Source organism: Nycticebus coucang, chromosome 13 (assembly GCF_027406575.1).
Source record: "Nycticebus coucang isolate mNycCou1 chromosome 13, mNycCou1.pri, whole genome shotgun sequence".
NCBI lineage: Eukaryota > Metazoa > Chordata > Mammalia > Primates > Lorisidae > Nycticebus > Nycticebus coucang.
This window is the reverse complement of record NC_069792.1, coordinates 23,379,461-23,451,549: the sequence shown is the minus strand read 5'-3', so window position 1 is coordinate 23,451,549 and position 72,089 is coordinate 23,379,461. Positions and strand designations below refer to the sequence as shown.

The window sequence follows — 72,089 nt, the reverse complement described above, 5'->3', positions numbered from 1 at the left end:
CTGTTTTTGTGCCAGTACCATGCTGTTTTGATCACTATCGATTTATAGTATAGTCTGAGGTCTGGTAGCATGATTCCTCTGGCTTTGTTTTTATTTCTGAGTAATGTCTTGGCTATTCGACTTTTTTTCTGATTCCATATAAAATGAAGTATTATATTTTCAAGATCCTTAAAGTATGACAGTGGAGCTTTAATAGGGATTGCATTAAAATTGTATATTGCTTTGGGTAGTATGGACATTTTAACAATGTTGATTCTTCTCAGCCATGAGCATGGTATGTTTTTCCATTTGTTAACATTTTCACCTATTTCTTTTCTTAGACTTTCATAGTTCTCTTTATAGAGATCTTCACGTCTTTTGTTAGATAAACTCCCCAAAATTACATCTTCTTTGGCACTACCCTGAACAAAATAGAGTCCTTAACTGTTTTTTTAGCTTGACTACTGTTGGTATATATAAAGGCTACCAATTTATGAATGTTGATTTTGTAACCAGAGATGCTGCTGTATTCCTTGATCACTTCTAAGAGTTTTGTAGTAGAATCCCTGGTGTTTTCCAGATATACAATCATATCATCTGCAAAGAGCGAAAGTTTGATCTCTTCTCACCCTAAATGGATACCATTGATTGCCTTTTTTTCCCTAATTGCAATGGGTAAAACTTCCATTACAATGTTAAAGAGCAGTGGAGACAATGGGCAGACTTGTCTGATTCCTGATCTGAGTGGAAATGATTTCAGTTTACCTTCATTCAATACGATATTGGCTGTGGGTTTGCTGTAAATGACCTCTATCAGTTTAAGAAATGTCCCTTCTATACCAATTTCCTTAAGTGTTCTGATCATGAAGGGATGCTGGATATTATCAAAAGCTCTTTCTGCATCAATTGAGAGAATCATATGGTCTTTGTTTTTTAATTTGTTTATGTGCTGAATTATACTTATAGATTTACGTATATTTAACCAGCCTTGAGACCCTGGGATAGAACCGACTTGGTCATGATGTATAATTTGTTTGATGTGTTGCTGGATTCTGTTTGTTAGGATCTTGTTGAATATTTTTGCATCTATATTCATTAGTGATATTGGTCTATAATTTTCTTTTCTTGTTGGGTCTTTTCCTGGTTTGGGGATCAGGGTGATGTTTGCTTCCTAGAACGTGTTGGGTAGTCTTCCTTCTTTTTCTACATTTTGGAACCAGTTGAGTAATATAGGTACTAGTTCCTCTTTAAAGGTTTGGTAGAATTCTGATGTGAAGCAATCTGGTCCCGGGCTTTTTTTTTTTTTTAGGGAGATTTCATATGCTTCATGCTATTTCAGAACTTGATATTGGCCTGTTCAACATTTCCACTTGATTCTGGTTAAGTCTTGGAAGGTGATGTGCTTCCAAGTATTGGTCAATTTCCTTCAGATTTTCATATTTCTGAGAATAAAGTTTCTTGTAATATTCATTAAGGATTTTTTGAATTTCTGAGGAGGCTGTCGTTATTTCGTCTTTGTCATTTCTGATTGATGAAATTAGAGATTTTACTCTTTCTTTAGGTTAGCCAAAGGTTTATCTATTTTATTGACCTTTTCAAAAAACCAACTTTTTGATTTATTAATCTGCTGTATAATACTATTTGTTTTCAATTTCATTTAATTCTGCTCTAATTTTGGTTGTTTCTTTTCTTCTACTGGCTTTGGGGTTGGAATTTGTTTTCCTTTTCCAGTTACTTGAGATGTCCCATTAAGTTGTTAACTTCCTCTCTTTCCGTTTTTTTGAGGAAGGCTTACAGTGCTATAAATTTCCTTCTTAGGACTGCCTTTGCGATATCCCAGAGGTTCTGATAATTTGTGTCTTCATTGTCATTTTGTTCCAAAAATTTGGCAATTTCCTTCTCGATTTCATCTCTGACCCAGCTGTCATTCAGCATAAGGTTATTTAACTCCCATGTTTTTGTATGAGTATGCATATTCCTGTTGTTACTGAGTTCAATTTTTATTGCATAGTGGTCCGAAAGGATGCAAGGAATAATTTCTTTTTTTTTTTTTTCTTTTTTATTGTTGAGGATTCATTGAGGGTACAATAAGCCAGGTTACACTGATTGCAATTGTTAGGTAAAGTCCCTCTTGCAATCATGTCTTGCCCCCATAAAGTGTGACACACACCAAGGCCCCACCCACCTCCCTCCTTCCCTCTTTCTATTCCCCCCACATAACCATAATTATCGTTAATTGTCCTCATATTAAAATTGAGTACATAGGATTCATGCTTCTCCATTCTTGTGATGCTTTACTAACAATAATGTCTTCCACGTCCATCCAGGTTAATACGAAGGATATAAAGTCTCCATTTTTTTTTAATGGCTGAATAGTATTCCATGGTATACATATACCACAGCTTGTTGATCCATTCCTGGGTTGGTGGGCATTTAGGCTGTTTCCACATTTTGGCGATTGTAAATTGAGCTGCAATAAACAGTCTAGTACAAGTGTCCTTATGATAAAAGGATTTCTTTCCTTCTGGGTAGATGCCCAGTAATGGGATTGCAGGATGAAATGGGAGGTCTAGCTTGAGTGCTTTGAAGTTTCTCCATACTTCCTTCCAGAAAGGTTGTACTAGTTTGCAGTCCCACCAGCAGTGTAAAAGTGTTCCCTTCTCTCCACATCCACGCCAGCATCTGCAGTTTTGAGATTTTGTGATGTGGGCCATTCTCACTGGGGTTAGATGATATCTCAGGGTTGTTTTGATTTGCATTTCTCTAATATATAGAGATGATGAATATTTTTTCATGTGTTTGTTAGCCATTCGTCTGTCGTCTTTAGAGAAAGTTCTATTCATGTCTCTTGCCCATTGATATATGGGATTGTTGGCTTTTTTCATGTGGATTAATTTGAGTTCTCTATAGATCCTAGTTATCAAGCTTTTGTCTGATTGAAAATATGCAAATATCCTTTCCCATTGTGTAGGTTGTCTCTTTGCTTTGGTTATTGTCTCCTTAGCTGTACAGAAGCTTTTCAGTTTAATGAAGTCCCATTTGTTTATTTTTGTTGTTGTTGCAATTGCCATGGCAGTCTTCTTCATGAAGTCTTCCCCCAGGCCAATATCTTCCAGTGTTTTTCCTATGCTTTCTTGGAGGATTTTTATTGTTTCATGCCTTAAGTTTAAGTCCTTTATCCATCTTGAATCAATTTTTGTGAGTGGGGAAAGGTGTGGGTCCAGTTTCAGTCTTTTACATGTAGACATCCAGTTCTCCCAACACCATTTATTGAATAGGGAGTCTTTCCCCCAAGGTATGTTCTTGTTTGGTTTATCAAAGATTAGGTGGCTGTAAAATGTTAGTTTCATTTCTTGGTTTTCAATTCGATTCCAAGTGTCTATGTCTCTGTTTTTGTGCCAGTACCATGCTGTCTTGAGCACTATGGCTTTGTAGTACAGACTAAAATCTGGTATGCTGATGTCCCCAGCTTTATTTTTGTTACAGAGAACTGCCTTAGCTATACGGGGTTTTTTCCAGTTCCATACAAAACGCAGAATCATTTTTTCCAAATCTTGAAAGTACGATGTTGGTATTTTGATAGGAATGGCATTGAATAGGTAGATTGCTTTGGGAAGTATAGACATTTTAACAATGTTGATTCTTCCCAGCCATGAGCATGGTATGTTCTTCCATTTGTTAATATCCTCTGCTATTTCCTTTCTGAGGATTTCATAGTTTTCTTTATAAAGGTCCTTCACCTCCTTCGTTAGGTATATTTCTAGGTATTTCATTTTCTTTGAAACTATGGTGAAGGGAGTTGTGTCCTTAATTAGCTTCTCATCTTGACTGTTATTGGTGTACACAAAGGCTACTGACTTGTGAACATTGATTTTATATCCTGAAACATTACTGTATTTTTTGATGACTTCTAGGAGTCTTGTGGTTGAGTCTTTGGGATTCTCTAAGTATAAGATCATGTCATCAGCAAAGAGGGAGAGTTTGACCACCTCTGCTCCCATTTGGATTCCCTTTATTTCCTTGTCTTGCCTAATTGTATTGGCTAGAACTTCCAGCACTACGTTGAATAGTAAAGGTGACAGAGGACAACCTTGTCTGGTTCCAGTTCTAAGGGGAAAAGCTTTCAGTTTTACTCCATTCAGTAAAATATTGGCTGTGGGTTTGTCATAGACAGCTTCAATCAGTTTAAGAAATGTGCCACCTATGCCTATACTCTTCAGTGTTCTAATTAGAAAAGGATGCTGGATTTTATCAAATGCTTTTTCTGCATCTATTGAGAGGATCACGTGATCTTTATTTTTGCCTCTGTTAATATGGTGGATAACGTTTATAGACTTGCGTATGTTAAACCAGCCTTGCATCCCTGGGATGAAGCCTACTTGATCATGATGAATGACTTTTTTGATGATAAGCTGTAATCTATTGGCTAGGATTTTGTTGAGAATTTTTGCGTCTATATTCATGAGTGAGATTGGTCTGAAATTCTCCTTTTTGTTTGGGTCTTTTCCTGGTTTTGGTATCAGGGTGATGTTTGCTTCATAGAATGTGTTGGGGAAGATTCTTTCTTCCTCAATTTTTTGGAATAATTTCTGCAGTACAGGAATAAGCTCTTCCTTGAAAGTTTGATAGAATTCTGGTGTGAAGCCATCTGGACCAGGGCATTTATTGGTTGGAAGCTTTTTTATTGTTTCTTTGATCTCAGTGCTTGAAATTGGTCTGTTCAGGAGCTCTATTTCTTCCTGGATGAGTCTAGGGAGAGAGTGTGATTCCAAATATTGATCCATTTCTTTCACGTTGTCAAATTTCTGGACATAGAGTTTCTGGTAGTATTCAGAGATGATCTCTTGTATCTCTGTGGGATCAGTTGTTATTTCCCCTTTATCATTTCTGATGGAGGTTACTAGAGATTTTACTTTTGTATTCCTCGTTAGTCTGGCCAATGGTTTATCTATTTTATTTATTTTTTCAAAAAACCAACTCCTTGTTTCATTAATTTTCTGAATGATTCTTTTGTTTTCAATTTCACTGATCTCTGATTTGATTTTGGATATTTCTTTTCTTCTACTGAGTTAAGGCTTAGATTGTTCTTCTTTTTCCAATTCCATAAGATGTCTTGTGAGATTGTTGATGTGGTCTCTTTCTGTTTTTCGAATGTAGGCATCTAAAAGCGATGAATTTTCCTCTCAAAACTGCTTTTGCAGTATCCCACAGGTTTTGATTGCTTGTGTCTTCATTGTTGTTATGCTCAAGGAAGTTAATGATTTCCTGTTTTATTTCTTCCTTCACCCACCTGTTATTCAACAGAAGATTGTTTAATTTCCATGCCTTTGGGTGGAGTCGAGCATTTTTGTTAGAGTTGAGTGGCACCTTTAGTGCCTTATGGTCTGAGAAGATACAAGGTAAAATTTCAATTCTTTTGATTCTGTTGAAATTTGTTTTGTGTCCCAGGATATGATCAATTTTGGAGAATGTTCCATGGGGTGATGAGAAGAATGTATACTCTTTATCTTTGGGATGGAGTGTTCTATATGCGTCTATCAAGCACAGTTGTTCTAGGGTCTCATTTAAGTCTCTTATATCCTTGTTTAATTTCTGTTTAGAGGATCTGTCCAGCTCTGTAAGAGGAGTGTTAAGGTCCCCTATTATTATGGTATTATCAGATATCATATTGCTCAGACTGAGTAAGGTCTGTTTCAAGAATCTGGGAGCATTTAAATTGGGTGCATAGATATTTAGAATTGAAATGTCTTCTTGTTGTATTTTTCCCTTGACCAATATAAAGTGACCATCTTTGTCTTTTTTGACTTTAGTTGCTTTAAATCCACATGTATCTGAAAATAAGATTTCAACTCCTCTTTTCTTCTGAATTCCATTTGCCTGAAAAATTGTCTTCGAACCCTTGACTCGGAGCTTTAATTTGTCTTTTGAAGCCAGGTGTGTTTCTTGCAGACAGCAAATGGATGGCTTGTGTTTTTTAATCCAGTCAACCAATCTATGTCTCTTCAGTGGGGAATTCAAGCCATTAACATTTATTGAGATAATTGATAAATGTGGTAGTATTCTATTCGTCTTATTTGGTGAGAGTCCATTGCTTAGTTTTATCTTTTGCATCAGTGTGGAGGTTTGGTTCTGTCCTTTAATTTCTGAGTTCTTACTTTGCTGCTGATCCATTGTGGTGGTCAGTGTGCAGAACAGGTTGAAGTATTTCCTGTAGTGCTGGTCTTGTTGTGGCGAATTTCCTCAATGTTTGTATATCCGTAAATGATTTCATTTCTCCGTCAATTTTGAAGCTTAGCTTAGCAGGGTACAGAATTCTGGGCTGGAAATTGTTCTGCTTAAGTAGATTAAATGTAGATGACCATTGTCTTCTTGCCTGGAAAGTTTCATTAGAGAAGTCTGCGGTCACGCTGATGGATTTGCCCCTGTAGATCAACTGGCGCTTACTCCTGGCAGCTTGCAGAATCTTTTCTTTTGTCTTGGCTTTGGACAGGTTCATCACAATGTGTCTTGGAGAAGCTCGGTTAGAGTTGAGGCGACCTGGGGTCCGATAGCCCTCTGAAAGCAGTGTGTCAGAATCTTTGGTGATATTTGGGAAATTTTCTTTTATAATATTCTCTAGTATGGCTTCCATTGCTCTGGGGCATTCTTCTTCCCCTTCTGGAATTCCTATAACTCGTATGTTGGAACGCTTCATAAAGTCCCATAATTCTGACAGTGAACGTTCTGCTTTCTCTCTCTTCTTTTCTGCCTCTTTTACTATCTGAGTTATCTCAAAAACTTTGTCTTCTACCTCTGAAATTCTTTCTTCTGCATGGTCTAACCTGTTGCTGATACTTTCCATTGCATCTTTAAGTTCCCTAATTGACTGTTTCAGTTCCTTCAGCTCTGCTATATCCTTTTTATATTCTTCATATCGTTCATCTCTTATTTGATTCTGTTTTTGAATTTTTTTTTGGTTATTTTCCACTTTATTAGCAGTTTTCTTCATTGTTTCCATCATTTCTTTCATTGTTTGCAACATGTGTATTCTAAATTCCCTTTCTGTCATTCCTAACATTCCTGTATAGGTGGAATCGTCTGCAGTAGCTACCTCATGGTCCCTTGGCGGGGTTGTGCTGGACTGGTTCTTCATGTTGCCTGGAGTTTTCTGCTGATTCTTCCTCATGAGTGATTTCTTTCATCTGTTTCCTTGCCCTAATTTTCCTTTCACTTCCTCTTGCTCTTTAAGTTCTCGTGCCTGTGGACTAAGGGTTACAGGACCAGAAGGGTGAGAAGGTTTAAGAGCAAAAAAGGGATGAAAGAAAGGAGGACCGAGTGATAAGAAAAACAAAGAAAAATAGAGAAAGGAGAGGGGGTGGGTAAAAGGAATATTGACAAAAAGAAGAGAGGCACAGAAAGAGGGAGACAGAGCAATATAGGTGTACAGTAGGGTACTTTGATACAACCTTAAAAAAAAAACCCACCTTCTGGGGGTGCCCAGTTGGGTGGTTCCCTTGAGGTCAGCAGCTCTTTGCTAACCTGATCAGACACAGTACCCCACCTCCACCAAGTAGAGAGGAAAGACAAAAATGCTATAAATCAAACCAAAACAAGCAAACAGAAAACTTTACGGGATAAAATTGGGTGGAAAACCAAATAATAGCGGTAGAAACACTAACAAAAATGAAGTTCTAATTGTTGAAATAGGCAGCAATGGGAAATTATAATTAAACTAGCAAAATTGAGAAAGAAAAAGGATCTGTATGGAAAAGGTTGAACTTAAAAAACAAAGCAACAATCTACAACATCAAAATAAGCAAGAAAAACAACCAACCCCCCCCCCAAAAAAAAAACACAACCAAAACAAAGCAGTGTATATATGTTATTGAATATTGTCTGGGCAACACATGGTCTTCTGTGGTATGAGATGTTAATCACAGTTCTGATACGGCTGGAGGCTGCTAGTTTCTCAAACCCCAGCAGGTAGACACCCTAAATCTCTCTTCAGCCCACTTAAAAGGCTCTTTGAACTTGTTCACTTGCTGAGCAGAAGCTTTCCCAGGGGAAGTGTTTGTCACTGGAATCACTGCTGATGTGGCTATCCTCTTACCCTGTGTGCCAAAACTGGTCTCCCTCTGCCCCCGAGGGTTACGGATGCAAGGCAGCTCAGACCCCGCCCTTAGGCTACTTGGTCGCTGGGTTAGCAGTTCCCACCCAATTCTAGCTCTGCGACCATGAGGGCGGAGCTTGCTGGGACAGATCGCTCACAATGGCTGCCTGTGACCCAGAGCCAAACACTATTAGCTCCGTGTGGCTCAGCGGCTCAGACTGGGGCCCTAGACAAAGGCCAAAGTTCTCTGCACTCCCGCTCAGGCTCTCCCCAAGGTAGTTCAGCTGAGTGCCAAGTCCAAAGACACCAAAACAGTTCACAGGTAAGGCCTTTCTGGTTTGCAGTCTCGCTGCTACTGAACTTACAGTTGCGGGCGGGTTTAGACGGATTGAACACTCGTGACCACTTGCCAGTTTTCCACTGTTTTAGTCCTCCTCTTGGGGTCCAGAAGTCTCTCACTGACTCCCTGTATCCTCTCAGGGGTGATGATAGGCAGATCCCACCAACCAGAGATGCCTGGAGTCCTATCTCTCTAGACTTACGGTGCCCAGATGCAAGGAAGCTGTTACTCGGCTGCCATCTTGCTCCGCCTCCTGCAAGGAATATTTCTATTCCTTTAAATTTACTGAGGTTAGACTTGCTGTAGGATAATATTTAGAAATAAACATATCGTACATCAAGCACACAAAGTGAATTCAAGGTGAGTTTAAAATGACTTGCTTTTCTTCCAGAGGCTTAAAGGACCTGGACCCCCCTGAGATACACTCAGAGTTGGCTTCCCTGAAGTTATTCCATAAGGCATTTCTCTGAAGCTTCACACCCTGTGAAGCCTGAGATCAAAGGGCATGCCGCCCTTCCTCAGAGATATGGGCCAGATGGTTGACGTATGTTAACAACATATTGTCAGAGGTCTATAGGTGCTCTGCCCTGAGAAAAAAGACACAATCATTACTTCATACTGAGTAAACTGAGTGAATGTTTGAAGATATTCTTCCATGAACTCTGTTCCCCTTTGGCTACTTTCTTCTTTATGATTTTGCTTACATACCTGTCCAGAGATTAGTCAGTGTTTAGAAGAAGATGTTTACTGCAAAAGTGATTGTGCTGATGTGGTAACAGGATATTACCTTTTTAGTAAATTTCATATAGGTAAATTGAGATAATGGTGACACTAATAGATAATAAATTAAGCGTGTACGTGACTAAAAAGGTATAAAATCAAACCCCTAAATAAAGATCTTCGCTACACGCCATCTCATCTCGTGTAGTCTGTTTCTTGACTTAATAATTACAGGAGTGAGTTCACACCCATGGCAAAGCTGCTGTTCATGCGCATCTCTGGTCATGCAACACTTGTGACCTAAGATGTGATCAATTTTGGAGTATGTTCCATGGGCTGATGAGAAGTATGTGTATTCAGTTTTGTTGAGATGAAATGTTCTGTAGATGTCTGTTAAATCCAAATGTTAAATGGTTAGGTTTAAATTTAAAATTTCTTTGCTCAGCTTCTTATTGGAGGATCTATCCAACACTGCCAAATGAGTGTTGAAATCTCCAACTATTATGGAGCTAGAGGAAATCAAGTTGCTCATGTCTGTTAGAATTTCTCTTATAAATTGAGGCATATTCTGGTTGGGTGCATAAATATTCCTAATTTAAATCTCATCATATTGAGTATTACCCTTGACAAATATGAAGTGACCATTCTTATCCTTCTTTACTTTTGTTGTTTTAAAGCATATTGTGTCTGCAAAGAGAATTGCAGCGCCTGCTTTTCTCTGATTACCATTTGCCTGAAATATGGATGACCATCCTTTCACCCTGAGTCTATATTTATCTTTTAAGGTAAGATGTGACTCTTGTATGCAACAAATATCTGGCCTGGGTTTTTGTATCCAGTCAGCTAACCTGTGCCTCTTTAGAGGACAGTTTAAGCCATTCACATTAATGGAGAAGATTGATAAGTCTGGTAAAATTTTGGGTATCGTGTTTTTTGAAAGTCCATGGGACCTTTTTAATCCTTTCACCACTGTGGAAGTTGGAGTTTGATCCAAAGTTTCTGAGTGAATTTACTTTTGTGGTAGAGGATTGTGCTGGTAGTTATGGAGGATAGGTCTGAGAACATCATGAAGAGCTGGTTTGGTTATGGCAAATTGGTTTATGAATGTCATTAAAGTATTTAATTTCTCCATCATAAATGAAATTCAGTTTAGCTGGATACAGGATCTGGAGTTGAAAGTTATTTTGCTTTAGGAGATTAAAATTCGATGACCACCTTCTTCTGGCTTGAAAACTTTCAGCAGAGAGATCTGCAGTCATTCTAATATTCTTCTCTTCGTAGGTAATGGATTTCATGTGTCTGGCTGCTTTCAGAATTTTGTCCTTCATATTAACACTAGTGAAGTAAATTATGATATGCCTGGGGGATGTCTTATTCAGATTGAGTCATGCTGGGGTTCTGAAACTGTCTGCTATCTGAATTTCAAAATCTTTTGGTATGTCTGGAAAATTATCTTTTTTAATTTCATGGAGGAGGGACTCTGTGCCTTGCGAGGCCACTTCATCACTTTCAGGGATTCCAATGAGGTGATATTAGCCTTACTTGAATTATCCCAGAGCTCTCTGAGAGAATGATCCATTTTTGCTGCCCATTTCTCTTCCTCTTTGAGAGTTTAGGAGCATTTAAATGCTTTGTCTTCAATGTCAGAAATCCTTTCTTCTGCCTGCTCCACTCTGACTGAGGGATTCTACTATATTTTTCAGATCTTTGAGGGCTGCAAATTCTTGCTTCAGTGCATCAAAATCTTTGGTGGTTTTGTCTTTAAATTCACTAAATTCTCGAGACAGCTTTTGAATTTCTCCTCGAATTTCTAATTCTGACTTTTGAATTGCTCTTCAAATTTCTAATTCCAATTTTTCCTCCATTCTATTAATCTTGTTTGCAATCCAAATTCTGAATTCCATTCCTGATATCTTGGCCAGCTGTTTATGAATGGGATCTTCAGTTACGTCTGCCATATCTTTTCTTGGGGGGTTGATCTATTCTGGTCATTCATGTTACCAGAGTTTTTCCACTGATTCCGCCCCATGATTACTTTACACCATTTGACTTTTCCCCTGGGGCTTTGTCGAGGACCCGTACTGTGCTACAGCCTGAGAAACTGGGGACCTATTTGATGTGGTGGGACTAATTTGTTCTGTCTTGTTTTCAGCTGGTCTATGTTCGACCCTAGTGAAACAGTTACTCTGGGTTAAAGTTCAGCTGTGGAGAAATACCAGCAATTAAGTCACCCTGCCCCCCACAGGCAACAATTGGAAAAGGAGAATCAAACCTTCCTGCCACCAGACACCCAGGGCACCACTTGAATAGTCCTCAGGTGATTGGCTCAGTTCAAAAGGTCCAAATCAATTGCCTCAGTCAGCACCTGTTTCAGGTGGGAGAGTTTCAATGGTCTCTGGCAACTGGATCGCAGGGGTCTGGTGACAACTCAAATATGACTTGCTCCGGTGCTCTGTGAAGTCAGGAGAATCCACCCAGCAAGTAGATTAGATTAGTCTGGGAAGATTGATGCCACCTTAGCCACCTTGCACCTCTGTCACACCCAGTCACTGATAGCCTCCCAGGGCTGTGACCCAGTTTTCTCCAGCGAGCAGATTCTCCAGAGGTTTGCACCTGCCTAAATCACAAGGAAATGTGTATCTGGTCAGCCAGGCCTCTGCTCTCTGCCTCTATCCAGCAGGGGGCCATGAGGCCTGAAAACTTAGGGTGGTTGATGGAGGCTGGGGGTTGTTCACTCAGTTCCAGCCCCGCCCCTGATTGATGTTACTTGCAGAACAGAACAACTTTGTGGGAGTTTGTTTCTGTCCCTTCTAAATTCCTCTGTAGAAGAGGAGCTGATCTGAGTTCCCAGAACCTGTGCCTCAGGCCCTATCTATACTCCTGCAGGTTTGTATTCACAGCATGGTTAGCTGTCAGCTCTAGTCTCCTGCTTTTCTTTGTCTGTTGACTGATGATCCCCTAAGGGCCGGGTGCATCTTATGCTCAGTAAAGCGTTCCTCTGGGTCAGCCCCACCCTGGGAATTTCCCAGCGCTGCGCATGTGTTTTCTAGTCCCCAAGCTCCACGGAAGCCGGTATTGCCTCAGGCAAACGCTTTACTCATAAGGCCTATGTTTCAGTCCAGATCTGTTCCGCATTGGTTGCCGTCTAAGAAAATGCCCAGCCTCCTCTGGTTGCCAAGGGAGACAGGGGGTGTGGCTTCAGGATATCCGGGGGTGGGCCTTATTGTCAAAAACGGCTGCTGCTCTGTGCCTCAGGGCACTGCTGCTCCAGCGTGATTCCCTCTTAGCTGACTGTCGTCTCCTCACTCCCGTGCCACAGAATGAGCACCGGCTGCAGTCCAGGCCCTGTCCACGTCCCTCGAGAAATCACCCAAGAATCTGGACTCCTGGTGGACAGGCCTCCAGACCTCAGTGTGAGAGTGGAGGGAAGTGCTGGAAGCTCAGAATTGCAGGTCAAAACACCAAACTCACTGAGACCAACTGAGCAAATAAAGAGATAAAAAGGCCACCAGACACACAAGTCCACAGATGCACAATCGGAAACACATAGACATACAGACAACAACAAAAAAACACAACTGCAATAAAAATAATGATAATAGTAAAATAATTGAAAAAGAAAAAAAGGTAAAAAACATACAAACATAATGAACAAACAAAAAAACCTCTAAAAATCTGATGTAAGCACTCTAAGAAACCATAAGGAGGGAAGAAGAGGTAGAGAGAAGGAAAAAAAAAGTGGTGTTCATAAAAATGTTAGAAAAGAAGTAGGAAAAAATTAAAAATAGAAAAAATAAAAATAAAAAATATATATATAAAATAATAAAAATTAACAATAGTTCCTCCAGGAAAATGGTGAGGGAAAAAAAGGAAAAAAAAAGAGAGAGAAAAAGAAAAAAAAAAGGCACCAATCACAAAAATATTATTCTTGTTATATCTAGAAATATACACTATATGTATGATGTCGGGATTGACTTCCGTAGGAATATATTTATAATGCAATATACTTTCTGGACACAGGGTGGTGCTGTAAGTGGTTCCCAGGCTTATACCTGATTCACAGTTTATACTGTTACCACAGTAACCACCCTACCTGGCCGATCACCATTTTGGAGTTTCTGTAAAAATTTATTACCTAATTGTTGTGGAACCTCAGCTGCTCTGTTCCATACAGCACTCCTATCTGACCTCCCAACTCAGTGCAGGAGTCCACGCTTCACAAATCTTTCCATTCTGCTCCCACGTTCTCCTGCAACTGGTGACTGCAACTGGCTGTGGGGGAGGGTGCTGGCTGCTGCAGGCTTCAGCAGCTGCTGCCAGCTCTGGTGGCTGCAGCACACAGAGACCTTATCCTCAGTTTTTGTGGCTCAGAGTCTCACTTTTGAATCTGGACTTTTGAGTCCAGCCATCCACCAGTTCGCCGCACAGCTTGAACTGCCAGCTCAGTCCAATATTCCTCACCAGGAATCATCCGGTCTTTTAATCACTCCTGTTGTTCTGGGGGGAGGTGTCCACCATTTCGGATAATTTAAAATGTCTGTTTCCCGGGCGGGATCCCTTCTCTTCAATTTCCCATCGGGTTGCTTAAGTTCCTTGTGGCTCTGAGTGGCTCCCCTTTCGGGTACCACACTCAGCTCAGGAATAAATTTTCGTCAATTGGGTTTTGCCAGGAATTGCAGGCTGCTGGGGCCCACCAGCCAGCACAGCCAAGCAGGGAAAATCTCTACAACAGAGTCCGTGGTTTTAAATTACACCTAATATACAGTAATCTGCCAATTCGCTGTGCATCTCCAGCTGTCTGTCCACACCAATAATCCACGTGGGGAAAAGGTCCAGACCCCTCTTCCTCTCACCTGATGACTTGGGAGAGGTGCGCTACACGTCCATCCCATCTGCCATCATCCAGCCTTTCTTTTCTACACACTCTTACCAGCACAGCCCTCTTGTTTTTGAGGTCAAAATGCTGCAATCTCCCCCACCCAGACTCTCCAACCCAGCCACAATTTCCTTTCCTCCTCCCACGTCCACTCCCTTCCCTGCACTGTGCCTGGGGGACACTGTGACATTCTCACCCATGCACCTTGTTGGGGCCCCCTTTCTCATTTTGTCCAAGCAGACACACTCTTAACCTCTTTCATCTTCCTCTGGACTGCTCTGTTCTGCAACCCCCTCCCTGCCATCCCCACCCAGCTGAAGAGCCACCCACCTACTTCCTGCTTATCACTCCCATCTTGTTCTCAGAGAACCTTTTCCAAACCCTAGTCCGTAGGGACAACCTTCTTCACTCTGTCTGGTAATCCCTCTGCACTCCATCAACTCTCCCATGATGCTATCTGTACACCCCAAAGGGTAGACTCTGAGAAGAGCACTTTGACAAGGTGCCCAGCAGTAAGCAACTTCACTGAATTCGTGGAAACACTTCACAGCTCTTGGCCACCATGTTGGAGCTGCATTTGCACAGCAGTCATAGACAATTTCAGAGCTGTCTCTCCTATTTATCTTGGCCAAACATCCTTCTGTTCTATCTGCTGATAGTTTAAAAATTAATGCCTACATAGTAGATGACTGGCTGTTTACAAAGTCCATTGAGCATCAAAGGTGAGCCCCAGGATCAAAGCTGTGCTCTTAGGCAGTTTCCTCCCTCCCTGTTCTTACCGATTTTTCTCTTTGCTCCTAATCAATTTCATTTGCCGAACTCATCCCTTTCTTCCCTGGCATGTAACTTTTCAGCTTATAACAACTTCTTTTATATATTTCAATTCTGCCTATAAAGTTAGAAGTAATTTTTAGAGAGGGGAAAGGATTGAAAAGAAAGAGTTAAGTAAATAAAAGGATGAAAGTGGGTAGGAAATAATGGCTTTATGTGGTGCTTCTCATGTTCAGGATCCACTTGTGCTAAAATTATTAAGGCTTTTAGGTCTATTATTGCAACTCATTGAGGCAAAAACATTAGCAAAGGCTATTTATCACACTTTCAGGAAGAAGTCTGGGTACATCCTGTGCTTAATGAATCCAGTTATTAAAAGGAAAAAAAACTTAGTGTAATAAGAGTGTTTTTTTTCTTCTGTGTTAAAATTTAGAATGGACTACTGAGTTGTTTTTTTTTTTTTTTAATTGTTGGGGATTCATTGAGGGTACAATAAGCCAGTTACACTGATTACAATTGTTAGGTAAAGTCCCTCTTGCAATCATGTCTTGCCCCCATAAAGTGTGACATACACTAAGGCCCCACCCCCCTCCCTCCATCCCTCTTTCTGCTTCCCCCCCCATAACCTTAATTGTCATTAATTGTCCTCATATCAAGATTGAGTACATAGGATTCATGCTTCTCCATTCTTGTGATGCTTTACTAAGAATAATGTCTTCCACTTCCATCCAGGTTAATACAAAGGATGTAAAGTCTCCATTTTTTTTAATGGCTGAATAGTATTCCATGGTATACATATACCACAGCTTGTTGATCCATTCCTGGGTTGGTGGGCATTTAGGCTGTTTCCACATTTTGGCGATTGTAAATTGAGCTGCAATAAACAGTCTAGTACAAGTGTCCTTATGATGAAAGGATTTCTTTCCTTCTGGGTAGATGCCCAGTAATGGGATTGCAGGATCGAATGGGAGGTCTAGGTTGAGTGCTTTGAGGTTTCTCCATATTTCCTTCCAGAAAGGTTGTACTAGTTTGCAGTCCCACCAGCAGTGTAAAAGTGTTCCCTTCTCTCCACATCCACGCCAGCATCTGCAGTTTTGAGATTTTGTGATGTGGGCCATTCTCACTGGGGTTAGATGATATCTCAGGGTTGTTTTGATTTGCATTTCTCTAATATATAGAGATGATGAATATTTTTTCATGTGTTTGTTAGCCATTCGTCTGTCGTCTTTAGAGAAAGTTCTATTCATGTCTCTTGCCCATTGATATATGGGATTGTTGGCTTTTTTCATGTGGATTAATTTGAGTTCTCTATGGATCCTAGTTATCAAGCTTTTGTCTGATTGAAAATATGCAAATATCCTTTCCCATTGTGTGGGTTGTCTCTTTGCTTTGGTTATTGTGTCCTTAGCTGTACAGAAGCTTTTCAGTTTAATGAAGTCCCATTTGTTTATTTTTGTTGTTGTTGCAATTGCCATGGCAGTCTTCTTCATGAAGTCTTCCCCCAGGCCAATATCTTCCAGTGTTTTTCCTATGCTTTCTTGGAGGATTTTTATTGTTTCATGCCTTAAATTTAAGTCCTTTATCCATCTTGAATCAATTTTTGTGAATGGGGAAAGGTGTGGGTCCAGTTTCAGTCTTTTACATGTAGACATCCAGTTCTCCCAACACCATTTATTGAATAGGGAGTCTTTCCCCCAAGGTAAGTTCTTGTTTGGTTTATCGAAGATTAGGTGGTTGTAAGATGTTAGTTTCATTTCTTGGTGTTCAATTCGATTCCAAGTGTCTATGTCTCTGTTTTTGTGCCAGTACCATGCTGTCTTGAGCACTATGGCTTTGTAGTACAGACTAAAATCTGGTATGCTGATGCCCCCAGCTTTATTTTTGTTACAGAGAACTGCCTTAGCTATACGGGGTTTTTTCCGGTTCCATACAAAATGCAGAATCATTTTTTCCAAATCTTGAAAGTACGATGTAGGTACTTTGATAGGAATGGCATTGAATAGGTAGATTGCTTTGGGAAGTATAGACATTTTAACAATGTTGATTCTTCCCATCCATGAGCATGGTATGTTCTTCCATTTGTTAATATCCTCTGCTATTTCCTTTCTGAGGATTTCATAGTTTTCTTTATAGAGGTCCTTCACCTCCTCCGTTAGGTATATTCCTAGGTATTTCATTTTCTTTGAAACTATGGTGAAGGGAGTTGTGTCCTTCATTAGCTTCTTATCTTGACTGTTATTGGTGTATACAAAGGCTACTGACTTGTGGACATTGATTTTATATCCTGAAACATTACTGTATTTTTTGATGACTTCTAGGAGTCTTGTGGTTGAGTCTTTGGGGTTCTCTAAGTATAAGATCATGTCGTCAGCAAAGAGGGAGAGTTTGACCTCCTCTGCTCCCATTTGGATTCCCTTTATTTCCTTGTCTTGCTTAATTGTATTGGCTAGAACTTCCAGCACTACGTTGAATAGTAAAGGTGACAGAGGACAACCTTGTCTGGTTCCAGTTCTAAGAGGAAAAGCTTTCAGTTTTACTCCATTCAGTAAAATATTGGCTGTGGGTTTGTCATAGATAGCTTCAATCAGTTTTAGAAATGTGCCACCTATGCCTATACTCTTCAGTGTTCTAATTAGAAAAGGATGCTGGATTTTATCAAATGCTTTTTCTGCATCTATTGAGAGGATCATGTGATCTTTATTTTTGCCTCTGTTAATATGGTGGATAACGTTTATGGACTTGCGTATGTTAAACCAGCCTTGCATCCCTGGGATGAAGCCTACTTGATCATGATGAATGACTTTTTTGTTGATAAGCTGTAATCTATTGGCTAGGATTTTGTTGAGAATTTTTCCATCTATATTCATGAGTGAGATTGGTCTGAAATTCTCCTTTTTGTTTGGGTCTTTTCCTGGTTTTGGTATCAGGGTGATGTTTGCTTCATAAAATGTGTTGGGGAAGATTCCTTCTTCCTCAGTTTTTTGGAATAATTTCTGTAGTACAGGAATAAGCTCTTCCTTGAAGGTTTGATAGAATTCTGGGGTGAAGCCATCTGGACCAGGGCATTTTTTGGTTGGAAGCTTTTTTATTGTTTCTTTGATCTCAATGCTTGAAATTGGTCTGTTCAGGAGGTCTATTTCTTCCTGGCTAAGTCTAGGGAGAGGGTGTGATTCCAAATATTGATCCATTTCCTTCACATTGTCAAATTTCTGGGCATAGAGTTTCTGGTAGTATTCAGAGATGATCTCTTGTATCTCTGTGTGATCAGTTGTTATTTCTCCTTTATCGTTTCTGATTGAGGTTACTAGAGATTTTACTTTTCTATTTCTAGTTAGTCTGGCCAATGGTTTATCTATTTTATTTATTTTTTCAAAAAACCAACTCCTTGTTTCATTAATTTTCTGAATGATTCTTTTGTTTTCAATTTCATTGATCTCTGGTTTGATTTTGGATATTTCTTTTCTTCTACTGAGTTTAGGCTTAGATTGTTCTTCTTTTTCCAATTCCATAAGATCTCTTGCGAGATTGTTGATGTGCTCTCTTTCTGTTTTTCGAATGTAGGCATCTAAAGCGATGAATTTTCCTCTCAAAACTGCTTTTGCAGTATCCCACAGGTTTTGGTAGCTTGTGTCTTCATTGTTGTTATGCTCAAGGAAGTTAATGATTTCCTGTTTTATTTCTTCCTGCACCCATCTCTTATTCAACAGAAGATTGTTTAGTTTCCATGCCTTTGGGTGGGGTCGAGCATTTTTGTTAGAGTTGAGTTCCACCTTTAGTGCCTTATGGTCTGAAAAGATACAAGGTAAAATTTCAATTCTTTTGATTCTGTTGATATTTGTTTTGTGTCGCAGGATATGATCAATTTTGGAGAATGTTCCATGGGGTGATGAGAAGAATGTATATTCTTTATCTTTGGGGTGGAGTGTTCTATATGCGTCTATCAAGCATAGTTGTTCTAGGGTCTCATTTAAATCTCTTATATCCTTGTTTAATTTCTGTTTAGAGGATCTGTCCAGCTCTGTAAGAGGTGTGTTAAAGTCCCCTGTTATGATGGTATTATCAGATATCATATTGCTCAGACTGAGTAAGGTCTGCTTCAAGAATCTGGGAGCATTTAAATTGGGTGCATAAATATTTAGAATTGAAATGTCTTCTTGTTGTAGTTTTCCCTTGACCAATATAAAGTGACCATCTTTGTCTTTTTTGACTTTAGTTGCTTTAAATCCACATGTATCTGAAAATAAGATTTCAACTCCTCTTTTCTTCTGAATTCCATTTGCCTGAAAAATTGTCTTCCAACCCTTGACTCGGAGGTTTAATTTGTCTTTTGAAGCCAGGTGTGTTTCTTGCAGACAGCAAATGGATGGCTTGTGTTTTTTAATCCAGTCAGCCCATTGATGTCTCTTCAGTGGGGAATTCAAGCCATTAACATTTATGGAAATAATTGATAAGTGTGGTAGTATTCTATTTGTCTTATTTTGTGAGAGTCCATTGCTTAGTTTTATCTTTTGCATCAGTGTGGAGGTTAGGTTCTGTCCTTTAATTTCTGAGTTCTTACTTTGCTGCTGATCCATTGTGGTGGTCAGTGTGCAGAACAGGTTGAAGTATTTCCTGTAGAGCTGGTCTTGTTGTGGCGAATTTCCTCAATGTTTGTATATCCGTAAATGATTTGATTTCTCCATCAATTTTGAAGCTTAGCTTAGCAGGGTACAGAATTCTGGGCTGAAAATTGTTCTGTTTAAGTAGATTAAAGGTAGATGACCATTGTCTTCTTGCTTGGAAAGTTTCATTAGAGAAGTCTGCGGTCACTCTGATGGATTTGCCTCTGTAGGTCAACTGGCGCTTACTCCTGGCAGCTTGCAGAATCTTTTCTTTTGTCTTGACTTTGGACAGGTTCATCACAATGTGTCTTGGAGAAGCTCGGTTAGAGTTGAGGCGACCTGGGGTCCGATAGCCCTCTGAAAGCAGTGTGTCAGAATCTTTAGTGATGTTTGGGAAATTTTCTTTTATAATATTCTGTAGTATGGCTTCCATTCCTCTGGGGCATTCTTCTTCCCCTTCTGGAATTCCTATAACTCGTATGTTGGAACGCTTCATAAAGTCCCATAATTCTGACAGTGAACGTTCTGCTTTCTCTCTCTTCTTTTCTGCCTCTTTTACTATCTGAGTTATCTCAAAAACTTTGTCTTCTACCTCTGAAATTCTTTCTTCTGCATGGTCTAACCTGTTGCTGATACTTTCCATTGCATCTTTAAGTTCCCTGATTGACTGTTTCATTTCCTTCAGCTCTGCTATATCCTTTTTATATTCTTCATATCGTTCATCTCTTATTTGATTCTGTTTTTGGATTTCCTTTTGGTTATTTTCCACTTTATTAGCAGTTTCCTTCATTGTTTCCATCATTTCTTTCATTGTTTTCAACATGTGTATTCTAAATTCCCTTTCTGTTATTCCTAACATTTCTGTATAGGTGGAATCCTCTGCAGTAGCTACCTCATGGTCCCTTGGCGGGGTTGTTCTGGACTGGTTCTTCATGTTGCCTGGAGTTTTCTGCTGATTCTTCCTCATGGGTGATTTCTTTTATCTGTTTCCTTGCCCTAATTTTCCTTTCACTACCTCTTGCTCTTTAAGTTCTTGTTCCTGTGGACTAAGGGTTACAGGACCAGAAGGGTGAGAAGGTTGAAGAGCAAAAAAGGGATAAAAGAAAGGAGGACCGAGTGATAAGAAAAAAAAGAAAGATAGAGAAATGAGAGGGGGTGGGTATAAGGAATATTGACAAAAAGAAGAGAGGCACAGAAAGAGGGAGACAGGGCAATATAGGTGTACGGTAGGGTACTTTGACACAACCTTAAAAAACCCCACCTTCTGGGGGTGCCCAGTTGGGTGGTTCCCTTCAGGTCAGCAGCTCTTTGCTAACCTGATCAGACACAGTACCCCACCTCCACCAAGTAGAGAGGAAAGACAAAAATGCTATAAATCAAACCAAAACAAGCAAACAGAAAACTTTAAGGGGATACAATTGGGTGAAAAACCAAATGATAGCGGTAGAAACACTAGGAAAAATGAAGTTGTAGTTATTAAAAAAGGCAGCAATGGGAAATTATAATTAAACTAGAAAAATTGAGAAAGAAAAAGGGATCTGTATGGAAAAGATTGAAATTAAAAAACAAAAGAACATCAGCAACGTCAAAATAAACAAAAGAAAACAAAACAAAAAACAAAAACAAAAAAACAACCAAACAAAAAAAAAGAAAAAAATACACAACCAAAAAGAAAGCAGTTTGTATATGTTATTGAATATTGTCTGGGCAACATGTGGTCTTCTGGGGTATGAGATGTTAATCACAGTTCTGATACGACTGGAGGCTGCTGATTTCTCAAACCCCAGCAGGTAGACACCCTAAATCTCTCTTCAGCCCACTTAAAAGGCACTTTGAACTTGTAAACTTGCTGAGCAGAAGCTTTCCCAGCTTTCTCACTGGAATCACTGCTGAAGTGGCTATCCACTTACCCAGTGTGCCAAGACCGGTCTCACTCTGCCCCTGAGGGTTAGGGCTGCAAGCGGCTCAGACCCCACCCTTAGGCTACTTGGTTGCTGGGTTACCAGCTCCCACCCGTTTCTAGCTCTGCTACCCTGAGGGCGGAGCTTGCCGGGGCAGATCTCTGACAATGGTTCTGTGTGACCCACCGCCAAACACTATTAGCTCCGTCTGGCTCAGCGGCTCAGACTGGGGCCCGAGACAACGGCCAAAGTTCTCCGCACTCCCGCTCAGGCCTTCCCCAAGGCAGTTCAACTCAGTGCCAAGTCCAAGGACATCAAAACAGTTCACAGGTAAGGCCTTTCCGGTTTGCAGTCTCGCTGCTACTGAACTTACAGTTGTGGGCGGGTTTAGACGGATTGAACACACGCGACCACTTGCCGGTTTTCCACTGTTTTAGTCCTCCTCTTGGGGTCCAGAAGACTCTCGCTGACTCCCTGTATCCTCATAGGAGTGATGATAGGCAGTTCCCACCAGCCAGAGATGCCTGGAGTCCTATCTCCCCCAACTCACGGTGCCCAGATGCAAGGAAGCTGTTACTCGGCTGCCATCTTGCTCCGCCCCCCGGTGAAAGGGAGTTTTTGTTTTTGTTTTTTATAATTTCCTGATGAGCAAACTTTGGTGTTCTGTCTTTCACTAGGTTTACATCTGGCATCTATGAGCTTTGAGCCCATCTTCCTGATAAAGGGCTGTAACGGTCTTGAGTTCTCTTGACTGAGACCTTGGTCTTAGCACCTGCAGGCCCTATGCTCCTATTCCTCACATTTCCCCCATCCTTGATCCCATTCCTCAATAGAAAGCTAGGTAGTTTTTCCCCGAAGTGTGTCTATATTATCCCCAGGGGTGCCTATTTTGTTCACTCTCTGTATGCATGGGGGATTTTGTAAGACTTAGCACATTCGTGCTCTCCTGACCACGTTTCAGCGCTGCATTAGGACAGTAGCTCATCTTTCTGTCCTAATAGCTTTGTAGAACTTTGGAAGATTAAACTGACCTGAAAATCGTCTGTTGGAGATTACTAACAGGGCAGAAATCTGTGCTGAGGACTACCTTAATCCAATCTTCTTTTACCTACGTTGATGTCTATCCAAATCGAGTTTAAATCACATCTCTACCATTTTCTAGCTGTGTGGTTTGGAGCAAAAGGTCTCAGGTTTTTCCTTTATGAAATATATTCCATAGGGTTGTCATAAGATTAGATGAACTAATTAATGTAAAAGCACTTAAGGCTGAGAGCAATGGTTCACACCTGTAATCCTAGCACTTTGGAAGGCCACGCTGGAAGGATTACTTGAAGCCAGGAGTTCAAGAACAGCTAGGTGTTCTTGAAAGATTACTTTGATGCCAGTTGGCTGACTTCTTTCTCGGTGTTAATTAATGAAGAAGCTGTCTTGCTTGTGGTGGGTCACCTGTAGTCCCAGCTGCTTGGGAAGCTGAGCAAGGGTGAGACCCCAACTCTACAAAAAATGGAAAAATTAGGCCTGGGTAGCCATAGGTCAATGGTTAAAGCACTGACCCTGTGCACCAGGGGTGGTAGGTTCAAACCTGGCCTGGGCCTGCTAAACAACAACAGAAAAAAAAAAAAAAAAAAAAAAGGAAAAATTAGGCAGGTGTGGCAATATACGCCTGTGGTCTCGGCTACTCAGAACCTGAGGCAGAAAGATTGTAACCCAACTATAGACTCCAAGGAATTGAAAATAGATATTCAAGCAAATACATACACATATGTGTTCATAGTGGCACTATACACAACAGCCAAAGAGGGAAACAACAAAGATGGAATATTATTTGGCAAAGATAAAGGAATGCTACTGGACTTTGAAAAAAATATGCTAATTGAAACAAGTCAGATACAAAAAGTCACATATCATATGTATTTGTAACCAGAATGTACAAATTCATAGAAACAGAACATGGGGGCTGGAGAAGGGGAAGAATATGCTTAACAGGTATAAGGTTTCCTTTTGGATGATGAAAATGTTTTGGAACTAGATAGAAGTTATTGTTACACAATATTGTGAATGTCCTAAATGCCATCATTGTCCAGCTTTTATTTCTTCACTGCTGCCCAGAATATTCTGGGGGTGACTAAATGTTGCTCATTCTCTTCATTATCTGTCCAGCTCAATGAAACCAAATTGCACTGAGTCTGGCTTTGATGCCAGTTGGCTGAATCATTCCTATTAAAATGGTTAATATTATGTTATGCAAATTTTACCACAATTAAAAAAAAAAGCTGTAGTGAATCACTTGGTTGCCATTAATACCTCAGTGAAATGGAAGGTAGGTCTTCTAAGTATTCTCTCAGATATTTTAGTAAGTCTAAGTTAATGCCAAGGAAATACTTTCTTTGAGAAGAAAAATCCCAAAACAAAACTGATAGTAAACTCGACTTCAAATTGCTTTTCAGAGAAAAAAATCCTTCTCTGGGCTATGGGAGAGCATCGTGGCGGGGGTCCCTCTAGCTGCTGGAGCTGTGGTGGTGCTGCTGGCCTGAGCTGTTATGTGTCACAGGACAGCTTGACCAGATAGGGGAAGAGTGCAACCACCAGTGAGAGGAAAATGAGTGTCTTGCTTGCTAGAATCTTCCAGCATGCTCTCTAAAGGTACACATTATAGTAGGCTCCTCGAGGGCTTTAATCAGGAAGGGCGACTAGGTGGGGGGAATTTGAAGCACCGTGACTAGGCAGTTGATAAACAGGATGATATTGGTGGGGGTGGAGCTTCCTGCCATCACCTCTCCTGCTCCTGGGTCCAGCCAGCCCTATGGGAACAGAACTGACTGCAGAACGATTATTTAGCTATTCCAAATGCCCCCTTTCACTGCCAGCATAGAACCTACGAGAGCTCAGTGAGATCCATGTAAAGCCTGCCACTGCCACATAGTATTTTCCACTATGTCCCATCTCCAACTCATGTGTCACTTCAGTTTAGCTGTCCGAGTCCACATGGTTAGTCCCTGCTGCTTCTAATCTCCTGTGTCCTATCTTTCTTTGTCTGCTTGTTGTCGGCCTTTTATTATGCCACTGCAACCCAGATACCCCGGCAGCGACTACATGTTCTTTTCTTCATTATTTGTCTGGCTCATGACACCAAATTGCACTGAGTCTGGCTTTGATGCCAGTTGGCTGGCTTCTTTCTCTGTGTTAATTAATGAAGAAGTTGTCTTACTATTTGATATTAATCACTCTGAGTGGGCTTCAGTGGGAAAAAAATAGTCCAGGAATGGAATGTGATATTAGAAATCAGGCCAGATCCTGAATATCCTTCCCACAAGACACAGGCACTGAGCTCTGTAACCCTGGGAGGAGTGACGCAAGGCTGTGGGTGCCCTCGGAAGGCTTACGCTGTCGGCACATGTAGAGGACGGGGAGGAGCAAACAGGGGAGAATCAAGGAGAGGGGCTGGGTGGGAAGGACACAGGAAGACAAGAGTGGAAAGGGCAGCTACTCTGAGAGCACCCCGGTACCATCCTTGGTGTCCACGTGAGCTGTAAATGGTCACCTTTCACGTATTTACTCCTCAGAGGCACATTGGTTAAGACTGCAAATGTGGGAATCGGAGCAGTGTGGGCTTCAAGCCGAGCTTGCCAGGTACTCGGACTGTCTTCAGGAAGGTTGTCTGACCCTTTACATCCCCAGTTTCCTCAACTATAAAATGAGGATAACTTTGGCTATGGAATGCCTTCACTGTTATATGACTCGCACTTGCCACCTTTTCTTTCATGATGGTCTCTCTTCCATTTTACAAAAGAAATATATTGCCTGGCATGGTGGCTCATGCCTGTAATCCTAGCACTCTGGGAGGCTGAGGTGGGCAGATTTCCTGAGCTCAGGGGTTCAAGACCAGCCTGAGTCAGAATGAGACTCTGTCTCTAAAAAATAGCCAGGTATTGTGGTGGGGTGTCTGTAGTCCCAGCTTCTTGGGAGGCTGAAGCAAGAGGATCGCTTGAGCCCAAGAGTTGGAGGTTGCTGTGAGCTATGATGCCACAGCACTCTACCAAGGGAACAAAGTGAGACTCTGTCTCAAAAAAATAAAAAATAGAAAGCAAAATAATGTCCATAGACTGGCAAGTCATGGCCTGTAATCCCAGCACTTTGAGAGGCCAAGTCAGAAGGATCACTTGGGGACAGGAGTTCAAGACCTTGCACTATAGTGAGACCCAATCTTTACAAAAAATAAAAAAAAAAATAAGAAAAAAAAGAAATGTATGACCCATCTCTAATCTTACCAGTCTGCATCACCCCGAGTCTGACAAACCTCTGGGGTATCTAACAAGGGATGATTTGAGATGGTTTTGGTGTTGGTGTTAAGAAAGTGAGCGATTCTAATGATTAGGGAAACAGTTTTTTGCAATTCAGGAGGTTGGCAAATATCTGCTCTCAACACCACTGAAGGAAGACCTTTTTGAGTTAAAGCTGATCATTGAAAATGTTTATTTACAAAACATTTTAATGAAGTTCAAGAGACTGAGATACCATCTTATGACAAAACACCTTCCATCCTCATATAATCATTTATGTGAACAAATTTTCTCAGTGCTTACATAAAAAAAGAATAACATTTATACTAACCCTAGCTCATTATGGCAATTGATATATTTATCCATGGATATGTGAATGAATTTTCTAAAATTCCAGCTAACCCAGTAAGACACATTTCAGGACCCCTGACCTCTGCCCTGAGGGCCTCTTACTACTGGGATCCCTTCCTGATGGTCATGTGAACTTAGGAGAAGATGCTACTGCCTGCTCCCTTTCCTGGAACACATAGCCTGACCCAGGGCTACTTGAATTTACAGGTGCCTATTATGGCACATTCACGCAGCTCAGATGAGTTAATTAAAGGAAAAGGTCTATGTTTCTGGTGGAAAGCTGTCACATAAGCACTTAAAGGAATAGTCAGAACTTCATCAATTACAAACACAAGATAATCCAAGATTTTATTCAATTGCTGCTTTTTAAAAGTACTCTATCAAATCCCCTACTCCATAGCTTTTCTGCCACTTCTGACTTTCAAAAAGTCAGATCCAGTCGAATCTAAAATGAAGTCTCATATCCAGTTTGTCAATTGACCTGCATTATTTCATTAGAAATTTCTCTCTCCTACTAACTCGTTTATTTATTAAGAAAAGCACCTTAAGTCACTGCTCCTCCCAACCTCACGTGAAGCCATGGGCTCTCTAATGCAAGAGCCATCAAAACATTTGTTTATGCTCCCCCACCAAAAACTGTTGGAAAACCTTTGTACCCCTCACGCTTAAAAATATTTAACATCTAAACTTTTAAAACGTTGATGCAAAGTATGCAATTTTTATTTTGTTGTAAATATTGGCACTTAAAATAATGCTACTGTATTACTCTTTTAAATATACTCATTGAACTACAAATATTGTAGTTATGTTATAAGCATTGTCATCCATTTGTAACACATGCATTGGTGATTCATTTGTAATCAATGGTTAAGGGCAGGAAAGTGTACTATGTTCCTTTGCTTCCTTGAACTTGCATTTCCGTTCCATTTCTCTCATAGAATTTTATCCTGTTATCTTGTTACACTTGAAAGTTTTTACTAACCACCGTACCATATTTTCTACAATAAAGATACCCATGGAAAGATAAATCTTTTCATTTCCTGCATCTCTAAGATTGTAAATGTTAAAAAATTTATTCTGGAGGGAGTTACTATGTATTTTTAGGAATCAGTTGATCAAAACAAAATATATACTAAAATTTTTAATAAACAATTATTAAACATGAAAACTAAAAATTGATCAACAGTCTATTTTTATTTTTTTATTTTTTTGCAGTTTTTGGCCGGGGCTGGGTTTGAACCCACGACCTCTGGTATATGGGGCCAGCGCCCTACTCCTTGAGCCACAGGCACCACCTTGATTGACAATTTATTTTAGGGAGGTGGCAACTTCCTCTAGCACCATACCAACAGTGGTGCCAGGGTGGCAGCTGCAAAAATTTCAGGGAAAAGCCAGGCAGAGTGGCTCATACCTGTAATCTTAGCACTCTGAGAGGCTGAGGCAGGTGGATTGCTTGAGCTCAGGCGTTAGAGACCAGCCTGAGCAAGTGAGACCCTGTCTCTACTTAAAATAGAAAAATTAGCTGGGTGAAGTGGCAGGCGCCTGTAGTCCCGGCTACTTGGGGAGTTGAAGCAAAAGGATTTCTTGATCACAAGAGTTTGAAGTTGCTGTAAGCTAGGACCGCATAGTACTCTAGCTTGGAGCAAGAGAGAGAGAGACTCTGTCTCAAAAAAAGACAGAAAAAGAAAGAAAGAAGGAAAGAAAAGAAAAGGGACTTCTTTTTCCTAATGGAGCTGAGTGGTGGTCAGGAGGGGAAAGAGTCTCAGATGTGGGCCAAACAGCTGTGACTCAGTTATTTCCAGGCTGGCTACCTTGGTCAGCAGGTCTCTTAACTTTTAGTCTGTTTCTCATCTTTGTAAACTGGAATTAATACAACATGTGCCCTGTTTCCTTAGAGTTGTGGAGGGGTTCACCTAATATAATGTGAAAGTGCTTCAAATGTATTAAAAACAAAATACAATTGTTACTTACTGTTATTAGTAAAGTGCAAAATGCCCTTTCTGAAATTTGGCATGTGAGGCCTGGAATTTAAATTGTAGTTTGATAATTATAATTAGTTTAATCTGGCCTGTTTGGTATTGCTTTGGGCTTAACTGTATCCACGATATTAAAATAAATCCGTTTTTCCAAGAAAAACATAAGGGTCCTTAGGGATTCTTAAAGCCTTCAAAATAGAATTAAAAGAATTCTTAATAAGCCTAAATGATTTGATGATCATTCCAGTGAGAAATTAGCTCTAGGTTAGTCGGCTAGGGGCTGGAACCCAGGGAAGGCATAACACCAGCTCATTAAACAGGAATGAATTTGTGAATCATAGAATCACACCCCTGCGTCTCCACAACCAGGCGGCTTCTGGTCTTAGGAGCTTTTCATTCTAGGTCTTTGGATGAGAGAGAGAGAGAAAGGAGAGGCGTAAGGGGGTGGGAAGGATGGATATCTTTAGAGAGTAAATGATATAAGGAAATAAGCAAGGAAGGGAAGAGAGGAGGAGAAAAAGAGAAAAAATGGAGCATGTTTGAAGTCTCCTCATCTTGATTCCATCAGTTAAATCCTCTGGAGAGCAAACAAAGTGAGTTCAGTGTGTTTGTAGTCCCGGCCTGGGTGGGTCCCAGTGTGGACGCGGAGGTGTGGCGGCCTCTCCCCTGACAGATCCGACATCTCAGCTCCTGTTTGAAGTTGACCTGAACGATCCTTTCATCGAGTTTTCAATATTGCTGTGGCTATAATTTAAACTTGAAACAGGCACAAAGTGTTTTTGCTATTGAGTAAATCCCCTGTTAGAAGAGATGGTCTGTGTGCAGATGGCTTTTCTCTGTTCTGCTCTTCCTGGCGGTGCATTTAGCCTCCAAATTTCACACACACGGTTTGGAAACCATCTCTTCACAGAGCAAAACAACAAAGCATAAACAAGGCCTGACTGTGGCGTCTGAACAGTGATAGCACCATTTCTAAAATACGCGTTTGCTTCCCCCTTCTTCCCTTTCTGTTTTGGTCTTTCCTCTTTTGCTGCTTTTCTTTCTTTCTTAAAAATTTTATAGTAGTGATATAATAGTAGTGCAAATATAATGTTCATTATAAAACATTAAGAAAAATACAAATAAACAAAACCAAAACAAATCAAAATGAAAACACATCTCCAAAATTGACCTCAGTTAAAATTTTGGTCCAGAATTTCCACTTATTTCTCTCTCTCTCTCTCTCTGTCGACATTTATATGTATGTGTATGTGTGGATTACTCCACTAAAAATAAAATTTCTGCAGGGTAATGATATTCAATTCCCTTAATTTAGCCCATTCTGAATAGAGTCTTCCACGCCTCTCCTTTGGTGGTGGTAAAGCTTTATCTTTAACCATGCGATCCAATGTGGTTTTCAGGTCATATTTATTGGAGATGGTCAGCACTAACGTATCTGTTCATGAAGATGATTTCGGATTAAACTTTCAGGGATGTAAATAGATGCTAAAATCAGAGCCTTTTTTTCCTGAGCAGGCTTGTCTGATCTCTACCAACGAAGTGCAATTGAAAGGTATGAAATACGGCAGCCACAATATGTCCCTCTGACACAGTCCTCCTCAGCTCACTGTGGCCCTGACACTGCCCAAGAAACCATTATTTTTTGTGCTACAGGAATTCTGGGAGAGTCTCAAATACAAACTTGCCTGCTTATGGACATCACATCAAAGCCTCATGAGGCATTAGCAGTACTTGGATAACTCGCATTAGATCATCAGTTCCTAGGACGAGAGGAACTGACAAAGATGCAGGTTGGGGGTTTGGGAATGAAAGAAAAGAGAGAGTTAAAGGGAAGGGAAAAACCAGGAAAGATTCTGAGCCTACGCCAACTTGATGGGTGTGCCAATAGCAAGGACCAGAAACCCATCTAATTTAGAGCACACTTAGAGACACACACAGAGGGAGGGGAAATGAGGGATTATTATAAGGATCCAATATTCTTAGAAGTTACGGGAACATGACATAAAGCCCAGCAGGTCTTGAGCAGTTGGAAGTTCAGCATGCATACCTCTCTTCCTTCTTTGCCCCCTTTTATTCATTTCCTCTGTCGCCCAAGCAATATCTTCTAATCACCCACTTTGTAGTTGGCCCAAAATGGGTCTCAAGCCCTATTATATAGCCTGTTATATAGCCTGTTTCACTACCCATCACACCTGAGAATTGTTTCTGTGTCTCTTAATTCAAATCCCCAACACTGGCATTGACATCATATGGGGCATTTAAGAAAATCCATTTTCTTTCTTTTTTTTTTTTTTTTTTTTGTAGAGACAGAGTCTCACGTCACTGCCTTCAGTAGAGTGCCATGATGTACACAGGATGCACAGCAACCTCCAACTCCCAGGCTTCTGCGATTCTCCTGCCTCAGCCTCCCGAGCAGCTGGGACCACAGGCGCCCGCCACAACGCCTGGCTATTTTTTGGTTGCATTCAGCCGGGGCTGGGCCTGAACCCGACACCCTCGGTATATGGGGCCGGCGCCCCACTCACTGAGCCACAGGCACCTTCTTAGGCTCTCAACCTTGATGACTCAACTAGAATCTCTGGACAGAGGGAGAGTAATGACCAGCTCACCTCTACTAGGGCAGACTCTGTCATAGCTGCTGGTTGGTTGTCCTGAGGTCAAGAGTCCATCCAAGTTATGGTCAAGGTGGATGGACTTCAAGGGTCACATGGGGCCCTTCAGGGCTGGGATCAGGGCAAACCTGTAAGACATATAATATTTGTTATAGTGCTCCCTTCAACTCATTCTCTATTTGTCCTAGGGAGTTTTTAAAAATATGTATAAATCAGATCATGCTCATCCAGCTTCAAATCCTTCCGTTGATCACCTATCTTTTTAGATAAGGATCCAAATCTTTAGCAGGGCTCTTATGGAGAGAGATGAGGGCCGTGATGGAGAAGAAAACAGGAGGAATACATTCTCATATTCTATACTGCTGTAGGATGACTATGTTGACAGGAGCTAGAAGAGGGCTATGGGATGCTTCTAACACAAAGCGATGATAAAGTTGTGAGATGATGGAGATGTTCGTTACCCTGATCTGATCACTATGCACTACATGCATTGAAACATCACCATGTACCTCATGAATATGTCCAAGTATCATTTTTCTATTAAAAAAATAAAACAAATTGGGAAATACTGAAAAGAAAACTGAACATCTGGGGATGCAGATTTTCATTTGGATTCTGCATGATTTTCTCAGTCCTGTAATTTCTCCGGCCTCAGTTTGTATAGATGGGTCAGATTGTCTCTAACTCTCTCAGCTTTAATATTCTGACATTTCGGCTCAGCGCCTGTGGCACAAGCGGCTAAGGCGCCACATACACCTGAGCTGGCGGGTTCGAATCCAGCCCGGCCTGCCAAACAACAATGACTGGCAACCAAAAAATAGCTGGGTGTTGTGGTGGGCACCTGTAGTCCCAGTTACTTGGGAGGTGGAAGCAGGAGAATCGCTTGAGCCCAGGAGCTGGATGTTGCTGTGAGCTGTGATGCTGTGAGCTGTGACACTCTACCCAGGGTGACAGCTTAAGGCTCCTTCTCGAAAAAAAAAAAAAAATCTGACATTTCTTGGTTCTGTTCCACAATTTTAGGGACAAAAATTTATTTCAGGGTAGGGGATAGGATTTGGGTGTAGCAACATGGCTCGTTCACCTGCTATTAGCTGATGAGACGTACAGGTGAGAAATCAGTGGTAATAGAGGACGCTGTGCAAGATCCTGACCAAGTCTTGGTGTTATAGATAACAAACGCATGGACGTGTTCCTTCTGGCTTTTGATGACACAATAGATGATTCAAATGAAAACAGGGATTCTGAGACTATGCTTTCAAAACAATAATTCTAAAACTAGAATTGTTGTGTGCGTCAGGGTTTAGCTTGATGAGTACGTGGCAAATGCTGAGATAATTCAGTCCCAAACTAACTGTGACATGAAACTAACTACTAAGAGAAAATGAAGAGTTTCTACGGGTGACTGGCCACACTGCAGCTCTGAATAGCCCTCTGTGGGGTGGATGAAATAATGTGTCAAGAATTCACTGCTTGGATGATTCTGAGTCTTGGAAGTTGATGAAGAGGCTTGAATCGCAATTTTTTTTAGCAATTTCAGAAATACTTCAGTCATTTCCATTAGGCAAAATGTGTGTCCCTGGGGTCAAAGATGGTATCCATCGCTTCAACATACCTGGGCCTTTAACAAATTCAAACGAGGCCAGGGGTTGGATGGAAGACTGCTCAAAGACCCTCTCGCCTGACCTTCCACTTGCTCGTCCCGTCTACCTCCTGGCTCGTCCCGGGTGCTAGAACGCCCTTCTCTTCTGCAGGCTGGCTTTTCTCTCTCATCACTCAACCTATTGAGAACTTTTACATTCTCCCCTATCCTTTATTAGATGGATAGGGGCCAATGACTTCTGATTTCTGATGCTTAATAAATCCTTCCATCTTCTGTGCTGCCATGTCATCTTATAAATAGCACTATTAGGAGACGGAGAGCATTAATTATGTCTGTCTGCCTTTCTGGATTCTGCATCTCTTTATAGCAGACATCATGACTCACTTACGTTTGCATCTCCCACAGCCCTCAGCACGTAATTGGTACCCAATAAATACTTAGAAAGAATTGTAGCAATGAGTTGGAGGTGAGGAGGTGTGGGGAGGTGAGAAGGGGTAGTTACTGTCTCATAAGGACTTTTATCTCAATTTATTTATAACATTCAACGTACTGTACACTGGCAATGAAAATGGACAGGAGCATAGGATTGTTTGACCACGAGTGATTGAAACAGGAACATTTCAATCACTGAATAGGAAATATTTATCTTGAATGATGGTGCTTTAAGGAAAAGAAAACAAACAGGTTTAAAGAAAGGAGGATGAGGAAGGATCTTCTGGAGAGAATCACATCTCCCGAGCAGCTTTAGGGGTTGCTCACACTTGTACCCAAGTCTGGTTAAATCCTGAAAGCACATGGCCTTCTTTTTCCTGGACGCACTTCTTCTTACGTGTTTCCATGACATAGGGGATAACTTCCAGACTGATGAAGGAAGTAGAGGAAGAAGAGAAGACAGAATGAGAATCAAAGATTGCCTTGCAGTATCTGAGCAAGATGGAAGAAGGGGAAAAAGGGGGGAGCTGTTATGGGTTGAGCTGTGTTCCCCAAGTTCGTATGTCAAAGTTTTAACCCCCAATATTTCAGAATGTGACCTTCTCTGGAAATGTAATTAGTCAAGTTAAAATTAGGGAAGGCTCTAATCCAATATGACCATTGTCCTCATAAAAAGGGAAAATCTGGACCCAGGGATGCAGGAAAAAATGCCACGTGAACACGAAAATGTCCATCTGCGAGCTGACCAGAGAAGCGTGGAGCAAATTCTTCCCGGGGAGCCCTCAGAAGGAACCGACCCCCTGACATGCTGAGCTCAGACTTCCAGCCTTCCAGAAATGAGGCATTACATTTCTGTTTACACCACCCAATTTACGGTACTTCGCAATGACAACCCTAGCAAACTAATACAGGGATGAAAGAGAATGTGTATGCAGGTGCAGAAGAAAGGTTTTCTGAGATGGGATTAACTGGGTTTTGCACTGTGGGGTACAGAGGTGTGAGAAAGACAGCTGTGCGAGACAGTTCAGAGTGGGAGAGAAAAGAGAGAACATTGACTTAGCTCCTGGCACCAGCCAGCAGAGAGGCTGTTGACTGGACCAAGTCTCTGCAGGGGGAGGAGAAATATTAATATAGAGTGGGTCTTTCCAATTTGTCAGATATTTGCAAGTGTCACAGCCAAGTAGCCAGGATGTGCTAATTGCTAGACAGGCAGACCCCTGCTAAGCTGAAGCCCAGCACCCTCTGCAATTTTTGGAAGGCAGAGAAAGCAGAGACCTGTGGGAAATCTTATGAATGGTTATAATCTAGGCGTTTGCACATGTGTGCAGTGTGGTATGTGGGCGTGGAATTTAAACTTCTGCATATCTGACTAAAATGCAAACTTTTAGAGGGTTTGTACAACTCTCTTTGAGTAGCATCTCACACCAAGTTAGAAAACCCACAGTTTTTCTTTATGATGATGATTTTTCCTTTTAAGTTTACTAAAAGGAAACCTACATTTTGGGGGTGGGGTGGGGAGGACAGGTCTTACTCTGTTGCCCCAGCTACAGTGCCATGGCGCATTGATAGTTCACTGCAAACTTAAACTCCTGGGCTCAAGTGATCCTCCTGCCTCAGCCTCCTGAGTAGCTGGGACTATAGGCGCTCTAGCACACCTGGCTAATTTTTCTAAACTTAAACTCCTGGGCTCAAGTGATCCTCCTGCCTCAGCCTCCTGAGTAGCTGGGACTATAGGCGCTCTAGCACACCTGGCTAATTTTTCTGTTTTTCGTAGAGATGGGGTCGTGCTTGCTCAGGCTGGTCTCGAACTCCTGAGCTCAAGGGATCCTCCCACCTCAGCCTTCCAGAGTGCTAGGATTATAGGCATGAGCCACTGTGCCCGGCCAGGAAACATATTTTTTAAAATTGTATTTTCAAGCCAGTAGTATATACAAAGCCTGAATTTACAAGCACTGAAATCTTTGAGGCATGCTTCTGTTTACTTCTTAGAATTTAACATTTTAAGATAAAAAACTTAAAAAAAAAAAAAGAATACAATAGTGACCAAGAAATAGTAAGTGCTTACAAAGCATCTTCACACACACTGTTTAACTTGGTCCTTATAAGATCCTGTGGTTTGATCAAGGTAGATCTTACTGTCTCTGTTCTATCGATGAGGAAAACTGAAATTTGTAAGGTTTGTTCTTATATTGAATTGGTATGTAAGTTGGAACAGGTACATTTACCTATTCCTGTGATAGCCTTCATTTGTAAGTACTAATTGAATGTTGGTAACTCAAGGACTGCCTGCAGATCCCTAAGTCACATAGGTGGGTAGTGGTAAAAACACAGGTAGGACCTGGTTCATTTAACCCCCAAGTCAATGTTCTCTGCCATTAATTAAATATTTCAGAATTTACAAAACCATTAATAGAAAATAATACTATATGGTTTATAGTCATAATTTTTAATGCTCCCGCTATGCCCTATTTGTCAAGATATCTTTCATAAAAAGTCTAGGAAACTTAATAGAAATCTAGTTGTTAACTACACAACTAGTTTTTTGAGTAGGAAAAAAATATCTAATGGGAAATTGCAGAACTGGTTTGAATATCTCTAGTTTTGGCAAGTTCTTTAACATCATCAAATTTCAAGTCCCTCAATTGTGAAAAAGAAATAGTTACACCTGCCTTATAAGCATCAAGAAGATAAGATACAGTGGGTATTTAACACATTGACTGCCACATTAGGAAAAAAATTTTTTCCTTGAGGCCACAGTGTTTTATTAGGTCAAGATAGGTCAAGAGAAGTGTGAGTTATGTGAAGTGTGAATTATGCATAGCCTATATTTCTCAAGGCCCTGGGCTCAAAACTAGCTTAAGTTAAATACGATTCACATGGCAGTCAATGTGTTAATATAGTTCCTGGTACGAAATAGGCCTTCATAAATTCATTGGAACTGAGGGTATTTGGAGGCTTAGCGTGCAAAGAACATGTTTTCTTTCAAGCAAATGTGCAGGATCAAGGTCAAAGTCATGGGCTGCACTCACACCCACACAGGGTTGCTGCCCCTCGGTGAGCGCACTCACTTCCCACTTGTTAGTACTAGATGGAGTGGGAACATTCCTCTCCCTGGAAGGGGCACATTTCTCTCTGCCTTGTATGCCAGGCTCTTGGGCTTTGTGCCCTTTGCTGACATAGCGAGAGATTTGCATGTAGGAAGAAAAAATCATTTGCTATAAAGATCCCCGCTGTAGATCCTAGAAGGCTATTTACCGTAAAAGGAGCAAAGTTACGTGACTTCTTTAATGTCATCCAGATGATTTTCTCCTTCTCATTTTTTAAATCTTGCTTATGATTCCACAGCATTTTCTGTAGCAGCGAGGGATTAATCCTGGCACTATCCAGAGCTATGCCATTGTAAACAAACTTTGCTGGGCATGAGAGTTCTGGTTGTGGCTTTTAAATTTCAGAATTCCATTTTATATGAACCCCTTACATATGGATGAATGCAGTAAGTTTACAAAGTGTTCAATGTGTATGTTAGTTCACAGAATTTTAGAGCCGGACACATTTGATAGGTGTCAGCAGACTTTTTCTGTAATGGCCCAGGTAGTAAATAGTTTAGGCTTTGTGGCTTTCTCTCTCTCTCTCTCTCTCTCTCTTTTTTTTCTCTCTATGAGGCAGTGTTCCCCTGTGTAACCCAGGCTAGAATGCATTGGCATCATCATAGCTCACTGAAACCTCCAACTTCTGGGCTCAAGCAATCCCCCATCTCAGCCTCCCAAGTAGCTGGAACTACAGGCTCTCAACAGCATGCCCAGCTAATTTTTCTGTTTTTTGTAGACATGGAGTCTCATTATTGTCCAAGCTGGCCTCAAACTTGGCCTCAAGTGATCCTCCTGCCTCAGCCTTCCAAATTACTGGGATTATAGATGTGAGCCACCTCGCCCCTCCTTTGCAGGTTTCTGTCTGCTGTAACGTCTCAGTTCTGTCCTTGTAACATAAAAATAGCCACAGACAGTACCGAAGCAAATGGGCATAGCTGTGTTCTAATAAAATTTTATTTATAGATGCTGAATTTTAATTTCATTTTATTTTCCCATTACACAATATAATATTCTTTTGATTTTCCTTTACCATTTAAAAAAAAGGGGGGGGGAGGAATATTCTTAGCTCACAGGCCATAGGAAAATAGGCGTAATCTGTCTATCCCTGAACTAGAGGATTATATTCATAGAGTCACGTTAGACTTGCCAGAGGCTTTACAGAACTTCTCAAAGTCCTTTTGGTAGCTGAAACTCTGAGCACAGAGAAATCCAATACTTTCCCATAACTCTCAGGTCAAACAGCTGGAGAGTTGTGAAGACAAAACTATTATGCACACCTCATGATTCTAAAATCAATTTTTTTAATCATGTGTCATTGCTTCAATAATTGCCATGATTTGTACATATCCACACAAGCATCAGTGATGCACTTGTAATTAATCTCTGAATATAAATGTCTGTCTCCAAATTAGCTCTCTGACCTGAACTAGGAGAGGCTTGGACTATGCAAATTCACTTCTTCAGTTGTGTTACTTGCAGCCTACCATTAGGGTAAGACCTCTGCCTTGTAGCTTATACTGCTCCTTAAATTGAATAGCACAATTTTTTAGTTAACAGGGTTCTTTGAAATTTTCTTGGCTCATACTATCAGGTGTAGGAGACCAGATATTAGGTCCCTGGGTTCCCAGTACCAGCTAATAGTTACTGGTACCAAGATTTTGGAGCAAATGAGCAGATGAGCAGGTGCAAACAAGCAAAGTGCCAACGTTTTATTAAAAGCAGAGAGTACATTCTACAGAAGGAATGGGTCAGCCCCCACAGTGGGGAGACCCTGACTTTAACAAGATTTCTCCTTTTATGCTGATTCCTTAATTTTATATTAAGTTATTAAGTGGAGGGTGGAAGATTCATGATTTTTCTTGGAAAGGAGTGGAGAATTCCTGGAATTGAAGACTCTCCCCTTTTCTTTCCTTGTAAGGCAGTTTCCAGGGGTTGCCAGGGTATTTGTAAATGGTCATGGTGCTGTTGGGTGTGATTGTTACTATGTGTATGAGGGTAGGTCATTTACCCTCATACTCGGACCGTGCAGCATGCTCCGAAGACACTTCCACAAGGGCTTGACAATATCTCTACTTTGGGGTTTTTCTGCCTCTTTCTGGTTGGCCAGTCCTCTCTATTGTAGCCCAAACATCTGGTCAGTCCCTGGAGACACCCTTAACATGTCATCTGTTCTTTCTCAGGAGCCCTCTTCTGGTCAATTTAGTCCTCCTAGCAGACAAAGCATCTCCTAGCACCATCTGCCTCTGTCTAGGGAAACCCCAAGACAAAGCATGTATTCCCCTCCGCCTCATACCTACCTAACAACACAATCAAGTTACATCGGGAAATTAAGGCCCAGAGAGTCAAAACGAACTGCCTAAGATCACTCACTGGCAGGACTGAAGCCAAGTCTTTGGACTCTGCTTGCTTGTTTGATTGCACCATATAGCCTGACACAATGGTTTGTGGAGAAGATACATTACTTATAATTAAAGCATGCTTTTTGTGTTAAGGTCCGTAGCACAAATATAATAATTACCATAAATAACTGACTCATTCTTAGGTAGCAGGAACTATACTAGACATGCACAAATTATGTAATTAAGTACTTTTTCTTTTTTGTCTCCATTTTACAGATCAGGAAGCTGAGGCTTGAAGAGTTTATAATAGTGATCTCACGTGACATAGCTAGTAACAGAGCCACAGTTCAAATCTACTTTTCTCTTTAATACCTGAGCTTGTTTCACTTTCTGTATCTCTTCTGTAGGGTGCTCTTAAGACATAGAAATTGCAACTGAAACTGATGTAAGTTATAATAAGGATTTAATAGGGCAGAGGATTGAGAAGGGGGAAGTTCAACTTCAGCTGTCATTCAATCAACCCTGTGATCCCCTGGCTGTCTCCTCTGGCTGGTTGACTAAGGTCTCAGACTGGCTCACATGCGTCCCATATGTCCTCATTCTCCTCCAGAAAGGGTAGAGGAGAAACCCAGTCATCTGTTGAACAAAGGCTCCAATGCCTGGGGCTCTAATAAGACCAATCCCTGAGTGGTCCGGAGACCGAGGATGAAATTAACCCTCAAAGCCCATCACTAGAGCTAGTTGTGCTATCTAATAATTGAGGGAAGGGGAGCTTCTCCTAAAAAGGAAAGTCTGAAGTCTGTTAGAAGAAGGGAAGAATGGAAGCTTTGTAGGCAACCAATGAATTTACTTTACCATCTTCATATCACTTGAGTGACAGTATCTCAGACATCGCTCCTCCTTCCCTTTAATAATAACACTTATCACCACAGGGAGCATGTGGCTAGCTCCCCTGTTAGACCATGGTCTCCTTAGCAAAAACCCCTTGACCCTCAGCCCAAAGTGGCATCTCACCCTCAGGAAGAGAACGACCCCAACTGAATGAACACACTAGCTCTGCAGAGAGGACTGAGGGAGACTGCTCAGGTCATGTAGCTCCTCTGAACCTTCCTTTCAACAAAACAGGCAGGTTAACAACATTGACCTCCCACATATTACAGATATCCATGCAGTATTCTGCCTCTGACAAATGCCTCCAAAACATGTAAGTTCTGTTGTTTGTCAATCTTAAAAGATTCCCTGTACAGGCCTCACAGCATTCTGGATGCCTTTAATAACTTTCTTATCCATCTTACATGGATAAAAATGTAAAACTTACATTTTAAGTGTATCCAAACCTTTTTAGAAATTATTTGTATCTTGAGTCCCATACACACTAGTTATAGAATTTAGCATAGTTCCAAATCTCCCTTGTCTTTACTTTCCATTGCCATCTTCCTCCAGCCTCGTCACAAGTTTTAAGTAATGGGAAGAACCTCGTAGTGTTTTGGAAAGAATAATTTCAGTGTTAATTCTGTTTTGTCACCCATTAGCTGCACATCTAGTCTCACTGTCACCAGCAAAATGAGCGCGCTAATATTTTCCCTACAGGTATGCAGGGTTGAATGGGATCATGTATGTGGATGTCCTTTAAATTTACTGTGCTATGAAATCTGATGAACAGGTAGCCCTCCGTTTCACTCTGTAATTTTACCAATCTTTACCGACAGCTCCCAAAGACAACACTTCAGAAGAAAGAGTGTCTTTTAGGGGACATTTGATTACTTCCCATATTCATCCACATGGTCACTAGGATGATTTCTGTTCTCCAAACATATACAAGGCATGGAAAACAAAGCGACTGATTGTTACATTCGACTGCATCCCGTTTCCAGGAAGGATGTGAACTCCATTTTTTTAAATGTCAGCGTCTCCTGACTTTGCCCGTTCCTGCAGAAACTGCTTCCTTTGCTAGGGCCTGCTGGAAGAGGTTTATCTTGATGTTTTTAAGAGAGTACAAGCTTTAACTTGAGATTGTGAGTTTCTTTTAATGTTACTTACCAGACGCAAGCTCCTTTTTATGTTTGCCATTAAAGTAGCAATCATTTATTTGTGGTTTTCTTCCTCTGTGTTTTTTTTTTTTAACTGTGGTTTCCCCTATTTTACACACTATTAAAACTACTCTTGTCTTTTACTTGGCTTTAGGCTTATATTATAGAGTGGGTTGGACATGAGGACATGAATGGATATTCCGCTCCCTCTTTACGCCCGATTTACGCTTGTTTCTGTAGGTATCTTACGCAATCTGAAAAGGGTTAATGGTCTATGTTCGAGATGAGGGTCAGAGATTATAGAATCAGAACTGGACCCCAGTTTTAATTCCAAAGATCAAATCTCCTGAGCATACCCCACCCCCACTTCATGTTTTCAATTTTTGGTTTGAATTTTGTCTGGGTATAAGAAAAGGGTGGGTACAAAAGTGGTATTTGGGCAGGCATTTGGCATTATACTTTTACTTCTCTTAAACTAGACCTCATCTTCTCTCTGCTGTCCCTGCATTTCATGTCTGAGTCTTGAAAATGAGCTTGTCAGTAGATCGTTTTCCTTTATATCTTTCTGGAACTATTCCAGATTCTTACAGCATTACAGGATAAAATATCCGCCTAAAGACATTCTATAAAGCAGATAGCCTCAGAGAAGGTGTGGGGATAAATTACATGAATGAGTACAAAATTGCTCATAAAACCTATAACATGAGAAAAGCAGAGGGTATAATTTTCTAGCAAAGTTATTTAATTCCAGCTACCAAGAACTAAAGATATTAAAAAAGAAGAATGCATTATTTATTTAAACTGCAAAAGTAAAACAGACCTAAAGAGGGAAACAAAATAAATTTCTAGTGCTAAGAATGTATTTGTATAAGCCTACAAAGAAAGAGTTTTTCTGACTTTAGAGTGTTTTTCCTTGAACAATAAAATAAGATTACATTCTACACTGGTCAAACTTTTTATCTGTGGTTAGAGTTTATAAGGTACAATTCTTTCATTTTACAGTGTGTTTTTTTATGCTTGATTACTATATCGTTTTATTATTGTTGTAGTAAAGTTTTTTATTTTTATTTTTTTTTACTTTTCTCTCTGAAGAAGAAAGAAAATTCTTCTATGAGAAGTCCTTGTTGAGAAAAAAAGAAACTTAGTCTCTGAAATTAATTTGATTTCTTAGGTTCACACATGCCGAAAACGTCATTTTCCTGGTTTCTCACCAAAAAAATATATTAAATGATTTAAGAACATATTATAAAATGAAACTTCCAGGATAAGTATTGGTGAACAAGAAAAAATAAAGTGATGTACACAAAATGTAACACATGGGGGGGCTATTTAAAAAGTTAGGGACGTACTTACTAAAATGGAGGTTATTTCTACAATATCAATAAGCAGGGTTTCTTTTCAGAAATCGACAGAGCACAGTTTATATCTTAGTTATTCTTTCCTTGATATTCATTAATTGCCTCTGAAGTGGAACAAAGTGGCATTTTCCCGGGACAGAAACCCCCCATTATTAGTATGCGGCAGGAGGGAAGGATGCTGCTTTGGTCTGATCTGCCCACTTCTCGGCGGCTAGAAAAACTACAGAACGGAGTTTGCCCAAGGAAGGCAAGGTGGCCCGCCTGCGAGGTGCTGGCGACACCCCTCAGTTAGATGCACAGCCAGCGCTCGCGGTCTCGTAGCTTTAGAGGGAAAAGGCCAGCTGGCCCACACGTCCCCAGAGGTTAGGAAGCACCTCCGGGAGCCAGGGACTGTGGCCGCCCCGTGCTGGCTCCAGGCCCTTCCCACCCCCGGCCGGAACACCTGCTTTTCCGCTCCCGCTCGGCGCCCGAGGTCCCGGGGCCAGGGCGGGGGCGCGCGGGGCGGCGGCGGGCGGGGCGGGATGGCGGTCCCCACCTGGGCCGGGGCAGCCCAGCCGCCCGCCCGGGCCGACGGGCGCGCCGCCAGGGCCGGGGAGGGGCCGCGCTAGGGCGGGGGCCGGGCCGGGCTGAGCCTCGCCGGCCGCTCTGGCAGCTCCGGAGCCGCGGATCTCTGAGAACACTTGCCCCGGGGATCCTCGGAGCGCTGGCCATGAGAGCTCTGTGGGTGGCGTTGTGCGCCCTGACGCGCCTGTGGCCCGGGGCCCTGGCCAGCTGCGCCGAGGCCGGGCGCTGCTGTCCCGGCCGGGACCCCTCCTGCTTTGCCCGCGGCTGGAGGATGGACAGGGTCTACGGGACGTGCTTCTGCGACCAAGCCTGTCGCTTCACCGGGGACTGCTGCTTCGACTACGACAGGGCGTGCCCAGGTGGGTGGCCAGGCTGAGGGTGGGGCAGAGGCCGTGACCTGTGCCAAGGACCACAGCCCCAGAGCCAGGCGTCCCCCAGCGCCTTCCATCCCATCCCAGGTACCGCCATTCACGTACACCCAGCTCCATTCATCACAGGGTCTTCCTGTCACCTGGAACCAGCCGACCCCTAAACTCTGCATTCAGGGGTTCCCCAACCTCTACCATCAGGAGATCTCCCAGCCCCCTCCACTGAGAGCCTGGAGGGGCTGGGGTCTTCTGTCCTCCTGGAGGGATGTGGAGCCACCCGCGTGGAGGGAACTCTGGCTGGGTGGGGCCAGCTCCCGTCTGGAGAGAGGACACTGAGAGGTTCCAGGGGCCAGTGGCCCGGCCCACCACTTTCCTTCTGTTAGCCCTCAGGCGTCCGGGGGCCTGGTGAGGGGTGTGGAGGGCAAGCGTGTGCCAAGGGAGGACACTGTGTTCTGCAGAGCAAGTACTTAGAGGACCTCTGGACCCCAATAAATATTACAGCCCCTTCCTTATACTAGGTGGGCTATATGTTCTTGGAATTCAGTTTTATATGTGAAGCGTGATAAGGATTTTTATCTCAAAATTATGTTTTTATCTCGGTCATGTTCCTTTAGCATCAGTCTTGTTCACGTTTACGTTTCCCACAGTATCTCATATTTCTTGCCCCTGTAAAAGGCTAATAAATGTTTTCATTGAATTAAAGGATAAAGGAAGAAATGGTGAGTATAGTCCTGAAGGACAAGGCATGCCTGGGAGAAGCCAGCTCTGGAAATCAAAGGAGCCTTGCTCTCTGTGAGTCACATCGCCCCCAAAGTCACACATATGCTAGGGTTGGCACTGAAGGATCCCCACACAGAACCCTGGGCATCTTTAGGGCCGAGTCATTGCCTGGGGCACCTGAAGCCCATGGGAGAAGCACCCCACCTGCCTCTTCACTGATAAAGAGGCCCCCAGCCCACTGTGGGCCAGTAACACAGGCCTGATGCTGAAAGAACACAGTTGAAAAGTGTTAGAGATTTTTTGACCCTGGTTGAAAGCTAATGATTTACCTATGAATATTGCTATTCTTTTTGATAAGCTTCTTTCCCTTTTCTGCTCCATGGCCTGGATATTTTAGTACTAAGATAAGATGGAACAGTCAGCTCTTTAGGAAAGGCGGTGTTCTGAAACCAGATGTCCCCAGCCCCTCTGCACAGCCTCCTAAACTGGTGGCTTCATTTACCAGGAGAACTCAGGCCAAGCTTCTCTTGCTGTGGCAGAATTGCTTTCCCATGAGGGCCTTGCCTTCATATTATAGGAAATCCCAGGATTGATGTGACCCAGATAATGTGTCCAGATCTGTGGCAAGCACGGGAATAGACAGATGCAGTCTCTGGTCTCTCGAAGTTCCTAGTGTAGCTGGCAGCACAGGAGACAATGTGTGCAACGCGCTTCATACCAAAACAGGAGCTCCAGCATGGACCACACTTCAGAGACCCCAGAAATTCAAGGAAGACTTCCCAGAGGAAGGAACAGGCTTGCCTGGACCTGGGGAATGAGGAATAGGCTTTTTTTGGAGGAGGGAGAAGTGGGCTCTCAGCGAGAGGCCTGACATGAGGTCCAGCAGTCACTGTGGACGTCAGCCTGCTCATGCCAGGCCCTGTGCCAGGCCCCCAGGCTAAAATGGTGAACAGCTCAGATGGTACAGGCGCCAGGTCTGGAGAGGCAGGCACAGAAGAGGAGTGAGCAAAGACGGGGCATGTCGTGAGAATAACTTTCTTTCTAGTGAGGTCTAGCAGTGCTAACAGCGGGTTGCCAAACCCTCAAAGTCTTTATTTGTTCAAAAAGAAATCTCTTCTTTTCAGTCTGGGAGGTGGAAATAGCAGATGTGGAGAGCAAGCACAGAAGAGAAGCGAGGGCCTTCCCGAGTCACGAAGAAATCATGGATAGAATTTTAAGTCAACAGAGACTTTTCAGGCCTAGATGGAAGCAGGTGTGGGATTGCAAATGCTCCTTCTTGGTAAATTCTCGCACCTGGAGATTCTCATGGAGGGAGAAGAAAATAGAGACAATTGGAATTTGGCTGCTGGTGAAACTGAGCTTGCTCATCTGTCAGGGCTAGCGATGACAGCAAAGAGACCAGCCTGCTCAGCCCTGGACGAGTGCCCTAGCTGTGCCCATCAACACTCACAAGGCCACCTGCCAAACTCAGAACTGTCCGGGCTACTGGGAGCTGGTTGGGGGCAACTCCTAGAATGCAGCCTTTTCACAGAGTCTACCCTACAAATATTTACTCTTATTTGTGAATTTTTCCCTAGAAGTAACCTGAATGCCTCAATTTTTCCCCTAAAGGTGGAACACTGCATTCAGACTTTACCTTGCCAACTACTGGCTTTCTGACATCGGAGTACTATGTATGTACTCAACTTCGTGGGGCCTAAAGCCAGCGTTTGATTATAAAAGGGGAGTGATAAAACCACACCAAAGTGCATGAAAAGTGCAACTGAGTCAGTATAACAAAGCAGGCTTTACTTCTGTTCCTTCTGATATTTTCATTTTGATAAATGAGTTTATCATTTTGGCATGGCTTAGAGATGAGATGGCATTGCTTTTTCTAAGCAGAAAGTTTGTTTTTGTTTTTTAGTCGTCATGTAAAAATAAAAATGTTATTTCATCTATAGAATTACTAGACTACAAAAGAAATCTGTCTCAAAAGGAATTATCTCGGAAAATCTCTTAATGATGATGGCGTGGGTACCATCCAATGATGTATCACAGTTCTGTCCCCACCTCCAGAAAGAAAAGGATGAAAAATTCTCCACTGGCCAGGGTTGGGTAAAAATAAGAGTGGGGGCATGGATCTAAGCTACCTGAAAGAATTTCTTGGGAGACTTGATTATCACCCCAATCTCTAATTTACCAGCTGGGGTTCTAGAGTTCACATGCTAATGCAATTAGTAGGTTACATTGAATCAGAGATGATCAATTTAAGAAAAGGGTAAAAATTAACCCAAGGGGAGCAGGAGAAATATTGAGTAGCCTATATAGGCCAGTGTCATGGCCTAGATTTATGCAAGTCTAGGAAACAAACTAACTAAAATCTGAAGACATTGTATCCAAAGAGAAAAAGATCACCATGCTTGAAACTTTGGGCTCTAAAACTTACCCCAAAGAAGATGTTACCATCTATGAAGATTTAGAAAATTGGCGAGTTGCAGTGGCTCACGCCTGTAATCCTAGCACTTTAGGAGGCCAAGGCAGGTGGATTGCGTGAGCTCAGGAGTTTGAGACCAGCCTGAGCAAGATCGAGACTCTGTGTCTACTGAAAAAAATAGAAAAACTAGCCAGGTGTTATGGTAGGCGCCTGCAGTCCCAGCTACTTAGGAGACTGAGGCAAGAGGATCACTCGAGCCCGGGAATTAGAGGTTTCTGTGAGCTATTATGACCCCACAGAAGTCTATCCAGGGTACAGAGTGAGATTCTGTCTCAAAAACTAAAACAAAAATATTTAGAGAACCGAGGCCTTACAGGAGCCATAACAGTCTCAGGGGACATCAGACGGCTTCCCCTGCCTTTGCCTTTGCAGAAAAAATGAGCAGGGCCTGGAGCCAGTATTCAAAAGGACTTGACTTAGCAGAATTTGGCTGCAGCTCTCAGTGGGCGGTGAAGGAGGGAGAAGTTGTTAACTCTTAGCCAGCACTTACTCCCTGCCAGGCACTGTCCCGAGCACTTCATAGCTATTAACTTACGTGGATCTCACAGCCCACTTAAGTTATCCCTCATTTTGGTCTCATTTTACAGATGAGGTAAGAGAGGCACAGTGAGATTAGGTAACTTGTCCAGGGTCACACAACTAGTAAGCAACGGATCGAGACTTGAACCCAAGTAATCTGGATTCAGAGCCCACACTTGTAAACAAGATGTTGTTGTTTTTTTCTTTTTTTGCCTCTGAAAAATGAGGCTTTATGAGAGGCTGTGTACTTTGTACGGTAGGTCCCAAATAAACACTGAGGAAGCCTTCTATGCATCAACTCTGGGCTCCTCAAGGGCAGGTGGGCCTGTTCCCTTTGCAACCCCATAAAGGCTATCATGATCCCATTTGATGTTTGTCAAAAGAGCATAATCGGGCATTCCACCTAGAAGATGTTATCTCTGGCTCCAGAGGCCACTGCCATCTGGTGTGGGGTGTGTCCACTTTCCATTTTAAAAAATTTTCCTTCCTTGTCTACAAAGTATACATTTGTTGCAGAAAATTTGGAACAGAAATTCACAAAAGAAGAAAGCAACTCCCTTAGAAACTTGTTATCCAGAGAAAAAGCATCATTATCTTTTTCATTCATTATCCTTTTTTCTGGGTTTACATGATGTGTAAAATTCTATTTGTCTTGCTAACATTTCATGAACTAGTCCAGGTAACTTCTGTAAGAGAAAAAAGAAATACTCGATCATTTCATTTGAACTTTCTGAGGAGGTAGATAGGCTATTGGGCAATGTACTCACATTTGACTTTCAGGGAAGCTTTGAAATGGTTCCACAGAAAAGGATGTACAAATGGAGAGAGAGAGAGAGAGAAACGGAGGACATATACTTAAAATTGTGTCACCCTGAGAAGTGTGTGTGTGTGTGTGTGTGTGTGTGTTGGGGGTTTTATTTTTCCTCCATAGGATGTCAGGAAACAACAGCTGTACCTAGATGGGTACTGCTGTGGGTCAGGTATAGGAAGAACATTTCCAGAAGAATGATGAGGTTGAATTTAGCAATATGAGGGAGAAAGCACTTGCTCCTGGGTGTCCTTCAACTTTTAGGTGGCAAAAAGCCAAGCAATCAGGGCTAGATTACAAAGGAGAGTGCTTGAGTCTCTGTGATTAACCAAGGAGACATTGTTGCATGAAAACAAGAATGAGGCCTTACGCTGAAGAAGAAATAATCTGAACTATATTTATAAAATGAATAGCTCTGGCTATCAGCTCAACTTGCTGCTCTGCATGAGTGCGTGTGCATTGGGTGTGGACATCACCGAGGCAAGCATTTAGCAAACATTTTTAAAATGACCCTTTGGTACCAAAAGCCTGAGAATAGGGTGTCCTATTCTGGCTGGTGCAACTCACACAGCTATGAAGGAGCCTGGAGAAAGTCCAGTGGTGAGTGTGAGATGCAAAGGCTCTAGACAGACGGCTCCAAAAGCTGGAGACGTGAATCTGAAAAGTCTGGCTGAGAGGGAAGGGGAGCTTCCAAAACAGCAAGACCACAAGTGAAACAGAAAAGATAAGCATAGATTTTTTTTCCCCACTATATTCTGAAATTCTTCAGTGAGAGAAATTTGGATCAAATAAAAGGAAATGCCACTTCACGCCTCAGAGAATAAAATTAAGAGGCTTGTTTCTTTCAAGATGTGGTACTGGCAGGCGATACTAATGCGTTAGAAAGGATTCCGAGGAGCTGTGGCTGCCGGGAGAAGATGGGAACTACCTAAGCTTAAGGCACAGAAAATGACGCTCCTTCCATTGGACATTCTTTGGGGCCACTGTAGCCAGAATTGCCCAGAAACTCTGAGCCAAGGTTAGAATCCCATGGTTTCGGCTGTGAGAGTTTCTGATTTGCTTTTGACGTGCCATGTTTGGAGCCTCCATCAGTGCTTTGGCTTCTACTGGTGATATGAACAGACCAAAATCAGTTTCAATGTAGACATCATGTAGGGAGGAGGAGAAACTTGCCCAATGCCATCTCATTCATTCATTCAACAAATATTTGCAGAGTACCTACTGGCATTGCATCCCGAGTACTAGGCATGCAATGAAAAACTATCATGATCCTTGAGGGCAGCAACAATAAACAAAACAAGTATGTGATTGTAAATAGTGGGGATGCTACCGGGAATGAGCACCAACCTCTGAGGGGAAATAATTGTGTGTGTGTGTGTGTGCGCGCGCGTGCATAGGGGGTCTGGGAAACTGCTTAGAAAAGCTAGGACTCCCTGAAAAGGAAATAGTTCACCTGAGAACATCCCCAGCAGAGAAAGGTTCAAGGGTGGGAGAGACCTTGGTGTGTAGAGGTAGAGGCCCATCGGGCTGGAGCTTAGGGTGGGGGGAGGAGAACTCCAGATGAGAGCCCAGGGTTGGGCAGAGGCCAGGTCACATAGGACCTTTCAAGTAAAAGTAGGCAGTTTGGATGTCAATGAAATAAGGAAGTTTAAGTCATTTTATCATAAAAAATGAGTGATGCATCTGTTAATGTAATTGCACTTGGATTTGACTGGGTACCCCTATTAGGGCATGTGGAAAGGAATCCTACCTCTGTGTCCAGATTTGTTATGAAAATGTATAAATGTTTTGCTCTCGGCCATTCTCCTCTGGCTGTGATGGAGAGACAGTCAATACCCAGAAAGCTCTTAAGAAAGAGGGAACCAGTAAATCAGGGGGGACCTGACACTTCCTTGCACTCTGGGTCTCTATCCATTGTCTTGCTCTCCAGTGAGCAGAAAGCTGGCAGTGTCCACTAGGCCTACAGCAAGAGTTTAGTCTATTTTATGTCTCTGTTCTCATCTATGTCTGATTCTTTTTCTAAAAATTTTTAAAATTTGTTAACTTTTTTAGATACAGGGGTCTTGCTCTCTCTCAGCCTGGCCTTGAACGCCTGGATTCAAGCCATCTTCCAAACTCACCCTCTGGAGTGGCTGGGATTTACAGGCACACCCGGCTATGTCTGTTTCCCTGTCTCTGCTCCCGTATGGTACTTCTTGGGATTATCTCCCAAATAAATTGCTTATCAAATCCATGTGTCATGGGCTACTTCTGGGGAAATTTTACCTGACTATTAGGTAAAGTTTAAACGAAGAAGAAAAGAAAAAAATGAGCTTGCTGAAGTCACTGGCACACATTAAATCTAGGCTTCCTTCCCCTAAAAGAGGTGGATGGTGCCACCACATCCTAACTGTTAAGCATTCAAGAAGATGTAACAAACCTGGAATCGAAGGTAATCCTGCCACCCGTTACTACCACAGTCTGTCAGTATCTAGTTAACAGCTGGTGAAACTACATGTGAAGATTGAAAACGTTGGATTGTAAGAAACAACATTTTTATATGCTGTATATAGATGTGAATTAGATGAGCTTCAGCAGGAAAGAGGACAAGAATACTATGTAATAGTTCAAAAGGAAATTTGTGTTATGTACTGTAATATACAACTTGTGGTAATAAATCTGTTAGAAGTTCCATACTTCCCTAAACCTCCATGACCAAAGATCTCTTATAATTTATGATAACTTGTGATGCAGATAATCAACAGTTCACAAGCTAGTCAAGAATAGAATCTTTGGTACAGAAGAGGAATAAATTCCCCCAGATTAATCTTCCAATACAAAATATTTTGTGTAATACCTTTTTATTCATATAATTCTATGTGAGTGTTTTAATTTTCTCTCACAAGGAAACCATCAGATGTTGTCCTAAACTCCAGAACTTTCTGATTGATTCTCTGTATGGGGCTTTTAAAGTCACGGATTGGGGCTGGGCACAGTGGCTCACGCCTGTAATCCTAGCACTCTGGGAGGCCGAGGCAGGTGGACTGCCTGAGCTCACAGGTTTGAGACTAACCTGAGCCAGAGCAAGACCTCATCTTAACAATAGCTGGATGTTGTGGCAGGCACCTGTAGTCCAGGCTACTCGGGAGACTGAGACGAGAGAATCACTTGATCCCAAGAGTTTGAGGTTGCTGTGAGTTGTGACGCCACGGCACTCTACTGAGGGTGACATAGTGAGACTCTATTTAAAAAATAATAATAAAAAGAAAGAAAGAATTAAGGATGAAAGTAGTCCTTCTCAACAAGCTCACAGTCTAGGGCATCTCTTTAAATGCCTTCTGGTTCCCATGAAATCAAAAAAATAAAAAGGGAGGGGTCAACAAGAGATGAGGAGAGCAGGTAGTAACCTGTTATTGATTTTCCAAAAGATGTACACGTGGTGGATTTTAGGAATGAACTCTGATGCGGTTCATTCCTGCTTCCTTAGGTAGCTGCCATGGGATACCTATGGATTTTTAGATGAGGAATGAAAGCATATTCTCAAGCAGTATGAAAAAGTTTGAGTTACTGTCATGTTTATGTTGTGTGTGGTCCTTTTCATGTCACAGGTGGCTATACGGCACCAAATAACACGTCCTTAAGAACCACGAGCTGTGAACTAGAGTGTGCTGAGAGGCACAATGAGTTTTCAAGTACAAACTGTCAGAAGTCCAAATCAAGTTTTTAAAGAAATCTGAGTGCTTTCTTATACAAAGCACCGTGAACTTCCAAGTATGAGGGTGATAAGGAAAGTGGGTTATACTTTGTGGAGAAAAACGTTCAGTGTGTAGGTCATAGACACATCTTTTGTCTCTTGTTCTTTCTTATATTTAATTTCAAGTCCTGGAATAATTCAATTTAAAAACTGATTACTGTCCTTTTAAGAGACTCATTAGAACTTTCAATGGGAAAGTCACATGTGAAAAACCATGTTTATTTTGCAGGCAGGCTGAGGAAATTTCATTTTTTAATTCATTGTCAGACTTGGTGAGTGGACTTCAGAATCAAGGACAGGGTTGACTTGTCTATCAGGTGAATCCTAGGACGTGTTGCTGGACTCCAAGGAGCAGCCTGGCACTCTGAGCTGGGAGCTGAGCACAGGCATGGAGGAGCAGCTCAGTAGGATAGAAAGAAGGAGACTCCACGCCAAGTTCTTGTACTGACTTTGCCCCTTCCTGCATGACCTTGAGTACTCGTTACTTCTCCCGAGGCTCTAACTGATCATCTCTAAACTCCAACCCTCATAGTTTATGAACCTGTAAGTCATGGAGAATGAGAATAAATGGGAAAAGCTGGGAGCATCAGAGTCCCTGTGTGTGGCCCTAATCCAAGTTCCTCATAGAGACGCATTGGCTGGTGAGAACCCGTCTGGCCAGATGATGGGATTATTGGTGGGCAAAGTACATTTTCTTTTTTATACTTATTTTCCTTATGCACTCTACGATGAGAATGTATTGCTGTTATAACAAAAATGTTAGGACCCGGGACAGATAAAATTAAGATTGAGGAAAAACAAAAGCAAAGATCTGATCTCAGCCCTGGGATATGAGGAAGAACCCTCAAGGCATCGTTTACTTGGGTGTGTGCCCCTGGCTCACACCGACCTTCAGGATCCCAGGGTATCCTCCAAGGGGGAGCTGGTTATCAGTTAACCAGGACGGTGGGCATATGGAGTCGACGCCAAGTGGGACCTGCTGAGGCTTTGTGTTCCGACTCAGGCCCAAGTCAAGGGGAAGTTGAGGGTACGCAGGGCTAAACGCGACTGTTTGTGTTGGCCGGAGCAGCCTGGTGGACTGACTGGGTTTACTCAGGTGAGCGTCCTGTTGTGCGGCCCTGTTTTGCAGCTCGCCCGTGCTTCGTGGGGGAGTGGAGCCCCTGGAGCGGTTGTGCGGACCAGTGCAAGCCCACAAGCCGCGTGCGGAGGCGCTCGGTGCGGCAGGAGCCTGAGAACGGCGGCACGCCCTGCCCGCCTCTGGAAGAGCGAGCCGGCTGCCTGGAGTACTCCACCGCGCAGGGCCGGGACTGCGCGCACGCCTTCGGTACTGGCATCTCACACTGCTGCTTTCAGCATCTCTGATGACTTTTTGGCCACTTCATCCCATAGAAGGCCGTGGCCTTGCAGGGAAAGTTTCACGCTCTGCAGGGAACAGGATAGACCCGTCTGTTCAGAGTAGATAAGAAGGTCAGGAAACGCTTAAGAGAGGAATGGTGGCCCGCGGCACAAATCCCCCCACTCTCCCCTGTTCCCTCGGGTGTATTTTACAGCCCGACGGCCCATTTTCACTGTGCCTGAACTCAGCAGTGAAATAAACCACATGCAGGGTCAAGTTGGTGGTTAAAGGACTTCAGATAGGACGATGATATAGATCTCACACGGGACAGTAAGAGTCGGTAAAGTAATTCTATTTCACCTTCCACTATAATTCCTGTTAATTCACACACTCACACGTGTGTGTGTGTGAAAGTGGTGGGAAAATGGTAAGTTTCTAAACAATGATAAATGATTCTCTTAAAATGCTTGCCTCTCTCTCAAGCTGACTGGATTGGGGCTGGTGTGATTGGATTTGTGATTTGAAAAGACTGCTCTGGTTATCAAGTAGCCATACAAAGCTCCCAAAGAAATATCATAAACACAAAAGCTAACCTGTTGATCTGAATTGAACCCAATAGGGCAAAACACTGACTTCTCAGGATAGCAAAGACCGTATGTTTGTCATAGGAACATGGAAAATTCCACGTCAACATGGTCCGCATGGAGTCATTTTGTTCCTCCTTTATTCCACACACAGGTATTTATTGAGAGTGCGTTTGATGCCAGGTGCTGGGCTGAGTGCCAGGGTCACAATGGTGATAAAAGTTGATATCTGCTGTCCTACAGATCACAGCCCAAGGGAAGGAAGTACGATAACCAGATAATACCAGGAAGTTAATCCGAGAAATTTACAGCTGCGATAATTAGTGCAACTGGTAGTAAGAGGCTCCTGGAGCTATGAGCAGGTGTAATGAGGTAATTCCTCTTGATCTTGAGGGAGGATGGAGCAGGGGCCTCCCTGGAGATGGGCTGAGATATATAAGCTGCCTGGAGAACAGGCCAGTATGGTTAGACCTGATGGTCGGGTATAGCGTTTTGAGGGATTTGGTAGCTGGTCAAGGGCAGAGATTCGACCCTGAGAGGCCGTAATACAGCCAGTTTTATTGGGCTTAGATAGGGCTGCAGGAGAGGGGAAGGACTGGCCAGAGGCCAGGGAGTGAGGGAACCAAACCGTCCAGAAGGGGAAGTAGCTCAGGAACTCCTGAGGGAGAGGGCAATTGGAGAGGAGCTTTTTTTTCTTTTTTTTTTTTTTAAGAGGAGTCTCACTCTGTTGCCCCAGGCTAGAGTGCCATAGCATAAGCCTCGCTCACAGCAACCTCAAACTCCTGGGTTCAAGGGATCCTTCTGCTTCAGCCTCCCAAGAAGCTGGGCACTTGCCACCCTGATGGGTGAATTTTCTTCTTCTTTTTTTTTTTTTTAAGTAGAGATGGGGTCTCACACTTGCTCAGGCTGGTCTTGAACTCCTGAGCTTAAGTGATCCTCCCACCTAGGCCTTCCAGAGTACTAGGATTATAGGCATGAGTCACCACACCTGACCGGGAGAGAAGTCTTAAGTGTCAGTGAGACGTCAACCAGCAGCATAGTGGTCATCTCTGGGTCCACTCTGGGGTCTTATAGCAGGAGGCTCTAGCCCAGTGGTTCTCAACCTTCCTAATGCCACAACCCTTTAATACAGTTCTTCACATTGTGGTGACCCCCAACCATAAAATTATTTTCCTAGTTACTTCATAACTGTAATTTTGCTACTGTTAATGAATTGTAATGTAAATATCTGATATGCAGGATGTATTTTCATTGTTACAAAGGGGTCACGACCCACAGGTTGAGAATCGCTGCTCTAGCCTATCAGAGGCCAGCAGATGCTGGGTATGGTTTCACGGGTGTGTAAAACAGTCTCTGGCCTCAAACGACTTAAAACCTGATTGTTTGATTATTTTAAAACAGTTGGATGTGTAACAATTTGGGTTTGGTACTAGCTTTTAAGCTAATGGGTCTCAGCCTACAGTGAGGGATTGACTTTGGTTCATTTATATAAAATAGGGGAGGCACCCGGCCCCAAAGAGAAGCCCCCAAAAAAGGCTAGCATGAGGAAAGCACAGTGAACACCCTATTTAGGATTCTGGTCATTATCTTAAGAGCCCTGGAAACCCACTGGGGTGTTTTGTACAGGGGCCGATGTAATCAGATGTGTGATTTGGCAAGATTGCTCTGATAGTGGAGACAGTCATATTAAGCTCACAGGGAAATCATTTAATGTTTCGAATGTACTCTCTCCCAGAAACAGCCATAGAACAGAACACATTCAGCTCACGGACTCCACAGAAATGCAACAGAAACGGCTCAGGGAGGAAGATGCTGTATGGCATTACTGATTTTTTTGGTGGCTCTTAAAAACTGGAATTGACCCATTGGCCCACAGGAAAGGCAGCCTGTCTGCTTATTTGCCAGGTTTGGCTGCTAGAAAGTGCTCCCACAGCACAGTAGGGACTGCACCAGGCTGCCGGGCTCCCCTTCCCAGCCCTGGATCTCTTTACAACAGGACAATACAGGGAGGCGACAGAAAGTCCATGCACGAGACCCTGTGGAACATGGGCCAAAGACCCCAGGGAGTATGACCCTCATCGGTCAGAGGGATAGTGTGGCCCTGGGCAAATCTAGCCCACACCCAGCCCCTGGGGATTTCTTCTCTGCCTGGACATCTCTGGTCCTCTGTCCTCTGGCTGTCCTGCCCCCCTCCAAATGTCCTCCTTGAAACGTGTAAGTGGTGGTGTCCAGAGACCAGGCGTAAGTGAAGATGTTCAGGCCAGACTTATTGAAAGGGGAAAGCGATCTCCCCTTTGGTAATACAAAGGTGGCATCAGCACCTGGGGGCAGTTAGACACCCCTTTTATATGGAGTCTAGAGGGTGAGCAAATTTCACAGCTTGCCCAGAAGGTTAGGGGTTTTTGGTATGAACTTGGGAAGGGGGGCAGCCAGATCCTTTGTGTCTTTGTCTTAGGAGAAGAGGAGGAGGAGGAGGAGGGGAAGGGGTTCATGTGTGGCTGCATTAGACCCCAACACTCGTGTTCCCACATCATCCCTTCACCATTCTGTCTGCCACACTCCCCTAGCACGACTTTAATATGCTTAGGCTGTCTTTCCTGACATTCAGAATTTGCTAGTGACTTTGGCTTAGCGTTAGGAGGCTTGTCTGTACGTAACAGCCGCCTTCCTTTCCCAAACCATAAAATGAAATCTCCTAGTTTGATAAGAGAAGGGAAATTTTGACTGGGGTGGGGCTGCTGGCACTTCCCCTCCAGACTTCAGGCCCCAAGAATCCCCTCATGTTGGGTATGTCTTGGTGAGGGTCACTCCTCTCACACGCTGGTCAGGAAAGACGGGCCCCTGTTTCCAGTCCAGTTGTTCCCTGGGGCATCCGCATGGCCTGAGAATTTGTTAGAAATGCAAGTTCCTCGGCCCCACCCAGACCCATGGGGTTAGAATACCCGGGCGTGGGCCTAGCACTCTGCTGCGGGGGAGACTCGGTTTCCCTGCAGTTCCACCTCCCAGGGGCCACCTGCGTCCTTTCCCCGTGGCTCTCTCTTTGACTTCACAGCCAGCAACTTCACATCTCTCCCTGCCTCTTCTGTGCTCACCTCTCCCTTTGACTGACTCTTCTTAAGAACCCTTGTGATGATTGATTGCAAGAGGGACTTTACCTAACAATTGCAATCAGTGTAACCTGGCTTATTGTACCCTCAATGAATCCCCAACAATAAAAAAAAAAAAAAAAAAAAACCCTTGTGATGTCATTGGGCCCCCCTGGATAATCCAGGACAATCCTCTACTTTTAAGGTCCGCTGAGCAGCAATGTTAATTTCATTCGTTACCTTAATTCCTCTTTGCCATGTAACATATGGACAAGGTTCTGGGGATGAGGATGTGGACATCGTTAAGGGGCCATTATTCTGCCTACCACAGAGAGGTGGGGCCAGGTTCTTATCCTGGGTTTACAGATAAGGACTTTGGAGTTCTGAGAGGTGACAGCACAAATGAAGGCCTACCTGAATCAAACCTGGATCTCTTGGCTCTAAGTCCTGGGGGGTTTTCCCCTTCAGTATTGGTTTTCTGTTAAATGCCATCAATAGAGCTCAAATCATGATTATAACTAAGTAGAAATAGAATAAACACCCTGTGAAACCAGTGAATGAAATGTGCTCCCTGAAGCTCTCTTATTAAGGATCAAGTAGTTAATGCATTTTTTCTATTGCATTTAATATATATTGTGATTTTATTTTTATCATAAAAAAATCAAAAGAGACATAATATTGACTTCCTTGCACATTACTGACAATCGTTTATAGGTGTTCTCTTTCTAAAAGGAGATCAATTTGTCATGTTATAAACTGTACACTTCTGGGTCAGTGTTAACTGTCAATTTCTCATTTTATTCTCTTTTGCACTATGTGATCCTAAGCTCACTTTCGTGAGGCCCCATGTGTCAGAAAGCCTTATGAAATTCTCAGAGCAAATTAATTTACTTTCATGTTCAAAGTAAGTACATGTGGTGCCATGCTTTCAGAAGTGGAAGTTATTGTAAAACCGGACAATGGTATGCTGATAGAATACCAGAAAAGTTGGCAAGTCACCAGAGAACAAAGACTATATTGCACTTGTTGCCAGGAAAGGGGCAGGAAGGGGAACTAACATTTATTGAGAGCCTTTTCCCAGAGAACCTGGTTATTTGCTTCCACACAAAAGCAGAAATAGAGCTGAAGGCAAAAACCATTTCTAAATTATCGACCACCCTTAAGTGATGAAAACTAAATTTGTGGGGAGTAGTAAAGAGTGATGCTGGTTTGGGGACCTCCACATGATCTAGCTTCTGGACTGTGAACTGAAGGGTTTTGGTCTCCTTGATGGGGAAGGAGCCCTGGAAATAGAATGTGTCACCAGACCAAGCCCCGAGGCCTGAGGGGCAGGACTTGGAGGAGACAGGCCCTGGGGAACTGGCTCGCTTTTAAGATGTGCCACAATCCCTGGAGCCGGACCCTGAACATGGTAGTTAAGTATTAAAACACGGAAGATACAAGTATCGTCTGTGTGGGGGACCTGGCTTGGTCATTTACTATTATATTTATTTTCCCTTCATCTAACCTTCATAAGTCACAGTGTCTGATGAATAAAATTGGCATATCTCCTCTTTACAAAGTTTTTGTGAGGATTGGTGGCGTTGGAGCCAGCTGTAAAATACAAAGGGCGGGCCCAGGAAAGGGGTAACTCTACCCACTGTGTGCCCTTCACCCTCCCCATCCCCCTTATGCCTGGCCTGAGTACAGTGGGCTAAAAATGTCACCTTTCCTCCCTTAAATCTGACTGTACAGAGACGATGGTGATCAGAGACAGAAAGGGGAAATCAAGCAGAATTTAAATAATTCATGGGAAATAAGCTGCATAAACTAGTGGAACTTTGTTCTTGTCACCCCATGGTGTGGTTCCCTTGCTCTGCTGCATGTAGATGTCAGTCTTAAATACAGAATCTCTCCGCCCCGCGGTTTTCTCATCTGTAAAATGGGAAATCTCTCTTAGAGGACTGGGAGAATTAAATGAATTCGTACACATGAAAAGTGACTTCTGGTTGCTCCCGGAAATTTAAAAGTGCATAATTGTTAGCTTTTATTTTTATGATTATGGCACCTTTTATAAAACTTTTATATCAGAAACCAGAATTATATATTTATATTTTCCTTCCCACTACTCGACCTCCTTTTTTTCCTGAGTTGTACATTAAGTACCATAGCTTTGAACCTTTGCAATGATATATGCAATACAAATTAGGATATTACATAAATGTTTTGAACTAAAGAAACCTACCCTGAAAAGGTGAACAGTCTGATGTGTAAAGCTGCATGGATTTAGCAGTAAATTTGTTCTTCATGTAGTGAATGAATACATACATGTGTCTGAAGAACAGACGTGAAAACAGTATATGAGGAAACTAAAAACCCTTTAGATGTTTGTTTTTGATAATTAGATTGGAGAATCAGAGAAGGATCCTAATAAACAGGTACTCACTCCTTCTTTCTAATTCTGTCTGCGGCTTTTAGAAATGCAAAAACTAGAAAAAATAAAACATTAAAAAAAAGAAAAAAGAAAGAAAGAAATGCAAAAACTGTGGTCACATTTAAAAGTGTGATGTGCTGTCTTTGGAAAATACTTAAACATGTCAGTACAACAGGAAAGACCCACACAGTCCGGGACTCTGGGGCTTAGTCTAGGTGGATAAATTCCATACAGGGGAGATTAGGTGCCAAACCACACGAGACAGAGCTGCATGGGCAGCTCTTGGGAACAGGTGGCTACCTGGAATTACCCTGCTCTTGTCTTAAATTCCCTAGAAATATAAAAAGTGACTCCTCATTAAGAAAATCTTCTGCAGTCCCAGCTCCTAGGGAGGCTGAGGCAGGAGGATCCCTTGAGCCAAGAATTGAGGTTGCTGTGAGCTATGTCAATGCCATCACACTCTACTCAGGATGACAAAGTGAAAATGTTCTCTTCACTGTATAGTCTCAATTACCTCACTTTTTTTTTTATTTGTTCCCCCCCCCCACAACCTCCCCAATTTTTAAATTTCTCCCTGGCCCTTCCTCCTCTCACACAGTTGTTCTTCTTTTTTCTTTTCTTTTTCCTTTCTTTTCTTTTTTAAAACTTTTTTAAATTTTTTTTTTTTTTTTGAGAGAGAGAGAGTCTCACTCTTTTGCCCAGGCTAGAGCGCTGTGGCATCAGCCTAGCTCACAGCAAACTCAAAGTCCTGGGTCAGGCGATCCTCCTGCTTCAGTCCTGAGTAGCTGTGACTATATAGGCTCTCACCACAATGCCCGGCTAATTGGGGGCGTAGAGACTGGGTCTTACTCTTGCTCAGGCTGGTCTCCTGAGTTCAAGTGATTCTCCTGCCTCGACTTCCCAGTGCACTAGGATTCTAGGCATGCACCACCCCAGCCGGCTATCACACTGTTTTTGAACTGCAAACAAACCTGTTTGCCAAAAGCCTGCAGTTCCTTCTCTCCCCATCTGCACACACACAAATCTTTATCGAGTTTGGTTCTGGGGACACTGTTATAGCCTCATTTCACCCCTTGATAGTGTGCTGTGAATTTAGAAAAGGAGATATTTAGACCGATATTAAACCAAGGCTGGGAAACGCTGCTCTGAGTACTTTGGCAACCTGTATTCAGTGCAATTCTCCCTTTTCTAGTCCCGGCCTTTATAACAACCTCTGCATTCAACAAGGAGAGGGCGAGGCGAGCGGCGTCTCCACAGTGGTCCCCTCACACAGAGGATGCCGGGTAAGTGTTCTTAAATGTTTTTTCAGGAGTATGGTCAGTTCTATCCGATAGTATCAACTTAGTTTAATTATGTTTTCTTCTGTTACTTGTTCTTTGACTCTGGATAAAATTTGACTCTTTATCACAGAGTTGGGAAAGTACTTGTCCCCTCACTGCTGATGTGGGGCTATCAAGATTTATTTATCTCTGAGGTGGGAACAAGAAGAAGCTATATAAAAGTGAGATGATGTTATTTTATCAGTCATGCTAAGGATCCTGTCTTATAATCTTTATGGAACTGTAGACTCTAGTACCACCTCTGTTCGGTGAATTTGAAGGTGGCACACACTTAGTTTACAGGATTTCTTTTTTTATTATTGTTGGGGATTCATTGAGGGTACAATAAGCCAGGTTACACTGATTGCATTTGTTAGGTAAAGTCCCTCTTGCAATCATGTCTTGCCCCCAGAAGATGTGGCGCACACCAAGGCACCACCCCCCTCCCTCCGTCCCTCTCTCTGCTTTTCCTCCCCTCCCCCCACGACCTTAATTGTCGTTAATTGTCTTATCATAACCTTAAACGCTTCCACACTCCCCTGAGGAGCCCTCTTCCGATGTCAGATAAGGGATACCAGATGGCTGCTTGATCAGATCCCCACATTGCCCCTCACTAGCCAGAGCACCTTGGATAAGTTGCTCCACATCAATTTTTTTCTTCTTAAGTAATGAAACTATTAATACGTACCACATGGGATTAGTATGGGAATTCAATGAGGAAATAGTGTTGAAGAGATGTCTGGGTTAAGCTATCTGGCGGAACTTGATGAAAAGCTGCATGGTAGAATTTCCTACCTTAATAACTAAAGGTGCTAGTTATCTTTAGTTGCTAATAAATACAAATTATTATTAAAGATCTTTGAAGCGGAGTCTCTGAACACTTTCCATTTAAGGTATTACAACTCATAATTCTATGGATAATAAATTAGCCCATTTAACTGAAAACGCAAATTTCTTCTGCAGCACTCAGGGTTTCTACTATGTTTTATTTCCCTGAAAAAACTGGAAAATTGTGTTGCTTTTCAGTACAAGATTCTAAAACATTTGTGCATGTCTGGGTGCTCCGCTGGGGCCTTCAGAGTCTGGTCACATATAACAGAGTTTCTACAGCTCTGTGTATGGTGACACTAACCTCTGTCACAGGAAAACATATCTCAGCTTCCAATTTATGCTTCCATCTGAGATGTCCCGTATACCTTTGATGCTTGACTTCATGTCACAGTTATCATGCCTGTGAGCTGGGCAGGGAGTCGGGGAAGAGCCCTGAGAACTTCCGTGGTGCAGAACAGTGCAGGCGCTGCCCTGCGTGTCGAGGGCTCACCCTTAGGGGTTCTCAGGTTAAAGCAAGCACATGTTCTATTTATGTAATTCTTTAAAATATCAGCAAAGTCATCAAGGGATAGTTTCCTGCTAAAACATGGACTTTTATACACAATTTAATGGTTTGATTAGCCAGAGTAGGATTCCAAATCTCTGCAAATTTATGTTGACCAGATAGTTCAATGAGGGATTAAAAAAGAACAAAAAGGGCCCTTGTGGTTATCAGTCTCATGTTGTCACAGGCAGCAAAAGAGAAACCTTCGAGGCATTCTGTGATGGTGAGCTGCCTGCCCAGTCTGCCAGGTGCCCGTGGGCATGGCAGGCTTCCTGAGACTTTCCACAGCTTTGGTCCACCTCTCATTACAGCGTGTTCAATCGTAGCCTCTTTTGCCTTAGATACTGTATGGAGTTCAAGACAGAGTCCTTGACCCCTCACTGTGCTCTGGAAAACCGGCCGCTGACCCGATGGATGCAGTATCTCCGAGAAGGTTACACAGTGTGTGTGGATTGTCAGCCTCCAGCTATGAACGCCGTGAGCCTTCGCTGTTCTGGGGATGGCCTGGACTCTGACGGGTAAAGGAGGGAAATGGGCTGGAGGCTTTTGTTACTCACTCTGAGAGATCTGTCCTCTCCGTGTCACAAACAGCTGACTGGGATGTAACGGATCAAGGAGTCAAAACAGTAAGTGAGGAGAACTGTCCGTCTGGCACTCCAGGACTCCAGGGCCCCCTGCAGGACTCAGAGGACATATGCCAGTGATGAATGGGTCAGTTTTGATACTGGAGTTTGGCTCAAGCTCCCAAATGACCATCCAAAATCTGAGTGCTCTAAAGCACTATTCTGAAGACCACTAGAATCAGAATCTCTTGGGATGGAGATTTAAAATATGCAGATTCCCAAGCCCCACTCCAGACCAACTGAATCAGACTATTTGGAGGAATATTTTTCATCACCTTTAGGTCAGGGGTCAAACAACGTTTTCTGTAAAGGGCCAGAGAGGAGGTCTGACTTTGTAGCACAGAAGCAGCCATAGATGCCATGTAAACCTTGGCTTTGTTCTAACAAAACTTCAGTTAGGGCGGCACCTGTGGCTCAGTGAGTAGGGTGCTGGCTCCATATACTGAGGGATTCGAACCCGGATCTGGCCAAACTGTAACAAAAAACATCCGGGCGTTGTGGTGGGCGCCTATAGTCCCAGCTACTTGTCAGACTGAGGCAAGAGAATCGCCTAAGCCGAAGAGCTGGAGGTTGCTGTGAGCTGTGACACCATGGCACTCTACCGAGGGTGACAAAGTGAGACTCTGTCTCTCTCTCAAAAAAAAAAACTTCAGTTAGAAACATGAAAATTTGAACTTCATATCATTTTTATGTGTCACAAAATATTATTATTATTCTGATATTAACTTACAGTCTAGACAAAAAGAGGGGGGTAGCCTGGCTTTGGCAGATAAGGGGTGATAGGTTCTTGATCCCTGCCATGGTGATTTGTGCAGTGAGGTTCCAGAACCATTGTTCCAGGGAGCTTGTTCGTAAAATCATGACTGACATAGTGGTGGGCTCAGCTTTTCAGGGTAACAGTTTTATAAAAATCCATAGTTCTTCTGAAAGAATCAACCCTCACAATATTTTACCTTTTTGGAAATCGATCCCAGTTCTCTCCCTATTTACCGTTTAAGTCTAATCACACCACTCATAATGTCTTCTAAGAGAAGAGTTAACTTTGTGCCAGGCTTCTGCTGAGCACACCCAGATGAACAGTAAAGTGGGTCAGGAATTCATATCAAATAGAATCTTAATATTTAGACTTAATACTTTTCTAAATACCTCATCCATATTTTTACTTTAAATTAATTCATAATTTAATTTGGACCCATAAAGAGGGTACTTAAACCCTGGCTGAGGTACTGGTGAGTTTAAAAACAATAATTTTAATAATCTGGCTTTGCTCTTTCACGTTTCTTCATTTTTTTATTATGGAATCAAAAAGTTGGAGCAGAGTAGAAGAGATCATTTTGTTCAGATCCTCCTAATTTAAATACATACAAAAAAGTCACGGTGTAGGACTTTTTTTTTTTTTTTTTTTGTAGAGACAGAGTCTCACTGTACCGCCCTCAGGTAGAGTGCCGTGGCATCACACAGCTCACAGCAACCTCCAACTCCTGGGCTTAAGCGATTCTCCTGCCTCAGCCTCCGGAGCAGCCGGGACTACAGGCGCCCGCCACAACGCCCAGCTATTTTTTGGTTGCAGTTTGGCTGGGGCTGGGTTTGAACCCGCCAACCTCGGCATATGGGGCTGGCGCCCTGCTCACTGAGCCACAGGCGCCGCCCTACGGTGTAGGACTTTTGTGTTCAGATCAGCACTTGGGAAGAGCAAGTCTAGTAACCCCAAATACTCCCTCAACAGGAAGTACTCCCTCAACAGGAGGGTGTCCTGGACTGGGATAATTGGTAATTTGCTATGACAGAACCTAAAGAAGGAAAACTCCTTTTGTGATCATTTTTTAATAATTAATTTGTAATGCACTTAGAATGTATATCATCAATATATTTTTTAAAACTTCAATATATAATTCTGTAAATTAGAATTTTCTTTAGTTTGCTTTTAGTGTAACTAACGTTTTCAAAATATCATTTCAGAAATCAAACTCTCCATTGGCAAGCAATTGGCAATCCTCGATGTCAAGGAACTTGGAAAAAAGTGCGGAAAGTAGACCAATGTTCTTGTCCAGCTGTTCACAGTTTTATTTTTATATAGATTGTGATCTAAATGTTTCAAAATGCATTTGGAAACATGATAAAAATTATCAACTCATGTTTAGTGCTCCCTAACCCTTCAAAAATTGCTTGGCCAAAGTCCCTGAATACATGTACTTGTCATACTCTGAAGCAGAGAAACAAAATTTAGGGGCAAATTCTTAAGGAACACTGTGTCTTCATTTTTATTTTTACTAAGTTGAGGACTCTCTCTAAAAGCTCCTGTGGTTTTATGTCTTTGATCCTCCATCTGGAGTCCTCTCTTACAGCAGGTGACCATGAGACACAGGACATCTGTTTGCTAAACTAAAATTTTTATCAAATGTGGTCCATTTATTGGTAACAAAGTTGTCATTTAAGGGTATGTCTGTGCTTTGAATCTTGCAGTCTTTCTTTCTATTCTATAATCCTTTAAAAATTTCTCACTTTTAGGCTAGGCACAGTGGCTCACGCCTGTAATCCTAGCACTCTAGGAGGCCAGGGGGCAGATCGCTGGAGCTCAAAGTTTTGAGACCAGCCTATGCTACAGTGAGACCACCATCCCTAAAAATTAGCCAAGCATCGTGGCGGACGCCTATAGTCCCAGCTACTGGGAGACTGAGGCAAGAGAATCACTTGAGCTCAAGAGTCTGAGGTTGCTGTGAGATATGATGCCACGGCACTCTACCGAGGATGACAAAGTAAAACTGTCTCAAAAAAAAATTTTTTTTCACTTTAAAAAATGTGCTCAGATACATGGGTCAGGCACAGGGGCTCATGCTTGTAATTCTAGAACTTTGGGAGGCTGAGATAGGAGAATTGCTTGAGGCCCAGAGTTCAAGACCAGCTTAGGCAATATAATGAGACTCCATCTCTAAAAAAAAAAAAAAAAAGAAATAGAAAAAATTAGCTGGGCTGTTGCTGTTAGGGTCTCATGGAGAAGCAATGTTGCGGAGGATAAGATTGGCAAAACTGAAATTCTATGGAAAATAAAGGGGACCACCGCTCTCTCATGGCATGTGGCAATCTTTATTTCTTCCACCAAAGCTTATATAGGCACATAAATTAATTAATAAACACATGACTTAAACCTTGGCCCCAGGCCTTTTACTGCCTGGTACTTACTTACGGCCTGGGGATAAATCAGATTAACTGATAACCATTTTACTAACATTATCTAAAGCTATCCTTATGGGCTAAGGTTTACCCAGATTAACTGATACTCCTTTATCTAACTTAATCCTCCTAAAAATACATGACTTAATGGAGAACATGTTGTTAGCCATTACTTCTTTGCTCTTATCTGATAAAGCCTGAGGCTCTGGGGGAGAAAGATAGATTGAATAGCTGCCTTACTGGCCTCACCATATAGAGGCAGTTACTTTAGTCTTTTAGCAAGGCATAGTCAGGAAATTCCTGAGACATACAGAAACCTGTTTGCAAGCTTCCACTCCCATGTGGGCCTTAAGTCAGGGGGGTTTTATGCCTGCAACCAACTAGGCTGACCTTAGGTCAGGGTTTTTTTTTTTTTTTTTTTTTTTGAGACAGAGCCTCAAGCTGTCGCCCTGGGTAGAGTGCAATGGCATCACAGCTCACAGCAACCTCCAACTCCTGGGCTCAAGCCAGTCTCTTGCCTCTGCCTCCCAAGGAGCTAGAACCACAGGTACCCGCCACAACACCCAGCTATTTTTTTTTTTTTTTTGGTTGCATCTATCATTGTTGTTTGGCAGGCCCGGGCTGGATTCCAAACCACCAGCTCAGGTGTATATGGTTGGCGCCCTAGCCACTTGAGCCACAGGCACCAAGCCAAGGTCAGGGGGGTTTTATGCCCACAACCAACCTGGCCAGAGGGGATTTTGCCTCAGTTTCTCACAAGTATGCCTGCACAAAGTCTTTGCATTGCTCCCTCTCAAACAGCTTTTTTGGCCAGAGGCATATAGACTTTTCGCCTATACTGGGCATAGTAGTATGCGCCTGTAGTCCCAGCTACATGGGAGGCTGAGGTGGGAGGATTGTTTGAGCCTAAGGGTTTGAGATCGCAGTGAACTATGATGACCCAGACTGGGTGATAGAACAAGACCTCATCTCTAACAACAACCAGAAAAAATGTATACGGATATATGTGTACATGCCCATGTGGATATTTCCCATATATGATTCCATAAATGCAGAAATAATAATTTCAAGCAAATTGTCATAAATAATTTTACATAGGGCAAGTTGTTTAAATTTTTGGTAAGCATTTTGTAATAAAAAACCAATTATACTAAAAAAATTATTTTTTAAAGAAGAAATTTTCTTTGGTTAATTAAAAAAAGATCAAATGCTCATTCTAGGTCAATAGTTCTTTTAAATGTTATGATTTTCATGAAGAGAAATTTTGGCATCAATGAATGGAACAATTGTTTTCATTATGAAAATTCTCCCATCATTTGCATCTAAGATTATTTCCAAGGCTTAAAGCCTGAAGCTCAATAAAATAAATAAGGTAATCTTTGACTTGCTATAAACTTACTATTTTTCTACAGCAAATATTTTCTAGTGTTAAGGGTGAAAGGCAGAGGTATAGGTTATAGAAGGCAAGGATTTCATTACAAATGCTATGATGTAACCCGCAGAGAAAGAAATGTTAGTGTCCTCATTTTATGATTGGAAAATCAATGAGCTAGAGGGAAAGCGGCATGTTTCAGGATCCGGGATGACTAACCACTTGGGGGTCAGCAACAGAGCCAGAACTGGGCTCCTCATCCAGGACTCCATGGCCATGAGACGCCCGATTATGCCAAGGACTGTGCTGCAGAAGCTGCTCTATTTCATTTCTGAAGTGAATTTTAAATTCAGGATATTTTCTTGGGAGAGATGAGTCTTGAGATTTAAACTACACCAGAATTTCTGTAAGTTGTCCACCCGAGGGACTGAAGAAACTAATCAACATACAGAGGTGGTCAACGTAAGGAGTGAGGCCCACTATACTGACAGGGACATGTGGTGTGTGTTCAGTCAATGAGAATTAGGTCATCTCTTTAAGGAGGTGGTCAATGTAGGGAAGTGGTTCTATTGCATTCGAAATTCCTTTGGTTTCAATTGTATAACATAGTATTCACTAACAAATGACTTAGTAAAATACATATTTCTTGGTCCTTATCATCTAATGACAGAATGACAACAGTAAATGATAAACTTTAAGTTTGGGAAGGAAAAGTCCCCTTGAATTACTATTAAGAGTAGTAGTATTTCTGACTATGTCTTCACACAACTGTCTAAGTCGGTTTTGTGGAAAATTAGGTTCTTTGGAAATTAATAATACAAATTTTGAGTCTCACCAAGGCTAGCAACTTTAAGTTCAGTATTAACATTTTATTACTATTTCTAACATTTATAAAGCAAGAATTTTGAATATAGGTCTGGGCAATTTCCAATGTTACTTAAAATTTTTATACCAGTAAATAAAGTTTCTGTTCACATTTAAAAGCTCATTTCTTGTTTGACTAGAAAATAACCCAAATTTTCTGGACTGGTCAGAGAATGAATAAAATTTCAACAAAAACAAAACAAAGAAATCCTTCAGAATTCATAGGTGTAGGAAAAATGACTTCTAACAGTAGTAAGGCTATGATGTATTTATGATTCCAGTATGTGTTATAACATTTACCATAACTGAGTTGTATAAAATCAATTTTTCACCTGATATGTTTAATTTTTGGTGCATAGCCACTAATGACTTTCACATTGAAGTTGCATTTTTGTTATTTCTATTCTTGAGGAAATTTCATAGGGTAGAAGACTTAACTACTCAATAATGATTTTGAAAAACTTATTATTAATTCTACCAAAGCCCAAGGAAAACAGTTTAGAACTGAATCATGTAGTCCAAGTGGTTAACGAAGAACCAAAAGCTTTTATTTTCAAAGCTAAAGATCAAAGTATTTAAGATCTTGGCATACTTTTTTAATGAGTATCTTAGTTTAGGGTCCTTTCTGCAGGCACTTTACAATGATTTACAGACTTTAGAATCATTTAATAGACTGATTTTCAAAAGTGCACATGGAAAGTAATTTGAACAAAAATAAATATACCTATAAAGAAAGAAAGGGAAAGAAATTAGGGATAATGCCCATGTAGAAAAGGAAAGTTAAAGAAAAATAGAAAATGGAATAAGATGAACTATAATCACAGTATTCTTTCTTATTTTTGAGACAGAGTCTCACTATGTCACCTTTGGTAGAGTGCTGTGGCATCACAGCTCACAGCAACCTCAAACTCTTGGGTTTAAGCAATTCTCTTGTGTCAGCCTCCCAAGAGCTGGGACCACAGGCGCCCACAACGCCTGGCTATTTTTTTTTTTTTTTTGTAGTTGTCGTTGTTTAGCAGGCCCAGGCCAGGTTCGAACCCAGTATATGTGGCTGGCGCCCTAACCACTGAGATACGGCACTGAGCCTAATCACAGTATTCTTTAGAGTATTGTTTTGGTTGTTGCTATTGGAGAGTGTTACAATTGAGCATAAATAACAATAGAAATCATTTAAATTGTCTGGTTCTCTTCTGACATAAAATTTTTAATTAGCTGACTTTTCTAGGTATGCACGAAAAATGATGTCAATAAAACTGGTTTCTGCCCACTGAGAATATTCTAACGAAGGTTCATGTAAACAACCACAAGTTGGCTTAGAAAGCAAAGGTCTGGAGAACTTGGCGTTCTGAGGTCTAGGCAATCCAATGATGAGCATTGTGAAAGAGAAGTGAAACTTCCGGGTGGAAGTGGCAGATGGAGATGTATATTCACTCTCTGTCCTCCCTCAAATCCCACTGAGGTTACCAGATTCACAAATGAGAATAAGTCCACAACATATGTGCGAAATGAGGTGGGCAGAATCGGCCCTGAGGTTTTGAAGAATTCTTTGGAAGATAAAAATAAATGAGAATCTGCTGATGGTGAACCAGAAGGAAGGGACCCGAAGAAAGCGGAATTGGAAGTGAGAACCATTCTTCCTGGGCTGGGAGGTTCCCCTGTGCACCTAACAAAATGAATAAAACAACTGTTACCCCCAGAGATGAATCTGGGAAATTAAAAATCAAGGGTAAAGAAAAGACCATAAACCCTTTCAGAGAGAGAGGAAAACAGATCACCTGTAAAGAAACAGGTGTCCCCATGGGAGGACAGCAGTCTCTCCTCAGCATCCGTGGCTGCTCAGAGTCCAGGAGAGGAAAGCCTCCAACCTCTGAGGGAAACTGATGTGAAACTAGCAATCCATAGCAGCCATTACTAAGGAAGTGTGGAGGCACAATACAGACTGTCAGAGGTGTAAGGATTCAGAAGTTTCATTAAAAGGTCCTAAATAGGACCTTCTTTTTCAGTTAAGATGGCAGGCTGAACACATATATTTATGTCCCAATTCACTTATAGGTAAGGGATTTTAACCCACTCCCCTAAAACCCGCATACAAGGTAGCCATAAAGTTTGTGTGCAATTTAAAATAATTGCCATAAAGTTCGTGTGCAATTTTAAATAGCTGCCTATTTCAAATTGCACACCAACTTTATGGCCATTCTGTATAAAGATAAAAAGGTCAAGAGACCTGTTGTTGGGCAGCACGTCCATGGCCTGATGGAAGGCTTCTGGAGGGGTCCCCAGATTAGAAATGTCAGTCTGCATTCTGACTGGTGACCCCAAGGTCCCCTTTCCATGTGCTCTGAGAATGCCAAAATATATGACCGCAGATGTTGACATTTGAGGAAAACCACAAGCAAGAACGAGAGAAACAAAAATTAAGAAGAAACAAAGAAGGAATATACCAAAACTTAGAGGACAGAACGCCAAGATCAGAAGAGATGCTCTCTCTCATCCCCACATGAAAGTTTGTAGATCCCTCTCTGAGCAAGCGGATTGTCTAAGAAAGATGACTGCAGGTGTTGATAGTTGAGGGTCCCCCAGTGAAAGGGCCCAGTGTAGGTATGAGCCCTGTGCACGCAGGCCCTTATCCTGATATCTTGGTCAGTTTATGCTACTATAACAAAAATCCTATAGACTGGCTTGCTTCAACAACCAATATTTATGTTTTATTTCTCATAGTTCTGGAGGCTGGGAAGTCCAGCATTGAGTTCTCAGCAGACGTGATGTCTGGTGAGGGTTCTTTTCCTGTTTGGCAGGTGGATGACTTCTTTCTGTCCTCAGAAGGCATGGGGAGACAGAGAGGGAGAGGAGGTGGGAAGAGAGGGAAGAGCGAGGAGAGAGGAAGAGAGGGAAGACGGGTGACAGGAGAGCAAACGAGGGGGCTAGAATACAAGTGCAGGGAAAGCTCTCTCCTCCACCCTCATGAACTAAGGACCTCCCGTCCCCAAATAGCATCACGTTAGGGATAAATACATCACGTAAACTTTGCGGGGACACAAACATGCAGCATTTGCCTTGCCCATCAGTGCTCCCAGAGCTCCGATTAGCCTTTTCAGACTCACTTATAAATATAAATGGACAGCTTATCATAGCCAGGCATTTGAGGAAAACCACTAACAAGAAAGAGAGAAACAAAAATGAAGGCGAAACAAAGAAGGAATATAACAAAACTTCACAGAAAATAATGCCAAGATCAGAAGAGATGAAATGATATCAATCATGAAAGAACAACAAGATGTCCTAAAAAAGAAACACTTAAGAATTAGAAACTCTTGGATATTTAAAAGTTTGATTGTCATATATAAATGTTATGAAATTTTAGAAGGTAAAGCTTACTGACATTTTCCCCAGAAAACTTAGCAAAAGAAAAAAAAAACTAAAGAGACAGAAATTAGGAGACAAAATATAAGGAAATTAGAGAATCAAAGAGTTCCAATATCTGAATAATGAGAGCTCTCCAGAGCCCATTGAATGTCAGGATCAATATTTATTTATTTATCTGTTTTCAGGCTCACATCAAGGTACATTTCTGTGAAATTCCAGATCATTAGATAGGAAAATATAAAATCTTTCAGAGAGAAAAAAGTAGGTCACATGCAAAGAATCCGTCATTAGAATTGTATCAGATGATTTATTTAAAGCAACATTTGAAGCTAGAAGAAAGCAGAGCAATGCCTTTGAAATTCAGAAAGAAAACGTTTTCCAAACGAACACAATAAAGTTATTAATCAAATGTGAAGACAGAATATTTTCAGACACACAAGAATAATTTTCCATTCTATGTGCCTTTTCTAAGAAGCTGCAGGAGGAGAAGGTATTCCACCTAAATAGGAGTGTAAACCAAACCAGAGGGTCCAGGAAATAGGGAACAGGACCAGGGAGAGACAGCTGGGATCCCCAGGCTCAGATGAAGGGTATGTAAGCTCCACAGCTTACAGCCCGCCCTGGGAGCAGGAGAAGCCATGGCTGCAAGAAACAGCGCAATCAACACGATGCTTGGCATGCTCGGCATCTTTCAATGTGTTCAGAGATTTTCAATATGGTCAGAGGATTTGGAGATGCATAAGTCACATACAAGGAAACTACACAGCTCAGGTGAAAGTAATGGAATTACAGAATTATAGAATTACTAATAGAATTACAGAATAATGTAATTACAGCATTACAATGATATAAACAATGACTACTCATTTAACCCAAAACTGCCATAAATAAGCTGAAAGAACTAGGAAGGAGAAGCACACGGGTGTGTTTACGTGTGAGACCTAACCCCCCACCCTACACAGTGGAAGATCAGCGACACAATCTCTCAGACTGAAAAGTAAGAAACAGCAGCAAGGCTGGGCACAGTGCTCACACCTGTAATCCTAGCACTCTGGGAGGCTGAGATGGAGTGGACCAGCCTGAGCAAGAGTGAGACCCTGTCTTTGCCAAAAAAATAAAAAATTAGCCAGTTGTTGTGGTGGGCACCTGTAGTCCCAGCTTCTAAGGAGGCTGAGGCAGGAAGATCACTCACTTGAACCCATGAGTTTGAGGTTGCTGTGAGCTAGGCTGACACCACAGCACTCTAGCCTGGGCAACACAGCAAGGCTCCAGAAAAAAACAAGACAAAAAAGCAGACAGCAGCAAAAGCATGTTTTTAATGAATATAAAAATCAATACTTGAAAAAAAGGATAAACGAATCATGAGGGGCTGTTAGGGACCATTGAAAGGTGCTGGAGGCTGGGCCCAGTGGCTCATACCTGTAATCTTAGCACTCTGGGAGGCTGAGGCAGGTGGATTGCTTGAGCTCAGGAGTTCAAGATTGAGCCAGAGGGAGATCCCGTCTCTAAAAATAGACAGGGAAGCAGCCTAAATGTTCATCAACCCATAAATGGATAAACAAAATGTGGTGTATGTACACCATGGAATACTATGCAGCCATAAAAGAGGGAGACTTTACATCTTTTATGTTTACCTGGACGGAGCTGAACGTATTGTTCTTAGTAAAGTATCTCAAGAATGGGAAAAAGTATCCAATGCACTCAATATTATTATGAAACCAATATAGATATACTTACATATTCATAAGAATGATAAAACACAAAGATAGTCCAGAAAGAAAGACGGAAAGGGAGGAAGAGGGGAAGGGACGGGAGAGGGCAGGTGGAAGGAGGGTATTTGGTGGGATCTCACCTAATGTACACAATGCAAGAGTACATTTCAAAACAGCTAAGAGTATGTTATAAATGTCTTACCACAAAAAATAAGTGAGGTGGTTATGTGAATTCATTTGATTTAAGCATTCCACTTTGTATATCAAATCATCATATTGTACCCTATAAATGTATAGTTATGATTTAATAAAAATTAAGTTAAATAAATAAATGAATAATAA

General features: G+C 42.1%; 1 protein-coding gene across 1 annotated transcript; it reads left to right on the top strand.

The window, feature by feature from the left end:
• Positions 1-41,980: 41,980 nt before the first annotated feature.
• On the top strand, positions 41,981-63,380 carry SBSPON (somatomedin B and thrombospondin type 1 domain containing). Its single transcript, XM_053558915.1, has 5 exons — positions 41,981-42,267; positions 51,659-51,853; positions 59,141-59,231; positions 60,984-61,160; positions 63,225-63,380. Exons 1-5 carry the CDS (start codon positions 42,054-42,056, stop codon positions 63,340-63,342), a joined length of 795 nt encoding a protein of 264 aa, XP_053414890.1. The 5' UTR covers positions 41,981-42,053; the 3' UTR covers positions 63,343-63,380.
• Positions 63,381-72,089: the final 8,709 nt, after the last annotated feature.

What these genes read in the sequence shown, in the direction of transcription:
- SBSPON (XM_053558915.1), top strand. Translation starts at nt 42,054, where the DNA reads ATGAGAGCTCTGTGGGTGGCGTTGTGCGCCCTGACGCGCCTGTGGCCC. An exon ending in GGACTGCGCGCACGCCTTCG is followed by an intron (nt 51,854 to 59,140) that starts GTACTGGCATCT and finishes TCCCTTTTCTAG; the next exon opens with TCCCGGCCTTTATAACAACC. An exon ending in CCTCACACAGAGGATGCCGG is followed by an intron (nt 59,232 to 60,983) that starts GTAAGTGTTCTT and finishes CTTTTGCCTTAG; the next exon opens with ATACTGTATGGAGTTCAAGA.